The sequence below is a fragment of the Pristis pectinata genome, chromosome 34 (assembly GCF_009764475.1).
Source record: "Pristis pectinata isolate sPriPec2 chromosome 34, sPriPec2.1.pri, whole genome shotgun sequence".
Taxonomy (NCBI): Eukaryota; Metazoa; Chordata; class Chondrichthyes; order Rhinopristiformes; family Pristidae; genus Pristis; species Pristis pectinata.
Genome location: NC_067438.1, coordinates 37,168 through 109,256, shown reverse-complemented (window position 1 = coordinate 109,256; position 72,089 = coordinate 37,168). Strand labels below are relative to the sequence as shown.

Here is a 72,089-nt window from a genome sequence, read left to right as displayed (position 1 = left end):
AGGAGATTACTAGATGTTGCCCAGATTGGAGAGCATGTCTCGTGAGGATAGGTTGAGTTGAGCTGGAGATTTTCTCTTTGGAGCGAAGGAGGATGAGAGGTGACTTGATAGAGGTGTACAAGATGATAAGAGCATAGATCGAGTGGACAGTCAGAGACTTGTTCCCAGGCTGAAATGGCTAACACGAGGTGGGCATAATTTTAACGTGATTGGAGGAAGATATAAGGGGGTTGTCAGAGGTAGGTTCTTTCCCCCCCCCCCCACCCCACACAGAGTGGTGGTGTGTGGAACGCACTGCCAGCAGAGGTTGTGGGGGCAGATACATTAGGGACATTTAAGAGACTCTTAGACACATGAATCATAGAAAATAGGGGGCTATGTGGGAGGGAAGGGTTAGATAGACCTTAGAACAGGATAAATGTCAGCACAACATCGTGGGCCGTAGGGCCTGTACTGTGTTGTAATGTTCTTGTCACAATGTTGAGCAAAGAGCGAGATAGCGAGAACCCAAATGCAGCACACCGGTACAAGACTGGAGTCAGGATGCTTCCTAGGACCGAACGCCGGCAGCGAACAGAAGGAATCTTGCCTCGGGATTCTGAAGCAGAGTTCAACACGGAAACAGGGTATCCTAAGGAAAACAGCAAAACTGGGACTGCTCTAGAGTTGCCAGCTCTAAGCAGCCAGGACAAAGTATACCCACAGGTTGACCAATACTCTGGCAACTGCGCTAATGAAACCAGGGTTCTTATGCTAGTCTCCTGATGGGCTCAGGTGTGTGTCATTATGTGATTAGTAGTGCATAGATTCCATGCGCTGCACAACAAGGCACCATCAATGGGCCAAACACTCAGAACCATGACAGTATTTCCACCCCCCCCCCCCCAACAGGAGCTTCCAGGCAACCCACCAGGCTGTCTGGATGGTTCTCATGGAGTTCCTGAATGATGAGGGGTCCAAAATGAGGAGCGAGGAACCCAGGAATGTTCCTCTGGACTGTATCCCTCCCAATCAACCAGTACTGCAGGCCCCTACCCCAGTGGCACATACAGTAAACACCAGGATGGTTGTCAATTTTCTGGGGGTGGGGGGGGGGGGAGGGGCTTGGCTGGGGGGGACACAACAGACTGCTAGCACCGGCTTCACCTGAGACACGTGGAAAGTGTGATGTATCCTCAGAGCCGTAGGCAATTTGAGCTGACTGTCGTGGGATTGATAATCCACTCAATTCAAAACGTCCCAAGAAGTAGGAATGAGTTTTCTTGGGCTCGTCTTTGAGGAGGATGTCCTTAGCCAAGAGCCAAACCTTCTGCCCAGGCTGGTACAGTGCAGGAACTCACTGATGATCAGCAATTCTTCAGTTGCGGTCGGCGGTACGGAGCAGGGCCATGCGTGTCCTCCCAGACCTTGTGGCAACGGCGGAGATGGTCCTGAACTGAGGCACGGCAATGTCCCCTTCATGGATGGAGAACAGAGGAGGTTGGTAACAAGTGAGCATTTGAAGGGGAATCTTCCAGAGGCAGTTCAGACCAGAAAGTTGTGTGTGTACTCAACCCAAGCGAGGTGGGTTCTTCATGTCGACGGGTGGTTCACCGTTATGCAGCATAGTGCTGTTTCCAAATCTTGGTTCACCCGTTCCGTATGGCCGTTCATCTGTGGATGGAAACCAGACAATAGGCTTACGGATGTTCTGAGGGCCTGACAAAAGGACTCCATACTGCAGAGACGAACTTGGGGCCCAGTTGGAGACAATGTCTTCAGGGATTCTGTGGAGAGAGCAAGACATGTTGGATGACCAGGTCAGCTGTCTCCCAAGCTGTAGGGAGTTTTGGGAAGGGCCACAAAATGCATTGCTTTGGAAAAACTGTCTACTACAGTGAGGACAGCAGTGTTCCATGAGAAGGGGCAGACCCATGAAAAATCCAGGGTGATATGGGACCACGGACAGCTAGGTACGGTAAGGGACGAAGCAGTCCAGCATGTGGTCAGTGGGAGGCTTTTCCACAGGCACGGACAGAACAGGCAGAAATAAAAATGGGTATCAGCATCCATGGAGGGCCCCAGAAGTGTTTGTTCAGAAGGAAAAGCATCCTATCAATCCCTGGATGGCAGGCGAAATGAAAAAGAATGTCCGCACTGCAGAACCTGAGACTGCATGGACTCTGGTACAAAAAGGTGGTTGGGTTATCTGTTACCTGGGTCAGGTTGGGACTGTTGGGCTTCCTTCACTACAGCCTCAACTTCCCAGGTGAGGGCTGCCACCACACAGGACCGGGGAAGGATGGTCATCCTTGATAGTGTATTGCCAGGAGAGAGCATCAGGCTTCCGTTTGGACCCAGGACGATACGTAATGTAAACCAGAACCTGCCAAAGAACAATCCCACTGGGCTTGACAGAATTCGGCTGTTTAGCAGTTCATAAATATTCCAGGTTCTTGTCGTCTATCCAAACGATAAATGGATGCTCCACCCTCTAGCCAGTGCCTCCACTCCTCAACATAAGCTTGATTGCCAGTAAACTCCCGGTTCCCCATGTCATAATTACATTCGTGGGGGACAACCTGTGAGGGAAGAAAGGCACAGGGGTGCAGTTTCTGATCCGAACCGGAGCGTTGTGATAGGACCGCTCCTACCCTGGAGTCGGATGTGTCGACCTCCACAATAAATTGACTGGAGAGGTCTGGTTGGACCAGGATGGGGGGGGATGTGAAGCATTTCTTCAGGTCCAAGAATGCCGAGTCAGCTTTAGGGTTCCACAGAAAAGGGGTCGTAGGTGAAGTGAGTTGAGTAAGGGCACCGCCACAACTATAATCCTAATGAAACGGCGATAGAAATTTGCAAACCCCAGAAACCATTGGAGTTGCTTGCGTGTCATGGGTCGAGGCCACTCTGCCACTGCCTGGATTTTCTTGGGATCCACCTATACTTGTCTGCTCTCAATGATGTATCCTAAGAAGCTGACAGAAGGGACATGGAATTCACATTTCTCAGCCTTGACGAAGAGCTTGTTTTCCCAAAGCCTCTGGAGGACCTGATGGGCCTGCTGGGTGTGTTCCTGGACACTGCTGAAGATCAGGATGTCATCCAGATAGACAAAGTGATTTACAAAGTCTCATAGGACATCATTGATCAGAGCTTGAAAAACGGCAGGAGCATTGGTGAGGCCAAATGGCATTACTAGGTATCAAAGTGGCTGAGAGGGGGTTAAAGGCTGTCTTCCTTCATCTCCCTCCCTTATCCTGACCAGGTGGTAAGTGCTTCATAGATCAAGTTTAGAGAATATGGTGGCCCCGTGAAGTAGTTCAAAAGTGGAATTGATGAGAGGCAGTAGGTACTTGTTTTTGACAGTTATGTTATTTAGGCCCCAGTAGTCGATGCACGGACACAGTGAGTCGTCCTTCTTCCCCACAAAGAACCCTGCGCCCACCGGGAAGGATGAGGGACAAATAATGCCTACCGAGAGAGATTCATTGATATACTCCTCCATTGCTTCCCCCTCTGATTGGGACAAGTTATATAGCAGACTGGTAAGTAGCGGAGCTCCAGGGAGAATGTTGATCGTGCAATCGTATGGCCAGTGTGGGGGCAGGGAAAGAGCCCTTTGCTAAATACTTGCCCCAGATCGTGATATGCCACTGGGACCTTGGACAAGTCTGGGGTTTCAGCAGCCAATGAACTAGCAGTAGCCAGTACTGGAGAAAGGGCCGACTGGAGACAAGTAGAGTGGCAGAACAGACTCCAACTGACTATCCTGCCCGTGGACCAATTCAGGTGGGGATTGTGGTAGCTCAACCAGGGGTACCCAAGAACCATTGGAGTCTGCAGGGAGGCAATCAGGTGAAATTGGACCTGTTCCCAATGACTTCCAGAAATAAGCAACGACAGCGGAGGTGTACGGTGCGTGACTCAGGTCAACAGTCTGCCATCTAGTGCCCATACTTCTAGAGGGGTACTCAATGGCTCCCAGGGAATCCTGGCCTGGGAGGCTACATCTTTATCCAACAGATTTCCCTCAGTGCTGGAGTCCACCAAGGCAGAAAGGGACAGGGACTGTTGGAGGTGCCTTATGGTAGCTGGGATCAGCATCTGGTTCTGGGAACAAAAGAGAAAGTTGCTTGACTCACCAGGACCCCCCTCTCTACTGGTGAGCCCTCTCTTTTTGGCCAAAGGGGACAAGTGGCAAGAAACTGGCCAGGCTGGCCACAATAGAGGCAACTCCCAGCTCTTAACCTCCAACATAGTTCAGAATGAGAAAGGCGGTTCCGTCCCAGTTGCATTGGTTGCCTCCCTGGGGTGGTGCAATCAGCCAGGTCAGGAGCACCTCTAGGAGCAGAGAGGTTCAGGCCAGGAGAGGCTGGGAAGGTGACCTGTGGGGTGAATGGAGGTGTTGGACAAACAGTCCTCTCTCTGCCATTCAAAAAGTTAGTTTCCAGCCTGGTGGCTAGGGAGATCAACACATCCAGGCTGGTTGTCTCATCCCATGCCGCCAACTTGCCCTTTAGCCTGTCGCCGAGGCCTTGCTGAGAAACCCCCTGGGGAGCCTCCTCATTTCACCCCAAGTCAGCTGCTAACATCCAGAATGCCAGAGTATTCCACGACACTGCAGGAGTCCTGACAGAGGGCAAGTAGTCATTTGGCTCCCTCTTTACCAGATGGGATGGTCAAAGACCTTCCTTATTTCCTCAAGGAAGGTGTGAAATGAAGAGCAGGTCTCTAGCTGATTGTCCCAGATGGCAGTGGCCTATTCCAGCACACTTACTCACAACGACCCCACAATAAATGCAATATTGGATCTCTCAGTGGTGTACATGGAGGGCCACTGCTCAAATACTAATGAGCATTGTAGTAGGAAGGACCAGCATTTTCTCAGATCCCCAGTGTAGGGTTCTGGGTCAGGTACATGTAGTTCCTTGGGTGGTCAGGTCATCAAACCGTAGGGTGATGCTCTTACAGATTGTCTGGGCTGGTCAGACAGAATTCCCAGAGTGGAAGAGTTAAGAAGAGCAGGGTCTCAGCTGACCTGTTCACTGAGCTACCCAACAGTCATTGTTAGGGTACAGAAGTCTGCTATAACCTCCCAGAGCTGCTGGTCATGCCAGCCCAGAAGTAAACCCTGGCTGGTGAAGGCTTCTGGCAGGGAATTCACATCTGCTGGGTTCATGGTGGCCAGACTATTCTGTTATAATGGCAAGCAAAGAGCAAGGTAAGAGAACCCAAATGCAGCACACCAGTACAAGACTGGAGTCAGGATGCTTCCTCAGAACCAAACACAAACAGTGACCAGAAGGAATCTTACCTCAGGGTTCTGAGGCAGAGTTCCAACACAGAAACAGGATATCCTAGGGGAAATAGCAAAACCAGGACTGCTCTAGAGTTGCCAGCTCTAAGCAGCCAGGAGACAAAATATACCCACAGATTGACCAATACTCTGGCAACTAGTGCTAGCGAAACCAGGGTTCTTATGCTAGTCTCCTGATGGGGCTCAGGTGTGTGTCATTATGTGATTATTAGTGCATGGAATCCATGTGCTGCACAACAAGGCACCATCAAGGAGCCGAATCGAAGGCCAGCACTCAGAACCATGACAGTTCTATGTTCGACATACCTCATATTCTAGTTGAAAGTAAGGACAGTAAGGGTGGGGAGAGCCAGCCTTGGATAACTAAAAGAACGCATCAAACTAAAAGTTCATGCATACAAAGTCACCAAGAGTAGTGGGAAACTGGAAGATTGGGAAAACTTTAAAAAGCAAGAAAGGACCACTAAGCAAGCAATAAGGAAAGGGAAGATAGATTATGAAAGTAAACTAGAATAAAATATAAAAACATAGTAAAAATTTTTATAATTATATAAAATGGAAAAGTATGGCTAAAATGAGCGTAGGTCCCTTGGAAGATGAGAAGGGGGTATTAATATTGGATAACGTTGAAGTTGCTGAAGCCTTGAACAACCATTTTGTGTCAGTTTTCACAGTGGAGGACGTCTAGCATGCCAAATAGAGATGTTATGGATGCAGTGGGAGGTGAGACCTGGATATAATTGCTATGACTAAAGAGGTAGTGATGAGCAAACTAGTGGGCCTAATGGTAGACAAGTCCCATGGTCCTGATCGGATGCATCCCAGTGTACTGAAAGAAATGGCAAAAGTTATAGAGAATGCGTTTAAGATAATTTACTAAAATTCTCTAGACTTTGGGCAGGTCCTGGTAGATTGGGAGACATGTCACACCATTGTTTAACAAAGGATGTAGGCAAAAGGCATGTAACTATAGGCCAGTTGGCTTAATGTCTATAGTGGGGAAAATGCTTGAAACTATCTTTAAGGAAGAAATAATGAAACATCTGGATAGAAATAGTTCAATCAGGCAGACGCAGCATGGATTCAGGAAGGGCAGATCCTGTTTGACAAACTTACTGGAGTTCTTTAAGGATGAAATGAGTACAGTGGATAGAGGGGAACAGGTGGATGTTGTGTACTTGGATATCCAGAAGGCATTCGATAAGGTGCTGCATGAAAGACCTATCAATAAGGTAAGGATGCGTGAAGTTAGGGGTAATGTATTAGCATGGATAGAGGATTGGTTAACCAATGGAAGGCAGAGTTGATATAAATGGGTGTTTGGTTATTAATCAGTGGAGAGTAGAGTGTCGCAGGGGTTGGTGCTGGGCCTGCAACTGTTCACGATTTGGAAGAGGGGACCAAGTGTAGCGTATCTAAGTTTGATGATGACATAAATTAAGTGGAAAAGCAAATTTGCAGAGGATGCAGAGATGCTGCAGAGAGATATAGACAGGTTAAGTGAGTGGACAAGGGTCTGGCAGATGGGGTACAATGTTGGTAAATGTGAGGTCATCCACTTCAGAAGGAAAAATAGAAGATCAGAATATTTTATTCCAATGGTGAAAGATTGCAGCATGCTGTTGTGCAGAGTAACTTGGGAGTACTTGTGCATGAATCACAAAAGATTGGTTTGCAGGTGCAACCAGTTATCAAGAAGGCAAATGGAATGTTGGCCTTCATTGCTAGAGGGATTGAATTTAAGAGCGGGGAGGTTATGCTGCAATTGTACAGGGTACTGGTGAGGCCGCACCTGGAGTACTGTGTGCAGTTCTGGTATCCTAACTTGAGGAAAGGTGTACTGTCTTTGGAGGCAGTGCAGACGAGATTCACCAGGTTGATTCCGGAGTTGAGGGGGTTAGCCTATGAGGAGAGATTGAGTTGCCTGGGACAATATTCATTGGAATTCAGAAGAATGAGAGGGGATATTATGGAAACATAAAATTATGAAAGGGATAGATAAAATAGAGGCAGAAAGGTTGTTTCGACTGGTAGGTGAGAATAGAAGTAGGGGACATATCCTAAAGACTTGGAAGAACAGATTTAGGACGAAGATGAGGAGAAACTGCTTTTCCCAGAGAGTAGTGAATATGTGGAATTCTCTGCCCAGGGAAGTAGTAGAAGCTACCACATGAAGTATATTTAAGACACCGTTGGATAGATTTTTGCATAGTAGGGGAATTAAGGGTTATGGGGAAAAGGCAGGTAGGTGGATCTGAGTTTACAGCCAGATCTGCCATGATCTTATTGAATGGCGGAGCAGGCTCAACGGGCCAAATGGCCTCATCCTGCTCCTATTTCTTCTGTTTGAAATATCACTTGTCAAAACCAACCCTTGAATGTAATAGAAAAAACACATCATGAACCTGCAGGTTTTAGCTTAGTGGCAAACCACAGAGCAGGGCTGTGTACTGAGCCCTAACCACTTGTCCAGTTGTCACATAAGTAGGTCATTGAACCTGTTGGTATTGCTTTAAAATGTAGATTTCTGGATAAATTAAAAATACATGCAGGCAGGAAGCAGTAGATTGTCATAGATTGAATTACTAGTGTTTGTTCAATTGGATCTTGTGATATAAAATATAGATTATGAGTGGGAGGATTGCAGGACATCCAGCAACTAAACAATAACCATGACAAAGGTCACCATCTGCAGCCCAAACCCCCATTCCACTGTCAGCTGTGAGCAGGGGAAAGCCTGTGAAGGACAGAAAGGCAGTCAACACCTGCTGGATGGAGCACTTTGATCAAGTTCTGCAATAACTTTCAGCAAATAATCTACTGGAGAAACTGCGGATTGAGAAGCATATGTGGGGAGAAGGGAATAGTTGATGTTTCAGGTCAACACCCTGAAACATGACTGAGAGGGGAGATAGCTAGTATGAAGAGGAGAGGAGGAGGGGTGACTCAGGGGGCAGTAGGTAAATGTGGAGCGAGGAGGGGTGGAGGATAGATGGAGGCAGACACAAAAAAAGGCAAATAGAAATAGGTGGGGGACGGGTGGGTGAAAGCTGGAGACAGCTAGGGGTTGATATGTGGGAGTGCAGGACTCTTGAGAAGTAAGGAAGGTGATAATGGGAACCATTAGAGGAGAGAGGAAGGGTAGATGGAACCAAATATGGAGCATGGGATCAGGTGGGTAAAACGTGTGGGTAATTGGCAGATGGAGCAGGATGGGATGAAAATAGGTGGTAGGGGGCTGGAGGTGTTTATGGGAGAGAGGACAAAAATGGAAGGTGAATCTGATCAAGAGAGAGGAGAGGGAGATGCAGGGAAACTGCAGATGCTGGAATCTAGAGCAACAAACAATCTGCTGGAGGAACTCAGCGGGTTGAGCAGCATCCACGGGAGAAAGGAATTGTTGACACTTTGGGTTGAAACCCTGAATCAGAGAGGAGGGAAAAACCATAGGAGGTAAGGGTTACCTGAAACTGGAAAATTCAATGTTCAAGCCGTTGGGTCGTAGACTACCCAGGTGGAGTATGAAGTTTTATTAGGGATAGTCAGGATGGCTTTGTGCAGGGGAGCTCTTGTCTTACAAACTTGACTGAGTTTTTTGAGGAGGTGACAAAAATGATTGATGAGGGTAGGGCATTGACTTTAGTGAAGCTTTCAACAAGGTCCCTCGTAGTAGGCTGATCCAGAAGAATAAGACAGATGGGATCTATAGAGACTTGGTAGATAGGATACAAAACTAGCTTGGTCATAGAAGACAGTGGTGGAATGGTGTTGTTCTGACTATTCCACAAAGATCAGTGCTGGGACCTCTGTTATTTGTGATATTTATAAATAATTTAGATGAAAATGTAGGTGGTTTGATTAGTAAGTTTGCAGTCTCCCAGTTCCGAGAGTCATGTTATGAAAACAAGCCATATGATCGATTGAATCCTTTCCAACCAGCTAACACCCATTTACACTAATTTTATAATAATTCCAGTTTTTATTCTCCCTCTATTTCCCTCAACTCCTCCTAGATTTCACAACTCACCTACACACTAAGGGCAATTTACAGTCACTAATTAGCTGATCAACCTGCATATCTGAGATGTGGAAGGAAACTGGAGTTGGTTAGACCGCACTTGGAGTATTATCAGGTTGGTAGTGGACTGCAGGAAAAGGAATTTGTGGAATGTCCACGAGATGGCTTTTTGGAGCAGCCTGTTGGCAGCGCCCAGTAGTGAACAGGTGATTGTGGATTTGGTGTTGTGCAACAAGGCAGACTTGATCAGAGAGCTTAAGGTGAAGGAACCTTTAGGAGGTAGTGACTATGATACAATGGAATTCACTCTTCAGTTTGAGAGAGAGAAGCTGAAATCTGATGTAATGGTATTATAGTTGAGTAAAGGTAACTACTGAGGCATGAGAGAGGAGCTGGTCAGAGTTGATTGGAAGAGGACCCTAGCAGGGAAGACAGTGGAGCAGCAGTGGCAGGAGTTTCTGGGAGTAATTTGGGAGACAGAGCAGAATTTCATTCCAAGGAAGAAGCAACACGCTAAGGGGAGGACAAGGCAACCATGGCTGACAAGGGAATTGGACAGCATAAAAGCAAAACAGAAGGCTTACAATATGGCAAAGATTAGTGGGAAGCGAGAAGATTGGGAAGCCTTTAAAATCCAACAGACAACTAAAAAAGCCACAATGCCATCAGTTCCTTCATTCAGATTATTATTAATGTATAAAGTGAAAAGTTGTGGGTCCAACACTGACCCCTATGGAACTCCACTAGTCTTTGGCAGCCGTCCTGAAAAGAACCCCTTTATCCCCACTCTCTGCCTTCTATCCATGCTCGTACCTTGCCTCTAACACCATGGGCTCTTGTTTAGCTGCCTTGTGTGCAGCACCTTGTCAAAGGCCTTCCGAAAATCCAAGCAAATAACATTCACTGCCTCTCCTTTGTTCAACCTGCTTGTCACCTCCTCTGAGAATTTTAACAGATTTGTCAGCCAAGATCTCCCCTTAATGAAACTGTGCTGACTTCATCCTATTTTATCATGTACTTCCAAGTACCCCGAAATTTCATCCTTAACAATGGACTCTAAAATCTTACCAATTACCAATAGCCTATAATTTCCTGTCTTTTGCCTCCCTCCCTTCTAAAAAGTGGTGTCACATCTGTGATTTTCCACTCCTCTGGGACCATCCCTGACTCCAGTGATTCTTGAAAGATCACTACCAATACCTCCACAATCTCTTCAGCTACCTCTTTCAGAATTCAGGGGTTTAGTTCATCTGGTTCAGGTGATTTATCCACCTTCAGGCCTTTCAGCTTCCTTCCCCTGAGCACCTTCTCCTTAGTAATGGCCACTATGCTAACCTCTGCTGCCTGACTCTCCTGAATTTCTGGCATGTTACTGGTGTCTTCCACCAGTAACATGCTGAACTAGCTAAATAATTAACTTCTTATTTAGCTCCTCTGCCACTTGCCAGTTTCCCATTACTACTTCTCCAGCATCACTTTCAAGTGGTCCAATATCTATTCTTGCCTCTCTCTTACCCTTTAGGTATCTTAAAAAAATATTTTGGAATCTTCTTTTGTATTATTGGCTACTCTACCCTCGTATTTCAGCTTCTCCTCCTTTATAGCTTTTTGAGTTGTCTGTTGGCTTTTGAAGGCTTCCCAATCCTTTGCTGCTCCATCTTCCCCGCAAGCCCTCCAATCTATGAACCATCCTTGTGAACCTTTTTTGCACCCTCTCCAGTTTAATCACATCCTTCCTATAGTGTGGTGACCAGAACAGCACATAAGAAGACCGTAAGACAGAGGAGCAGAAGTAGGCCATTCAGCCCATCAAGTCTGCTCTGCCATTCAATCATGGCTGATTTTTTTTTCAACCCCATTGGCCAAGTTTGCAGACGATACCAGGTTAGGTGGAGGAACAGGTACAGAGGCAGTTGGTCTGCAGAATGACTTGAACAGGTTGGGAAAGTGGGCAAAGAAGTGGCAGATGGAATACAACGGAGGGAAGTGTGGGGTTATGCACTTTCGTAGGAAGAATAAAGGTATAGACTATTTTCTAAATGGGGAGAAAATTCAGAAATCAGCCGTACAAAGGGACTTGGGAGTCCTAGTACAGGATTCCCTCAAGGTTAACTTGCAGGTTGAGTTGGTAGAAAAAAGACAAATACAATGGTAACATTTACCTTCCAGTCCTCTTGAAATGTAGGCAAGGATGTATTGCTGACTTTATAAGGCGTTAGTCAGAACATTGTGAGCAATTTTGGGCCCCGTATCTAAGGAAGGATGTACTGGCCCTAGAGAGGGTCCAGAGGAAGTTCACAAGAATAATCCCAGGAATGAAATGCTTAACATAAGAGTAACGTTTGATGTCTCTGGGCCTGTACTTGGAGTTCAGAAAGACGAGGGGGCATCTCATTGAAACCTACCAGATACTGAAAAACCTGGATAGAGCGGATGTTGAGAGGAAGTTTCCATTAGTAGGAGAGTTGAGGATCTGAGGACACAGCCTCAGAATAAAAGGATGTCCCTTTAAAACTGAGATGAGGAAGAAATTTCTTCAGCAAGAGGATAGTGAATCTGAGGAAATTATTGCCACAGAGGGGAGTAGAGGCCAAGTCATTGGGTGTATTTAAGGAAGGGATTGATAGGTTCTTGATTGGTGAGGGGGTTAAGGGAAGAAGACAGGAGAATGGGGTTGAAAAAAAATTCAGCCATGATTGAATGGCAGAGCAGTCGATGGGCTGAATGGCCTACTTCTGCTCCTATGTTTTATGGTATTATTATGTGCTGTTCCGATCACGTCACTATAGGAAGGATGTGATTAAGCTAGAGAGGATGTAAAAAAGATTCACAAGGATGGTTCATGGATTGGAGGGCTCGAGTTATCGGAAAAGACTGGATAGGCTGGTTTCCCAGGAGCAAAGGAGGCTGAGGTTACATGATACAGATGTGAAAATATAGGTGGGTGGGTTTGTAAGTTTGCAAGCAAGACAGATTGGTAGAGTAGTGGACAGAGTAGAGGGTTGTCAAAGGATATAGCAGAATATAGATCAGTTGCAGATATGGGCAGAGAAACGGCAGATGGAGTTTCATCCGAGCAAGTGTGAGGTGTTATACTTTGGGAGATCAAATGTAAAGAGACAGTGAAGTTAACTTCAAAGGCTGAATATTTCCAGATATTGAGGCTGATACATTCTGGGAGGTCTGATGCAAGGGGAAAGTATCCAGTTAATGGCAGGACTCTTTACAGCATTGATGGACAGAAGGATCTTGGGGTCCATAGCTGCCTGAAAGTAGATAGTGTGGTAAGGAAGTCATATGGCATGCTTGCCTTCATTGGCCAGTGCAATGAGTACAAGAGTCAGAAGTCATGTTGCAGCTATATAAAACTTTGGCTACACTTGGAGTATTGTGTGCAATTAAGAACATTACAGCACAATACAGGCCCTTCAGCCCACGATGTTCTGCTGACCTTTTAACCTACTCCAAGATCAATCTAACCATTCCCTCCCAGCCTCCAGGACAACCACATCTGCACCTGGTGTGTCGAGCTGCAGCTCCTGAGGGACTGTGTTAGGGAACTGGAGATGCAGCTCGATGACCTTCGTCTGGTCAGGGAGAATGAGGAGGTGATAGAAAGGAGTTATAGGCAGGTGGTCACACCGGGGCCATGGGAGTCAGGCAAGTGGGTCACAGTCGGGAGGGGGAAGGGGAAGAGTCAGGTACTAGAGAGTACCCTTGTGGCTGTACCCCTTGACAATAAGTACTCCTACTTGGGTACTGTTGGGGGAGACAGCCTACCTGGGGGAAGCAACAGTGGCAGTGTCTCTGGCACAGAGTCCGGCCCTGTGGCTCAGAAGGGTAGGGAAGGAGAGAGGAGGGCAGTAGTGATGGGGGGGGGGGGGCAGACAGGTGATTCTGTGGACACAGAGGAAAGAAACTCGGAAGGTAGTTTGCCTCCCAGGTGCCAGGGTCTGGGATGTTTCAGATCGCATCCAAGATATCCTGCAGAAGGAAGGAGCACAGCCAGAGGTCGTGGTACATATTGGCATCAATGACATAGGTAGGGAAAGGAATGAGGTCCCGAAAAAAGACTATAGGGAGTGAAGAAGAAGTTGAGAAGCAGGACCTCAAAGGTAGTAATTTCAGGATTACTGCCTATGCCAAGTGACAGTGGGTATAGGAATAGAATGAGAAGGAGGTTAAATGCGTAGCTGAGGGATTGGAGTAAGGAGCAGGGATTCAGATTTCTGGATCATTGGGACCTCTTTTGGGGCAGGTATGACTTGTACAAAGAGGACGGGTTGCACTTGAATCCCAGGGGGACCAATATCCTGGCAGGGAGGTTTGCTAAGGCTACGGGGGAGAGTTTAAACTAGAATTGTTGGGGGGTGGGATCTGAACAGGAGAGACTGGCGAAGAGGTGTTTGGCTCTTAAATAGAGAAAGCTAGTAGTAGGTACGAGAGGGAAGATAGGCAGGTGATAGAGAAGGGACGTGCTCAGACCGATGGTTTGAGATGTGTCTATTTTAACGCATTGTGAACAAGGCAGATGAGCGTAGAGCTTGGATAAATACTTGGAGCTACGATGTGGTGGCCATTACAGAGACTTGGATGGCTCAGGGACTGGAATGGTTGCTTCAAGTGCTGGGTTTTAGCTGTTTCAGAAAGGACAGGGAGAGAGGCAAAAGAGGAGGGGGAGTGGCACTGTTGATCAGGGATAGTGTCACGGCTGCAGAAAAGGTGGATGTCATGGAGGGACTGTCTATGGAGTCTCTGTGGGTGGAGGTTAGGAACAGGAAGGGGTCGATAACTTTACTGGGTGTTTTTTATAGGCCGCCCAATAGTAACAGGGATATCGAGGAGCAGATAGGGAAGCAGATCCTAGAAAGGTGTGATAATAACAGAGTTGTTGTGATGGGAGATTTTAATTTCCCAAACATTCATTGTCATCTCAATACAGTGAGGGGTTTAGATGGGGTGGAGTTTGTTAAGTGTGTTCAGGAAGGATTCTTGACACAATATGTAGATAAACCTGCAAGAGGAGAGGCTGTGCTTGATTTGGTATTGGGAAATGAACCTGGTCAGGTGTCAGATCTCTCAGTGGGTGAGCATTTTAGAGATAATGATCATAATTCTATCTCCTTTACAATAGCATTGGAGAGAGATAGGAACAGACAGACTAGAAAGGCGTTTACTTGGAGTAAAGGGAATTATGAGGCTCTCAGGCAGGAAATTGGAAGCTTAATTTGGGAACAAATGTTCTCAGGGAAAAGTACGGAAGAAGTGTGGCAAATATTCAGGGGATATTTGTGTGGAGTTCTGCATAGGCGTGTTCCAATGAAACAGGGGAGTCAAGAGAGGATACAGGAACCGTGGTGTACCAAGGTTATAGTAAATCTAGTCAAAAGGAAAAGAAAAGTTTACAAAAGGTTCAGGGAGCTAGATAATGTTAGAGATCTGGAAGAGAATAAGGCTAAAATGAAAGAGCTTAAGAAGGAAATTAGGAGAGCCAGGAGGGGACATGAGAAGGCCTTGGCGGGCAGGATTAAGGAAAACCCCAAGGCATTCTACAAGTATGTGAAGAGCAAGAGGATAAGACGCGAAAAATAGGGCCTATCAAGTGCCTCATAAGACATGCTCTCCAATCCAGGTAGCATTCTGGTAAATCTCCGCTCCACCCTTCTAAAGCTTCCACATCCTTCCTATAATGAGACGACCAAAACTGAACACTGTATTCTAAGTGTGGTCTAACCAGAATTTTATAGAGCTGCAATATTACCTTGTGGCTCTTGAACTCAGTCCCCCGACTAATGAAAGCCAACACACCATATGCCTTCTTAACAACCCTACCAACTTGTGCGGCAACTTAGAGGGATGTGTGGACTTGGACCCCAAGATCCCATCTGTTCCTCCAGACTGCTAAGAAATCCTGCCATTAACCCTGTATTCTGCCTTCACATTCGACCTTCCAAGTTAATCACTTCCACGCTTTTCTGAGTTGAGCTCCATCTGCCAGTTCTCAGCCGAGCTTTGCATCCTATCAATGTCTCATTGTAACCCGCGACAACCTTCGACACTACCCACAACTCCACCAACCTTTGTGTCATCTGTAAGCTTACTAACCCACCCTTCCACTTCCTCATCCAAGTCATTTATAAAAATCACAGAGAGCAGGGGTCCCTGAACAGATCCCCATGGAACACCACTGGTCACCGACCTCCAGGCAGAATATGCTCCACCTATAACCACCTTCTGCCTTCTATGGGCAAGCCAGTTCTGAATGCACACAGCCAAGTTTCCCTGGATCCTATGCCTCCTGACTTTCTGAATGAGCCTATCATGGGGAACCTTATCAGATACCTTACTAAAGTCCATATACACCATATCCACTGCTCTACCCTCAATATGTTTTGTCACATCTTCAAAGAATTCAATCAGGCTCGTGAGGCATGACCTGCTCCTCACAAAGCCATGCTGGACTATCCTAATCAGACCATGCTTCTCCAAATGCTCATAAATCCTGTCCCTAAGAATCTTTTCCAGTAATTTGCCCACCACTGAAGTAAGACTCATTGGTCTGTAATTCCCAGGGTTATCCCTACACCCTTTCTTGAACAAAGAAACATTTGCCACCCTCCAATCATTTGGTACCACTCCTTTGGCCAGTGAGGACACAAAGATCATCGCCAAGGGCTCAGAAATCTCTTCCCTCATTTCCTGTAGTATCCTGGGATATAACCCATCCAGCCCCGGGGGCTTACCTATCCTAAAGTTTTTCTAAAGTTCCAGCACATTCCCCTGTTTTAACATCAAGATGTTCTAGCTTATCAGCCTGTTTTACTCTGTCCTCACAAACGTCAAGGTCTCTCTCACAGGTGAATATTGAAGCAAAGTATTAATTAAAGACCACCCCTACCTCCTCCAACTCCAGGCACATGTTTCCTCCTCTATCCCTAATCAGTCATACCTTCACTCTAGTCATCTTCCTGTTCTTCACATGTGAGTAGAACGCCTTGGGGTTTGCCTTAATCCTACTCACCAAGGCCTCATATCCCCTTCTAGCTCTCCTAAGTCTATCCTTCCTGGCTACCTTGTAACTCTGTTACTCTCTGCCCTGCCTGATCCTTGCTTCCTAAATCTTAAGTAATGTTCTTTCTTCCTCTTCACTAAATATTCCACATCTCGTCAACCATGACTCCTTCACCCTACCATGCTTTTCCTACCTCAGTTGGACAAACCTATCCAGAACTCCATGCAAGTGATCTCTAAACAACCTCCGCATTTCCATTGTGCATTTCCGAGTACATCTGCTCCCAATTTACACTCCCAAGTTCCTGCCTAATAGCATCATAATTCCACACCCCCCCCCCCCCGCAATTAAATACTTGCCCATGCCATCTGCTCCTATCTCGCTCTAAGGCAAGGTTAAAGGTCAGGGAGTTGTGGTCACTGTCTCCAAAATGCTCACACACCGACCAGGTTCATTGTTTGTACCAGATCCAGAATTGTCTCTCCTCTAGTTGGCCTGTCTACATATTGTGTCAGGAACCCTTTCTGGACACATCTAACAAATTCCACCCTATCCAAACCTTTTTCACTAAGGAGGTGCCAATCAATATTAGGGAAGTTGAAATCACCCATGACAACAACCCTGTTATTTTTACACCTTTCCAAAATCTGCCTCCCAATCTGTTCCTCAGTGTCTCTGTTGCTATTGGGAGGTCTATAGAATACTTCCAATAGAGTAATTGCTCCCTTTCTGTTTCTGACCTCCACCCACACTGACTCAGTAAACGATTCCTCCAGGACGTCTTCCCTTTCTGCAGCTGTGATACTATTCCTGATTAGCAATGTCATTCCCCCAGCCCTTTTACCTCCCTCCCTATCCTTTTTGAAATGTAAACCCTGGAACATCCAGCAGCCATTCCTGCCCTTATGACAGCCAAGTCTCTGCAATGGCTACAACATTGTAGTTCCATGTACTGACCCATGCTCTAAGTTCATCACCCTTTTTACTGATACTTCTTGTATCAAAATAGACACACTTCAACCCATCCAACTGACTGCAATTTTGCCCTTTCAACAGACTATCCTTCCTCACAGTCTCTCTACACACTGCATCAACCTGTACACCAACTGCTCCATCCTCTGACCTATCACTTGGGTTCCCAACCCCCCGCTCAATTAACTTAAACCCTCCGCAACAGCTCTAGCAAACCTGCCCGCAAGAATATTGGTCCCCCTCCAGTTCAGGTGTAAACTATCCCTTAAAGTGTCCCTGGTCATAACTTCCCCAGAAGAGAATCCAGTGATTCACAGATCTGAAACCCTGCCCCCTGCACCAATTTCTTTGCCACACATTCATCTGCCAAATCAACCTATTTTTACCCTGGTGGATGTTGTCTACATGAACCTTAGCAAGGCCTTTGACAAAGTCCCGCATGGGATGCTGGTCCAGAAGGTTAAGTCGCTTGGCATTCAGGATGAAGTAGTCAATTGGATTCAACATTGGCTTAGCGTGAAAAGCCAGACAGTGGTAGTGGATGGTTGTCTCTCTGACTGGAGGCCTGTGACTAGTGGTGTACCACAGGGATTGGTGTAACATCCGTTGTTGTTTATCATCTATTTTAATGATTTAGATGATAATGCGGTAAACTGGATCAGCAAATTTGCAATGACGTCAGGATTGGGGGCATAGTGATGCAGTGTGATCTTGACCAGTTGTGAAAATGGACTGAAAAATGGCAGATGGGATTTAATGCAGACAAGTGTGAGGTGGTGCACTTTGGGAAGACAAACAAGGGTAAGATTTACACAGTGAATGGTAAGGCACTGAGGTGTGTGGTAGAACAAAGGGACTTAGAACGTAACAGCACAGTACAGGCCCTTCAGCCCATGATGTTGTGCCAACATTTTATCCTGCTCTAAGATCTATCTAACCCTTATGAATACAGTATGAAACAGATCCATAATTCTTTGAAAGTGGTGTCAGAGGTCGATAGGATCGTAAAGAGAGCTTTTCGCACTTTGGCCTTCATAAATCAGGGCATTGAGTACAGGAGTTGGGATGTTATGTTGAAATGGTACAGGACGTTGATGAGGCTGAATTTAAAGTATTATGTGCAGTTCTGGTCACCTACCTACAGGAAAGATATAATTAAGCTTGAAAGAGTGCAGAGGAAATTTACAATGAAGTTGCCGGGAATTGAGGACCTCAGTTATGGGTAAGGTTGAATAGGTTAGGACTTTATTTCCTGGAGTGCAGGAGAATGAGGGGAGATCTTATAGAGGGAGACAAAATTATGAGAGGTATAGATAGGGTGAATGCATGCAGGCTTTTTCCCCTCTGGTCAGGTGAGACTAGAACACATAGGTTTAGGGTGAAAGGTGAAATATATAAGGGGAATCTGAGGGGCACCTTCTTCACTCAGATGGTGGTGCGAGTGTGGAACGAGCTGCCAGCAGAAGCGGTAGATACAGGTTCAATTTTAACATTTAAGAGAAGTTTGGATAGGTCCATGGATGAGTGGGATTTGGAGCGATATGGTCTGGGTGCAGGTAGGTGGGATTAGGCAGAAGATCAGGTCAGCATGGACTAGATGTGCTGAAGGGCCTGTTTCTGTGCTGTAGTACTCTCATTATAAGTATACCTTAATACAAATATACCTTAATTACTATTGCTTGGTGGCTCTAACATTCATGGTCATGAAGCGCTTCGAGAGGCTGGTTCATGGCACACATCAACTCCAGCTTCCCAGACAACCTAGACCCATTGCAATTCACCTACTGTGGAAACAGATCCATGGCTGACACCATCTCTCTGGCCCTACACTCATCTCTGGAACATCTGGATAACAGACACCTATGTCAGAATCCTATTTATTGACTATAGCTCCATCTCCACAATTCCAAACAAAGTCATCTCCAATCTCCTATCCCACTCTGCAACTGGATCATTGACTTCCTGTTCAACAGACCACAGTCAAGTAAGGATAGGAAATAACACCTCCTCCACAATTATCCTCAACACAGGTGCCCAACAACAATCTTGCACTCAACATCAGCAAGACCAAGGAATTGATTGTGGAGATCAGGAATGGGAAGTTGGGAGCACACACACCAGTCCTCATTGAGGGGTCAGTGGTGGAAAGGGTGAGCAGCTTCAAGTTCCTGGGCTTCACCATATCGGAGGATCTAGCCTGGGCCCAACACATTGATGCAATCATAAAGAAGGCACACCAGCAGCTCTACTTTATTTGGAGTTTGAGGAGATTCACTATGTCACCAAAGACACTACAGATTTCTATAGATGTACAGTGGAGAGCATTCTGACTGGTTGTATCACAGCCTGGTATGGAGGCTCCAATGCACAGGATTGCAAGAGACTGCAGAGTGTTTTAGACTCAGCCAATTCCCTCACGGGCACAACCCACCCCACCATCGAGGACATCTTCAAGAGGCGGTACCTCAAGAAGGCGGCATCCATTACTAAGGACCCTCACTATCCGGGACATGCCCTCTTCTCATTCCTACCATCGGGGAGGAAGTACAGCAGCCTGAAGACCCACACTCAATGATCAAGGAAAAGTTTCTTCCCCTCCATCATCAGATTTCTAAATGGTCCATGAACACTACTTCGTTATCCTTCTTTTTGCACTATTTATTTATTTTTGTAATTTATAGTAATTTTGCCTTTGCACTGTACTGCTGCCCCAAAACAACAAATTTCATGTCATTTAAGCCAGTGATAATAATTCTGATTCTGATTCTGCAAGGCTGAGTCATCAGCCTCTTTCTTTATAACTGTGACTCTCTATTCTGCATTCTGTTTTCCTTTTTGCTACCTCAATGTACTTACGTATGGAATGATCTGTCTGGATGGCATGTATAGAATCATAAAGTCATGCAGCATGGAAATAGGCCCTTCGGCCTAACTAGTCCATGCTGACCAAGATTCCCACTGAAGTTTGTCCCATTTGCCCACTTTTGGCCCATATCCCTCTAAATCTTTCCTATCCATGTACCTGTCCAAGTGCCTTAAACATTGTTAATTTAGCTGGCTTAACCACTTCCTCTGGCTGCTCATTCCATATACGGACCACCCTCTGAGTGAAAAATTTGCCCCTCAGATTCCTATTAAATCTCTTCCCCTCACTCTCTCAACCAATGGCCTCTGGTTCTTGATTCCCCAACCCTGGGGAAAAAGCTGAATGCACCCTATCTATGTCCCTCATGATTTTATACACCTCTATAATTTCACCCTTCGTTCTCCTACACCCCAATGAATAAAGTCCCAGCCTACTCAACCTCTCTCCATAACTCAGTTGCTTGAGTCCCAACAACGTCCTTGTAAATCTCCTCTGCAATCTTTCTAGCTTAATGGTATCTTTCCTACAGCAGGGTGACTAAAACTGAACACAGTGCTCCAAATGTGGCCTCACCAGCATCTTGTACAACTGTAACATAACATCGCAACTTCAGCACTCAATACCCTGACTGATGAAGGCCAGCAATTGGTTTATTATTGTACACATGACAATATTAAACTGATTCCAATTCCAATTCCATCCAGTTGTAACTGCAAGATGACCAGTAATGTGATCTCTTCCTGTGACCTCACTGCCACCTCAGGGCCCATACTTAGATCCCCACTCTATCTCATATCCATGCTGCCCTTCCTAAGAACTCCGAAAACACAGCATTTCTTTTCACATGTACATCAATAACACCCACTTTAAACCATTGCCACCATTCTTAATATGTGCAGTGTTCCTAAGTTGTCAAAATCAAACACAGATGAGATACAAATTCCTTCCAATGATATGTTGAAATGACCAAGGCCACCTGCTTTGATCCTGATTACATACTCTTTTGCCAAGACTCTTATGTCCAGCAAATGTCTTCGTCTCTCCCTCCTACTCCCCACTTCCCCTCTACTACCAACTGTCTGAACCTGAACCAGATCATGTGCAGCTTCTTGTCAAATTTCACACAGCTATTTGTAGAGAGCTCTCATTTAAATGCAATGGTCTTCAGAGGGCAGGGTGGGGTAGGTAAGGGGGCTTCTGCAGGAGAATCCCAAAATTAGCTTTTGTTTCAACAATACAGTATGCCTTTGGCACAAGTCATGTAGGTTTACAGGTTATCAGTGGCGGGGGGGGGGGGGGGGGGGGGGGGGGGGGGGGGGGGGTGGGGGAGAGGTGAGATGGCAGCACAACTTGGCCAAATGTAACGCACTTCATCATAAATACCTGCAGTGTTGCAGACAACCCATATGTGCTGGAAGTGTCTTCAGGAAGTGTTTCTGAGCTAGAGCTGTGGCAGGAGTCACTGTGGTGAACTTTGTGAATAGCATGTTTGGGAAGGCAGTCACACAGCAGGTTAAGTGTGAGCAATTATAAAGGGTATGGGTGACCACCAGACAGACCAGCCACCCGAGACAATCTCTTTCTCTAACAGGGTTCAACATAATCTTACATTGAGCTTGAAAGTCGAGTCTTAAATCTGGACAAAGAAACAATGAAAGACTGAGGTATGAGTTGGTTGTGGTTGATAGAACATATTGAAAGCACAACAGTGGAATGCAATATTTAGCACTTAAAAGAATGCAAAAATTACAGAAGACATAGATTCCTTTACACACAAAGTCCCAGCAAGAAACATGATTCATCCATAGTTGACAGAAGAAATTATGGGCAGTAATAAATCAAAAAAGAGGCTTGAAAATTGCCAGACTAGTTCTTTCACAGTAGATTTTGGAGTGCAATGGTCTCAGTGTGGGCTTTGGTTAGTGAGGTGTAATTGAGTGTTATTTCAATTTTAGTTTATCCTAAGTTAAAAGTCAAAGCTAGTAACATTTACAGTTAAATTCTTCAAGCCTGGTGTTTTTAGCTGAAGCTTGCAGGTTCAGGTGAGGAGGTAAACAGTGAGGAGGTACCTTGAGTGAAGACTCCCTTTTGTAATTGTAACTGTAACCATTTTAATTGAGTCAATTAATTTCAGATAACTGGACCAGAGCTTTCTGTGCAGAGATAAAGGGAGGCAGACAGACTGCAGCATGGTTCTTTCATAGTGGTTCTTGGAGTGCAGGAGTTTCAGAGTGCACACACTTTGGGAGTGAGGGGCAAGTGCACATTATTTCATTTTTCATCGATATCCTGGATCGCATCTATATCAAGAAGGATGTAGTGCTAGAGATATTGGCGCACAACATGGTGGATAAATCCCCAGGGCCTGACAGGATTTATCCCAGGATGCTAAAGGAAGCAAGGGAAGAGATTGCTGGGAATTTTTGCATCTTTATTAGCTTTTAGTGAGGTGCCACAAGACTGGAGGATTGCTAATGTCCCCTTGTTCAAAAAGGGCAGTAGGAATAAGCCTAGAAACTAAAGGCTTGTGAGCTCTTACATCATTGGAAGCGAAGTTGTTAGAGAAGTTTCTGATGGACAAGATTTATATTCACTTGGAAAGACAGGGACTGATTAGAAAGAGTCAGTGTGGTTTTGTGCAGGGGAGATCATGTATTACAAATCTGCTTGAGTTTCTTGAGGAGGTAATGAAGAAAATCTATGAAGACATTGAAGTAGATGGTTTACATGGACTTCAGTAAGGCTTTTGACAAGGTCCTGCAGGGTAGGTTGGTCCAGACAATCAGGGCACAAGGGATGTGAGACATGTTGGCAAACTGGATCCAAAATTGGCTTGGTGGTAGGAGGCAGAGGGTAGTGGTGGATTGGCATTTTACTGACTGGAAATCTGTAACCTGTGGTGTACTGCAGGAGTCTGTACTGGGACTTCTGTTGTTTATAATATATACAAATGATTTGGATAAGAATGTAGGTGGTGTGATTAGTAAGTTTGCAAATGACACAAAAGTAGGTGGAGTCAAAGATAGTGAAGAAGATTGTCTAAGGATACAGTGGGACATAGATCAGCTGGAAAGTTGGGCAGAGTGGTGGCAGGTGGAACCTCATCCATACAACTGTGAGATAATATACTACGGGAAGTCAAATTCTTGTTGGATGTTAAGAGGGAATGGCAGTGACCTTAGGAACATTAATGTACAGTGAGACCTTGGGGTTCAAGTCCATAGCTCCCTGAAAGTGCCAACACTGGTGGATAGGGTAGTAGAAAAGGCATTTGGTTTGCTTGCCTTCCTCGGCTGAGGCACTGAGTATAACAGTTGGGATGTCATGTTGCAGTTGTACAAAACATTAGTTAGACCGCACTTAAAAGTATTGTGTACAGTTTTGGTTACCACTGTACACGAAGGATGTGGTAGCAATAGAGAGAGTGCAGTGAAGATTGGATCGGCTGGATTCATTCTCACTGGAATGTGGGAGATTAGATGACTTTATAGAAGTTTATAAAATTATGAGGGGCACAGATAGGCTATTCAGAATCTTCTTCCCACAGCAGGGGAGTCTTGAACTAGAGGGCACAGGTTTAAGGTGGGAGGGGAGAGATTTAAAGGAGATCTGAGGGGTACGTTTTTTACAGAGAGATTGGTGAATATCTGGAACAAGCTAACAGAGGAGATGGCAGAGGCAGATACTATTAAAACACTTAAAAGCTGTTTGGCCAGGAAAGGAGTAGAAGGATACGAGCCTGGTGCGGAAAAGTGCATTAGTGAAGACAGGCATCATGGTCACCATGGATGAGGTGGGCCAAATGGTCCTTTTTCTGTGCTGTACAATTCTATGATTGTCCATAGATCCCTCAAGGTTGACGCGCAGGTTGATAGGGTTATTAAGAAGGCATACTTAGTCGAGCCTTCATTAGTCGGGGTATTGAGTTCAAGAGCAGCGATGTAATGTTACATCTCTATAGAACCCTGGTCAGACCACACTTGTTCAGTTTTGGTTGCCTCATTATAAGAAAGGACATGGAAGCTTTAGAGAGGGTGCAGAGGAGATATACTAGGATGCTGCCTGGTAAATGAGGATAGGTTGAGTGAGTCAGGGCTTTTCTCTTTAGAGAGAAGGAGGATGAGAGGGGACTTGATAGAAGTGTACAAGATGATGAGAGGCATAGAGCAAGTTATTCTACCTACTTTTCCGATACCACATAAAATTGAAATTACAGAAAAAATTTTAGGTTTTAATCCTTATCAGAAGGGCATGATAGCAATAATTTATGATCTGATTATGAGATGTGGTCGATGTTCAGGGATCTTATGCAGGATGTTAGGGATAAATATGTCCCGGTGAGGCAGAGAAGGAATGGCAGGGTGAAGGAACCGTGGGTGATGAGAGAGGTGGAACGACTTGTTAGGGAGAAGAAGGTAGCATACATAAGGTATAAGCAGCAAGGTTCAGACAGGGCCCGTGAGGAATATAGGGTAGCGAGGAAGGAACTTAAGAAAGGGCTGAGGAGAGCTAGAAGGAGACATGAAAAGGCGTTGGCTAGTAAGGTTAAGGAAAATCCCAAGGCCTTTTTCACGTACGTGAAGGGTAGGAGGATGGCGAGGGTAAAGGTAGGTTCGATTAAAGACAAAGGTGGGAGAATGTGCCTGGAGGCGGCAGAAGTGGGAGACGTTCTCAATGAATACTTCTCTTCGGTATTCACCAGGGAGAGGGGTCTTGATGACGTGGAAGGGAGTGCAGGTGAGGGTAATGTTCTCGAGGTTGTAGATATCAAGAGAGAGGATGTGTTGAAGTTGTTAAATAATATCAAGACAGATGAATCTCCGGGTCCTGATGGGATTTTCCCCAGGCTGCTTCGAGAGGCGAGGGAGGAGATTGTTGAACCGCTGGTAAGGACCTTTCAGTCCTCGTTGTCCACGGGGTTGTTGCTGGAGGATTGGTGGCGAATGTTGTCCCCTTGACCAAAAAAGGTAGTAGGGATAGTCCAGGGAATTACAGGCCGGTGAGTCTCACGTCTGTGGTGGGTAAGCCGTTAGGAAGGATTCTAAGAGATAGGATCTATGAACACCTGGAGAATCATGGACTGATTAGGGACAGCCAGCATGGCTTTGTGAAGGGAAGATCTTGCCTCACAAGCCTGATAGAGTTCTTTGAGGAGGTGACGAGGAAGATTGATGAGGTTAGTGCGGTGGATGTGGTCTATATGGATTTTAGTAAGGCGTTTGATAAGGTCCCTCATGGTAGGCTACTTCAGAAGGTCAGAGGCCAAGGGATCCAGGGAAGCTTGGCTGTGTGGATTAGGAATTGGCTTGCCTGTAGAAAGCAGAGGGTCGTGGTGGGGGGGAGTGCCCTCGGATTGGAGGGCAGTGACTAGTGGGGTCCCACAGGGATCGGTTCTGGGACCTCTACTTTTTGTGATATTTATAGATGACAGATGAGGGGGTGGAGGGCTGGGTTAGTAAGTTTGCAGATGATACTAAGATCGGCGGTGTTGTGGATAGTGTGGAGGGCTGTCGGAGCTTACAGAGGGATATTGATAGGATGCAGAGCTGGGCTGACAAGTGGCAGATGGAGTTCAATCCGGAGAAGTGTGAGTAGAGTACAGGGTAAATGGCAAGGTACTTGGCAGTGTAGAGGAGCAGAGGGATCTGGGGGTTCATATTCACAGTTCACTGAAAGTTGCCTCACAGGTGGATAGAGCAGTTAAGAAGGCCTATGGGATGTTAGCTTTCATAAATCGTGGGATTGAGTTTAAGAGCTGCGAAGTGATGATGCAGCTTTACAAAACTCTAGTTAGACCACACTTAGAGTACTGTGTTCAATTCTGGTCGCCGCATTATAGGAAGGATGTGGAGGCATTGGAGAGGGTGCAGAGGAGATTTACCAGAATGCTGCCTGGATTAGAGTGCATGGAATATGAGGAGAGGCTTAAGGTGCTAGGGCTTTATTCACTGGAAAGGAGGAGGATGAGAGGAGACATGATAGAGGTATATAAAATATTGAGAGGAATAGATAGAGTAGACAGCCAGCGCCTCCTTCCCAGGGCACCAATGCTCAAGACAAAAGGGCATGGCTTTAAGGTTATGGGTGGTAAGTTCAGGGGAGATGTCAGGGGGAGGTTTTTCACCCAGAGAGTGGTTGGTGCATGGAATGCACTGCCTGGGGTGGTGGTGGAGGCAGATACATTGGACAGATTCAAGAGTTTGTTGGATAGGCATATGGAGGAATGTGAGATAGAGGGATATGCAGGAGGAAAGGGTTAGATAGTGTGAGGGTGGTTGGATGGACGGCACAAAATGGTGGGCCGAAGGGCCTGTTTTGTGCTAATATGGTTCTATGGTTCTATGGTTTAAAGTACGTCAAGAGACACTTGATAAAATTAAGAATGAATGGGAAAGAGAACTTCAGATACTTTTACCTACAGAGACATGGAAGAAAATTCTCCAATTAGTTAATATATTTTCAATGTGTGCTAGACATACTTTGATACAGTTTAAGGTGATTCACAGGAACCATATGTCTAAGGATAAGTTAGTCTGTTTTTATTACCATTTAAATCCTATATGTGACAGATGTAATTCGGAGGTGGCTTCCCTGACACATATGTTTTGGTCCTGCCCTCTTTTGGAAAAATATTGGAAAGCCATTTTTAATATTATCTCAATTGTATTGAATATTGATTTACAACCTCATCCTATTACTGCAATTTTTGGGTTACCAGTGATGGATTCCGGCCATCCATCTGCTTCAGCTTGTCGTATGATTGCATTTGTAACATTAATGGTCAAGAGATCCATTCTATTTAAATGGAAGGATCCTATACCTCCTACCACATTTCAATGGTTTTCTCAAACTATAACATGTTTAAACTTAGAAAAAATTAGGAGTGGCACTGTTGATCCTTCGGTTAAATTTGAGGAAGTTTGGAGTCCATTTATTCAGTATTTCCATATGATATAAGCAGACCTTTCTCAAATCCCTTTCAATAACTTTCTATTTGAATATAGAGGAGCCAAGCTAACGACATAATAATGTTTTTTTAACCGAAGAAATAACAGTCCAGCTTTTTATTTTGAAGTTTTTGTTTTGCTTTTGTTTATTTTTTTTTAACTTTTAGGTTCTCTTTTCATATAATCAAATTTCTTTTCAAATTCTTTTGTATCATGTTCACTTAATAAGAGATTGGGAGGTTCAGATTATATATTTTACTCCCTGTGTTTGTATATGTCAATTGTTACTATTAATCCCGATCTCTTCGCACCGTGTGTATAATCACTATTGTTATGTGTATTAATTTGAAATTTAATAAAAAGATTAAAAAAGAAAGAAAGAGAGTGCTGAGCGAGTGGAACGCACTGCCGGCAGAGGTTGTGGAGGCAGATACATTGGGGACATTTAAGAGATTCTTAGCCACATGAATGATAGAGAAATGGAGGGCTCTGTGGGAGGGAAGGGTTAGACAGATCTTAGAGCAGGATAAAGTGTCGGCACAACATCTTGGGCTGAAGGGCCTGTACTGTGCTGTAATGTTCTATGTTATTCTGAGGTTGGCAGGCTATAACTATTGGGGTATGACAGGGATCAATACTTGGGCTCGAGTTATTCACGATCCATATCAGCAATTTGACTGAGGGGACCAAATATCATATTTCCAAGCTTGCTGACAATACTGAACTAGGTAGGATTGGGGGTAGGGAAGGAGGATGTAAGGAAGCTTCAAGGAGAACTGAGTGGGATATGGCAGATGGAGTATCATGTGGTAAAATATGAGGTCACCTGCTCTGGTGCATAGAACAGAAAACTAAATGCTTTTGCATGATGGGAAATTGGATAGGGGTGATGTTCAAGGGACCTGTCTTGCTTATACACAAGGGCCAACATGCAGGTTTAACATGTGATTAGAAAGACAATTAGTATGTCAGACTTTATAATGAGAGTGGTTGATTGCAGGGGTAAGGGAATTTTATCACATTTATATAGGGTGTTGCAGAGATGGCACCTGCTGACGTGCACAGTTTTGGTATCCTTACCAAGAGGAAGTGCAGTGAAGATTCACTAGCTTGGTTTCAGTAATGGCAGGGTTGTTGTTTGAGAAGAGATTGAGTAGGCAGTGACTGTATTCTCTAGGGTTCAGAACAATGAGAGGAGACCTCATGGAAACTTACAAAACTCAAAGGACATGATAGGCTGGGGGATGTTTCCCCTGATTGAGGAATCTAGTGCCAAGAGTCATAGTCTCAGAATAAGGGATAGGCCCTTCAGGACGAAGATGAAGAAAGATGTCTTCTCTCAGGAGAATCTTTGGAATTCTGTACCCCATTAGGTTTGAGAGCCAGAACTTGACTGTCCATGTTCTAACTGACATGTTCTGTTCACCCACCAGCTCTGTGCTTGCTGACTCACACTTGATCTCAGAAAAGCATTGTATTGATTTTCAAAGCATCATCATCCTTTTCATATCCCTTCCTAATCACAGCACCACAATCCTTTGATTCATCCTCATTCTTCCAATCCTGGCAACTTGAACATCTCCAGATTTAATCCACCATTCCCCATACCTTTAGCAGCATGGGACAGCAGATCTGGAATCTCTCCCACCCTTTAAAACTGCTTAAAACCAACCTCTTTGACCAAGGCATTGGCTTTTTTATCCCACTATCACCCTGTGTGAACATAGAACATAGAACACTACAGCACAGTACAGGCCCTTCGGCCCACAATGTTGTGCCGACATTTTATCCTACTCTAAGATCAATCTAACCCATCCCTCCCATATAGCCCCCTATTTTTCTATCATTCATATGTCTATCTAAGAGTTTCTTAAATGTTCCTAATGTATCTGCTCCCACAACCTCTGCCGGCAGTGCGTTCCGTGCACCCACCACCCTCTGTGTAAAAAAACTTACCCCTGACATCCCCATAGAACCATAGAACAATACAGCACAATACAGGCCCTTCGGCCCCCCATGTTGTGCCAACCTTTAAACCTCGCTTAAGACTATCTAACCCTTTCCTCCCACATATCCCCCTATTTAAATTCCTCCATATGCTTATCTAACAATCTCTTGAACTTGAACAGTGTACCTGCCTCCACCACTATCCCAGGCAGCGCATTCCATCCCCCTTATACCTTCCTCCAATCACTCTAAAATTAGGTCCCCTCGTGTTAGCCATTGTCACCCTAGGAAAAAGTCTCTGAATGTCCACTCGATCTATGCCTCTTATCATCTTGTACACCCCTATCAAATCACCTCTCATCCTCCTTCCCTCCAAAGAGAAAAGCCCTAGCTTGTTCAACCTATTCTCATAAGACACGTTCTCCAATCCAGGCAACATCCTGGTAAATCTCCTCTATACCCTCTCTGAAGCTTCCACATCCTTCCTATAATGAGGCGACCAGAACTGAACACAATACTCCAAGTGTGGTCTAACCAGAGTTCTATAGAGCTGCAACATCACCTCATGGCTCTTGAACTCAATACCCTGACTAATGAAGGCCAACACTCCATGTGCCTCCTTAAGAACCCTATCGATCTGCATAGCAACCTTGAGGGATCTATAGACGTGGACCCCAAGATACTTCTGTTCCTCCACACTGCTATGAGTCCTGCCATTAACCTTGCATTTTGCCTTCAAATTCGATCTCCTGAAGTGTATCACTTCAAACTTATCCGGGTTGAACTCCATCTGCCACTTCTCAGCCCAGCTCTGCATTCTATCAATATCGTGTTGTAATCTACAGCAATCTTCTACACTATCCACAACACCATCCTTTGTATCATCAGCAAACTTACTAACCCACCCTTCCACATCCTCATCCAAGTCATTTATAAAAATCACAAAGAGCAGGGGTGTCAGAACAGATCCCTGCAGAACACCCCTGGTCACCAACCACCAGGCAGAATACGCTCCATCTACCACCACCCTCTGTTGTCTATGGGCAAGCCAATTCTGAATCTACACAGCCAAGTTTCCCTGGATCCCATGCCTCCTGACTTTCTGAATAAGCCTTACATGAGGAACCTTATCAAACGCCTTACTAAAATCCATGTACACCACATCCACTCTACCTTCTTTAATGTGCTTTGTTACATCCTCAAAGAATTCAATCAGGCTCGTGAGGCACGACCTGCCCCTCACAAAGGCATGCTGACTGTCCCTAATCAGCCTGTGCTTCTCTAAATGCCCATAAATCCTGTCTCTAAGAATCTTCTCCAGTAATTTGCCCACCACTGAAGTAAGACTGCTCTGTAATTCCCAGGGTTATCCTTACTCCCTTTCTTAAACAAAGGAACAACTTTTGCCACCCTCCAATCATCTGGCACTACTCCTGTGGCCAGTGAGGATGCAAAGATCGTCACCAAAGGCGCAGCACTCTCTTCCCTAACTTCCCGTAAGAACCTTGGATATATCCCGTCTGGCCCCAGTGACTTATCTATCCTAATGTCTTTCAATAGTTCCAGCACATCCTCCTTCCTCACATCAACATGCCCTAGCGTATCAGCCTGTCGTACGCCATCCTCACAAACGTCAAAGTCTCTCTCTCTGGTGAATAACGAAGCAAAGTATTCATTAACAACCTCCCCTTCCTCTTCCGACTCCAGGCACATGTTTCCTCTTTTATCCCTGATCAGTCCTACCCTCACTCTAGTCATCCTCTTATTCTTCACATACATGTAGAACACCTTGGGGCTTTCCTCGATCCTACTTGCCAAGGACTTCTCATGCCCCCTTCTAGCTCTCCTAAGTCCATTCTTAAGCTCCCTCCAGGCTACCTTTTAACTCTTCATTGCGCTGTCTGATCCATGCTTTCTAAACCTTAGGTAAGCTTCTTTCTTCCTCTTGACAAAATATTCTACATCTCATGTCAACCACGGTTTCTTCACTCTACCATCCTTACCCTGCCTCAATGGGACAAATATCCAGAGCCCCATGCAAGTATTCCTTAAAAAACTTCCACATTTCTGCTATGCACTTCCCCAAGAACATCTGTTCCCAATTTACGCTCCCAAGTTCCTGCCTGATAGCATCATAATTCCCCCCCCCCTCAATTAAATACTTTCCCATATCATCTGCTCCCATCCCTATCCAAGGCTATGGTAAAGGTCAAGGAGTTATGTCACTTATCTCCAAAATGTTCTCCGACCGAGAGAACTGAAACCTAATCAGGCTCATTGCCCAGTACCAGGTCCAGTATGGCCTCTCCTCCAGTTGGCCTGTCCACATACTGTGTCAGGAATCCTTCCTGTACACACTGAACAAACTCCGTCCCATCCATCCCCTTTACACAAAGGAGATGCCAATCAATATTAGGGAAGTTGAAATCACCCATGACAACAACTCTGTTATTTTTGCACCTCTCCAAAATCTGCCTCCTGATCTGCTCCTCATCATCTCTGCTGCTAATAAGGGGTCTGTAGAATACTCCCAACAGAGTGATCTCTCTCTTTCTCTTTCTCTTTCTGACTTCCATTTTTGGTTTAATGTCATTGTTTTTCTGAAGAACTTTGCAATGTTTTTATTGCATTTAAGGCACTATATAAAAAGGTGTTGTTGTCCTACTCGCAGTCTGAATTTTCTGTCCTTCACCTCCAACACTGTTCCAATGAAACTCAATTTAAGCCCACGGTACAGCAGTTGATCTCCTGACTCTGTATTAGAGCCTTTCAGATCCAACACTGAGATTAACAATTTTAGATACCAATTCTGCTGGACCTACTTGCAGACCCACTTTCAAGAAATATGCAGACAAGCTAATGCAAAGTTAACCTTAAAATAAGGGGGATGGAGAAGTTAGATTGTTCATGTCAGAACTATGCACAACTTGTTTGGGCATTAGTACTGTGAGGCAAATACACAAAATAACACCATGAGAGCAGAACCTTGTTGGTGATTGATTTATTGCTGCTGTTTTATTTGTAGAATAAGTTCTAAAAAAGGGAATGTTATTTGTAACAGCATGAACAATGGTTCTGGTGCTACCAGACCCGCTGTTTTCAGAATTCTGTTTTTGTCAGATTTACAGATCTAAAGTTCCTGGTTTTTTGGGCAAAGCCATGTGTTTGACTGGAAACTTCTCTGGTTCCTGTTGAAAACAAACTAGTGAGCAACATGCTTACAGAGTCTGGAGCTGAAACAAACAAACCTTGAGTTTCTTAATAATGACTGATATGTGTTAGTCACTGTCCAGCAAATAAAGCAGAGCAGTAGTACATCTCCACACAGAAAGGCTGTAATAGTATGATCTGGGAAAATGTGGTTGCAGAAAGCTGTGCATTATTAGACACCTCGTTTATTCTGTGGGAAGTTGCGCAAAATCTTGGTCTCGTGCACGCTGGAAAGAGCCAACTGTTTGCTTATATGGCTGTTTTCATAAATTGTTTCTGAAACAAAAGCAAAAGATAAATGTTAGATGACCAAGAAAACTAAAAAACATGACTCAAAATCTTGTAGTATCACTAGTACTACTGGTCATCACACAGCACCTAGGCTCTTACAAGACTATTCTTATTGCCCACCTGTAGGAAGGATGTCATTAAGCTGGAAAGGATGCTGAAAAGATTGACAAGGATGTTACTGGGACCGGGTGGTGTTAGTTATATGGAGAGAACAGATAGGATGGGGCTTTCTTCCCTGGAGCATAGGAGGCTGAAGGGTGATCTTATAGAGGTTTATAAAATCATGAGGAGCATAGATAGGGTGAATGGTCACAGTGTTTTTCCCAGGTTAGGGGAGTCTAAAACTAGAGGGTGTAAGTTTAAGGTAAGGGGGAAAGATTTAAAGGGGACCTGAGGGACAAGTTTTTCCTACAGAGGGTGGTGGATACATAGAACGAGCTGCCGGAGAAAATGATAGAGGCAAGTATAATCGCAATGTTTAAAGGACATTTGGACAGGTATATGGATAAGAAAGGTTTAGATGGATATGGGCCAAATGCAGACAAGTGGGACTAGCTCAGCTGGTCAACTTGGTTGGCTTGGATGAGTTGGTCTGAAGGGCCTTTTCTGTGCTGTATGACCATGACTGACTCTATGAGCATTTAGTCCCCATTTTCTACTGTGTTCTTACCATTTGCCTTTGACAATTTCATTGCTTGTTTTTTCCTCTTGTAGCATAAGACAACGAGAATTATGTACCCAACATATCCTGGATAACCACCATATCCAAGGTGCCCAAAAGCAACTGTGTTTTCTTTTGATGGTACTGTAATGGAATATAAGTAGTTAGTAAATACTGTCACAAAAATATTTAGATTTTCTACAGTTGGGAATAATCTGTGAGCCATTGTGTAGTCAGATGCCAAGGTGAACCAATTTTCCCACTGGCCCTTCATTTCGTTCAAGTGTGTCCTAACACTAGGGCATGCAGTACCATTTTCAGATTATAGGATAAGACAATATTTATGGATCACTTGGGCATGGAATCCTGGGGCACATGGAGCAAAGGAAGTCAACGTAACTCATTTATTTTATATCATTTGTCCAAAATTCACTCTCATATTTGAGGGTCTCAATGAGACAGGCCCTGACTTCTGGAGCAAGCCTTCGCAGAAAACTGGAGGCTGCTTTGGCTGCAGTTCAGGGGCTAGACCTTACTTAGACCACTGATGGGTCATCTATCTCCCATTCTGATATGATCTTCCTCTACCCCCATCACCCCATTCCAGGTCCTAGACCCACTGCTTGTTGTTCATGTCCCCAGCATTTTGGTCACATACTGACTCCTGCCCCCACCCGGAATGTTGTTCCACTCCCCTCTGCACACAGTCGTATGAAACAACCCTCTGTCATTTCACCACCATTTACCCCCTCCGCCCCCATGGTTGATCTACATCTCTCCCATTCTCTCACCAACTACTGACTGAGGTCTCAATCTGATAGTGATGCTAAAGAGAAGCTAGTTCACCTGGCAGGAGAGTTCAAAATGAGGGGGCACACCCATAAAATTATAGCCAAGCCATGATGTCAGAAAGTGCGAGTGTGAGGCAAAATCGAATGCGGAACGATGTGAGGTCACACATTTTGGTAGAAAAAATAGAAAGGCAGAGTACTTTGTAAATGAAAGGTGTTGGTGTTCAGAGGGACATGGCTGTGCTTGTACACAAATCATTGAAAGTTAACTTGCAGGTACGACAAGCAAAAGATCTATTCAATTTCATTTCAAGAGGATTCGAGTACAAGAGTATGAGCTCTGGTGAGACCACAACAGGAAGGAAGTGGAAGCTTTGGAGAAGGTACAGAAGAGGTTCACCAGAATGTTGCCCTGGATTAGAGGGTGTGAGATACAAGGAGAGGTTAGATAAACTTGAATTGTTTTCTCTGGAGAGTCAAGAGGCTGAGGGGAGACCTGACAGAGGTTTGTGAATTTATGAGCGGCATAGATAGGGTAGATAGTCAGAATCTTTTACCCAGGGTAGAAATGTCAAATACTCAAGGACACAGCTTTGAACTGAGAGGGGGGAAGCTTAAAGGGGGTTCACAAGGTAATCAATTCATTTATCTATCTATCTATCTATTCATTTAATTTTACACAGAGTGTGGTAGGTGCCTATAAAGCACTGCCAGGGGTGATGGTAGAAGCAGATATGTTAGTGGCATTAAAGAGGCATTTAGACCAGCACACGACCAGGCAGGGAATGGAAGGATCATGTTCAGACAGATAGGTTTAATTTGGCATCATGTTGGCACAGACATGGTGGGCCGAAGGGCCTATTCCTGTGCTGTTCTGTGTTCCATAGAACCATAGAACAATACAGCACAATACAGGCCCTTTGGCCCCCCATGTTGTGCCGACCTTTAAACCTCGCTTAAGACTATCTAACCCCTTCCTCCCACATATCCCCCTTTTTTAAATTCCTCCATATGCTTATCTAACAATCTCTTGAACTTGAACAGTGTACAGTGTACCTGCCTCCACCACCATCCCAGGCAGTGCATTCCATGCACCAACCACTCTCTGAGTCAAAAACCTCCCTCTGATATCTCCCTTGAACCTCCCACCCATTACTTTAAATCCATGCCCTCTTGTATTGAGCATCAGTGCCCTGAGAAAGAGGCGATGGCTGTCTACTCTTATCTATTCCTCTTAATATTTTGTATACCTCTATCATGTCTTCCCCTCATCCTCCTTCTCTCCAAAGAGTAGAGCCCTAGCTCCCTTCGTCTCTCCTCATAATCCATACTCTCCAAACCAGGCAGCATCCTGGTAAATCTCCTCTGCACCCTTTCCAACTCTTCCACATCCTTCCTATAATGAGGCGACCAGAACTGGACACAGTACTCCAAGTGTGGTCTAACCAGAGTTTTGTAGAGCTGCATCATTACCTCATGTCTCTTAAACTTAATCCCCCGACTTATGAAAGATAACATCCCATAAGCTTTCTTAACTACCCTATCCACCTGCGAGTCAACTTTCAGTGATCTGTGGATATGAACCCCTAGATCCCTCTGCTCCTCCACACTACTCAGAATCCTGCCATTAACCTTGTACTCTGCCTTGGAGTTTGTCCTTCCAAAGTGTACCACCTCACATTTCTCCAGATTGAACTCCATCTGCCACTTCTCAGCCCAGCTTTGCATCCTGTCAATATCCCTCTGCAATCTCCTACAGTCCTCCACACTGTCCACAACACCTCCGACCTTTTTGTCATCTGCAAACTTGCTAACCCACCCTTCTACCCCCTCATCCAAGTCATTAATAAATATCACGAAAAGTAGAGGTGCCAGAAGCGACCCTTGTGGGATACCACTAGTCACAGCCCTCCAATCTGAATGCACCCCCTCCACCACAACCCTCTGCTTTCTACAGGCAAGCCAATTCTGAATCCACTTGCCCAAGCGTCCCTGGATCCCTTGCCCTCTGACCTTCTGAAGAAGCCTACCATGTGGAACCTTGTCAAACGCCTTACTAAAATCCATATAGACCACATCTACTGCACTACCCTCATCAATCTTCCTTGTCACCCTATCAGGCTTGTGAGACATGATCTTCCCTTCACAAAACCATGCTGGCTGTCCCTAATCAGTCCATGATTCTCTAAATGCTCATAGATCCTATCTCTAAGAATCCTTTCCAACAGCTTGCCCACCACAGACGTAAGGCTCACTGGTCTGTAATTCCCTGGACTATCCCTACTACTGTTTTTGAATATGGGAACAACATTTGCCACCCTCCAATCCTCCGGTACTATTCCCATGGACGATGAGGACTCAAAGATGCTAGCCAATGGTTCATCAATCTCCTCCCTCACCTCGTGGAGCAGCCTGGGGAATATCCCATCAGGCCCCGGGGACTTATCTGTCCTAATATTTTCTAACAGCTCCAACACATCCTCTCTTGATATCTACATGCTCTAGAACATTCACCTTACCAACCCTGTCCTCTGCGTCATCAAGGCCCCTCCCCTTGGTGAATACTGAAGAGAAGTATTCATTGAGAACCTCACCCACTTCTACAGCTTCCAGGCACATCTTCCCACCCTTGTCTCTGATCGGTCCTACCTTTACTCTCGTCATCCTTCTGCTCTTCACGTACGTGAAAAAAGCCTTGGGATTTTCCTTAACCCTACTTGCCAAGGCCTTTTCACGTCCCCTTCTTGCCCTCCTCAGCCCCTTCTTAAGTTCCTTCCTTGCTACCCTATATTCCTCCTGATTCCATTTGCAATATCATGTACAAATCTGATCTTCCTATCTAAGAGATCTATATGTGATAGGGGGAGTACAGAAAAGGTTCACGAGATTGATTCCTGAGGCGGTGCGTTTGTAGTGTGAGGAATGTTTAAGTGCTCAAGACATACTTTCTTGAGAGATGATCTCATTAAAATGTACAAAATTCTTTTGGGGCTTGACACAGTGGATGCAAAGTTAATATTTTCTCTGTTTGGGTTGTCTCAAAGTAAGACATTAGCTAGAACCAAGATGAGGAGATAGTGAAACTTTGGAATTGCCATCCTGAGAGGGAAATGGAGACTTGATTGTTGAGTATATTCCAGATAGAAACTGATAGATTTTTAGGTATTAATGGAATGAAAGAAATGAGTTCAGTGTAGGAAAGTGGTGCTAACATAAAAGATCAAGCATGATCTAACTGAAAGGTGGACCAGGCATTAAGGAAGTGAATGATCTATTTCTGCTTCTATGTCTTATGTTTCTGGTCACCTCTTTACTCTAAAGGAGATGGAAATCTAAACACTCTTCACCAAAAACCAGTTGAGGCTGGAGATCAAATGAGAAATTGAAGAATACCTGTTGGTTAAGTATATTATGAGATATAGAAGCAAGACAGGTACACAGAGCAGTAGTACAGATCCAAGCAAAACAACTTTAGCTGAAGTTGGTGTGTATTGCAATTGGCAGTGATGTGGTCAGATCTCTGATGATAAACCTGACTCGTGAACAATAATATGATGAAGCTGTGGTCATATACGTACAACAGAGCTGGATCACAAAGTCTACGTGTTTGGAGCTGATACGGTTTTCTGCCTTGCACCTGTACGTGCCAACGTCAGATTCCTGCACATTTTGGAGCGTCAAGGACCTGTTGTCCTCTGACAGATGATAGTTCATTCCATTTGACAGAGGCAGATCACATCGGTACCAGCTGTACTGGATGAGATTCCCCGTCTGAGCAGAGCATTGCAGAGTCACATTATCGCCAGTCTGTGGAGCTTTGGGAATCACTTCAACTTGCGGAATGGACACAGCGACTGTATAGGCAAACAGAAAATGGATGAACCAGAGAGGATGAAGAGACAGGATATGAGGAAACCTCTCTACACTGGGCTGGAATATGCAAGTTGTAGATGGTAATTTTTTTTAAAAAACAGAATTTACCTGGTGATCAAGTGTGATACTGAGTTTACAACCTGTCTGATTGCACATGTCTTTGGTCAGTAGGCTGGACGGGGTCGGGTATAAGTTTGGAGTACCATCCCTTCTGATAAGCTTCTTCTCTGAATACTTAGATTAAAATGACCCCCAAATCTTAATTCAGTATGTTTATTGTCTCATAAAACTACTGTTATAGTTAAAACAGTTTGATGTCTGGACTCCCATAGTCCCACTTCATTCCCCACCAGACACACAGAACTTGGAAATATATCATCATTCTTTCATTGGCACTAAATCCAGAAATCTCTGCCCAACAAGCACTGTGAGAGCACCTTCATCAGAAGCTCTTAGGCAGTTCAAGAAGATAGGATACCAACAATTTCTCAATGAAATTAGTGATGAGCAATAAATACTGGCTTTGCCAATGATGCCCGAAATCCAAGTATTGATAGAAAGAAAAAGGAGATGGGTGACTCTGTTAATTATTACAGAAGTGAGAAATGATCTTGGCTCAGAATATCAAAGTGTGGAATCAAAAATAAAAGAAAAAAGAAAATACCGCTGAGAGAAGTTGACAGGCCCACCACCAGTAGCTATAAAGACCAAGTACAGTCACAAAATGGTGGGGTTTGTAAGAAAGGTACGGCAATTATCACGGGTTACTGTAGTCTTCATACAGATTGGACAGATCAAAGGTAGGATTGAGGATAAGTTTACAGAGTCAATTTGTGATAGTTTCTTAGAACAATATTGGGAGAGGTGACACAAGAGGCTGCAGATGCTGGAATCTGAAAAAACAAACAAACTGCTGGAGGAACTCAGCAGGTCAGGCAGCATCTGTGGAGGGAAACGGACAGTCAACATTTCAGGTCCAGATCCTTCATTTGGACTCAGGAATGGTACAGTGTTACATCGGTAGAGCTGCTGCCTCAGAGCTCCAGCGAGCTGAGCTCAATCCTGATCTTGGGTGCTGTCTGTGCGGAGTTTGCACATTCTCCTGTGACCATGTGGGTAGTCCAGCTTTTTCCCCCCACACAGAGATGTGTGGGTCAGTAAGATAATTAGCCACCTTAAATGTGGTGATATCTGGGAGGGTCAGTGGAAATATGGGAAGGAAAAAACGGAGGTACAAGTCGGCATTTTAACTTCCAGTGGCCATTTGATAACGTGCCACAGAAAAGATTACTGAAAGAGCCTGTGGTTTTGCGAGTCATATTTCAGCATACATGGGCCCTGTTAACTGACGGAAAGCAGAGTGTTGGAATAAATGGGTCATTTTCAGTTTGGCGGTCTGTAACACATCCTTCCTCTTATGTGGTGACCAGTACAGCATGCAATACTCCGTGCAGCCAAACCAGTCAAGCATGCCATATGCCTTCTTCACCATCCTATCTACCTGTGTGGCTGCTTTCAGGGAATTATAGACATGAACCCCAAGGTCCCTCTGTTCATTGACATTCCTTAGCACCCTACCATTTACTGTATATGTTCTACCCCTATTTGATTTTCTAAAATGCATCAGCTTGCACTTGTCAGGACTAAATTCCATCTGCCAGTGCTCCATCCAACGTTCCAACAGATTTACATTCTGCTGTAGCCTTAGACAACCTTCCTCGTTATCGACAACAACACCAACTTTTGTATCACCTACATTCTACATTCACATCCAACTCATTAATGTATATCACAAACAACAAGGATTTCAGTGCCAATCCCTGTGGTGCACCCCTAATCATAGACTTCCCATCAGAACATTAGGCCACACTTGGGAGTATTGTGTGCAATTCTGATCGCCCCATTACAGGAAAGGTTTACCATGGTGCTGCCTGGATTAGAGGGTACGTTCTATAAGGAGAGGTTGGCCAAACATGGGTTGTTTTCTCTGGAGCATCAAAGGTTGAAGGGAGACCTGATGAAACTTGGAAAAAGTGATGAGACAGTTCTGAAGCCAAATTAAGAACTCAGTCAAATTTTGGCAATGCTGCCGAATATGGCTGTTCTGTGTCCTTACTGATTTCCTCCAGATAAAACACTTTCCCATTTCGGACCTAAAACTGAAAACTCTTCTCCAATGCAACTGCAGTTACCTAACCTCCACCACAACAGCCCTGCTGGACAGCTTCAATAATATGGAATTCTTTGACTTTACACATTCAACGCTGGGCCTCCTGAGGAAACTGGCAATGAATCCAGGAGAGTCATTGGATGCAAAGATTAAGTCCAACCACATTGCTGTCAACTTGGGACTAAACTCAGAAGGCCAGTAAACAAATAGCAGAAGCAGGAGGTGATCAGCTGGGAGTTTGCCCTGTCAATATATTTCCTGCCAAAGAAGCTGACCACCACATTCACCCCAATAGACACTGGTGAAGGCAGAGTGTCCCTGGACTCCTTCCACCATATTGGATGAGTGGGGCAATTCTCTGGTGTAATGGAGAAGGGTGATATTTGCAAATTGGGTGATGGGCAATGGTCATTGCCAGCCTGAAACCAGGAACACTGGTACACCTATTGGCCTGTTCTGTCATTTTGCAATGGCTCACTCAGTCTCTTCACGGATGCTTTGGGGACCAGTTGATGATTGGTGGCTCAGTAGGGGTAAAGGATGATGGACAGATGGAGCCAGGTGGGGAAGGGGGAGGGGTATTGGGAGATAGAGTCAAGTGGATCAGGGTAGAAGCAGACAGTGGGGGACCAGGAGGGGGAGGGGGACAAAAATGGGAGGACCAGAGGATTGGAAGGAGAGAGAGTGGGGAACACAGGAGGTAAGGGTTACCCGAAACTGGAAAATTCAATATCTTCTGGTTCCTGTCTCACCACTCCCCTTGTACTCTTTATATCGACTGTCTTCCCTCTCTACTCTGTCCTGATGCAGGGTCTCGACTTGAAATGTCGACAATGCCTTTTCCCCCACAGATGCTGCTTGACTCACTGAGTTCCTCGAGCAGATTGTTTGTTGTTCCAGATTCCAGCACCTGCAGTCGCTTGTGTCTCTCTTGCGCCATTACATTTGGCTTCTTAATTTCAGTAGTGATGATAGTAGAACACTGTTCATAACAGGGAAGTTCAAGACCCAAGGCTGGATGTGAGAGAACAAGGTGCAGGGCGACAGGGAACGTAAGAAGGAGTGGGATTGAGCCTGATGGTATAGTTCTGTTAGGAACGAATATGACCTGATGAGCCAAATATCCTCCTTCCACATTAAGTAAAAATTGGAAAATTCAGATAAGTAGTGAATCCAAGATGCTCTGCCTCTGAATCATAGAATCACACAGCACAGAAATGGGCCCTTACGGCCCACCTCATCCATACCAACTGTGATGCCTGTCTACACTAATCCCATTTGCCTGCATTATGCCCATATCCATCTACACCCATCCAATGTTATTGAAAACGATTAGGATAGATAAGTCACTGCGGCTGGACAGGATACATCCAAGGTTATTACAGGAAGCAAGGGAAGAGATTGCTGTGCCTTTGGAGACGATCTTTGTGTCCTCACTGGCCACAGGAGTAGTGCCAGATGATTGGAGGGTGGCAAATGTTGTTCCTTTGTTTAAGAAAGGGAGTAGGGATAACCCTGGGAATTACAGACCAGTAAGTCTTACTTCAGTTGTGGGCAAATTACTGGAGAAGATTCTTAGAGACAGGATTTATGGGCACTAGAGAAGCATAGGCTGATTAGGGACAGTCATCATGGCTTTGTGAGGGGCAGGTCATGCCTCACAAGCCTGATTGAATTCTTTGAGGACGTGAAAAAGCACATTGATGAGGTAGAGCAGTGGATGTGGTGTCCATGGCTTTTAGTAAGGCGTTTGATAAGGTTCCTCATGGAAGGCTTATTCAGGAAATCAGGAGGCATGGGTTCCAGGGAAACCTGGCTATGTGGATTCAGAATTGGTTTGCACATAGAAGACCCTCTGTGGTTGTAGATGGAGCGAATTCTGCCTGGAGGTCGGTGACCAGTGGTATTCCACAGGGATCAGTTCTGGCACCCCTGCTCTTTGTGATTTTTATAAATGACTTGGATGAGGATGTGGAAGGGCGGATTAGTAAATCTGCTGATGATACAAATGTTGGTGGTGTTGTGGATAGTGTAGAAGGTTGCTGTAGATTAAAACAGGATATTGATAGAATACAGAGCTGGGCTGAGAAGTGGCAGATGGAGTTCAATCCGGATAAGTGTGAAATGATACACTTCGGGAGATTGAATTCAAAGGCAGAATACAAGGTGAATGGCAGAACACAAGGTGAATGGCAGAACTCTTAGCAGTGTGGAGGAACAGAGGGATCTTGGGGTCCACGTCCATAGATGCCTCAAGTTTGCCATGCAGGTCGATAGGGTTGTTAAGGTGGCACATGGAGTGTTGGCCTTCATTTGTCAGGGTATTAAGTTCAAGAGCCACGAGGTGATGTTGCAGCTCTATAGAACTCTGGTCAGACCACATTTGGAGTATTGCATTCAGTTCTGGTTGCCTTATTATAGGAAGGATGTGGAAGCTTCAGAGAGGGTGTAGAGGAGATTTACCAGGATGTTGCCTGGATTGGAGAGCATGTCTTATGAGGATAGGTTGAGCAAGCTAGGGTTTTTCTCTTTGGAGAGAAAGGGGATGAGAGGTGACTTGATAGAGGTGTACAAGATAATAAGAGTCATAGGTCGAGTGGACATTGAGACTTTTTCCCAGGGCGACAATGGCTAACAAGGGGATATAATTTTAGGGTGATTGGAGGAAGGTATAAGGGGGATATCAAGGGTAAGTTTTTTTTTTACACAGAGAGTGGTGAGTGTCTGGAACGCACTGCCTGCAGACATTGTGGGGGCAGATACATTAGGGACATTTAAGAGACTCCTAGATAGACACATAAATGATAGAGAAAAATAAATGAGAGAAGGGTTAGATCGATCTTAGAGAGGATAAAATGTCGGCACAACATCGTGGGCCGAAGGGCCTGTACTGTGCTGTAGTTTTCTATGTTCTATCAAAGTTCCTGTCTGAATTCCTGTCCAAGTGCCTTATAAATGTTGTAATCATTTCTGTCTGAACCACTTGCTCTGGCAGCTCATTCCAGATAACCACCATCCTCTGTGTGGAAAAACTTGCCCCTCAGATCTCCTTTAAATTTCTCCCCTCTCACCTTAAACCTATGCCCTCTAATTCTCAACTCCCCTGCCCTGGGAAAAGGATTCTAACTATCCTATCGATGCCCCTCATAATTTTATAAACATCTGTAAGGTCCCCCCTCAGCCTCGGGACACTCCACTGAAAATAATCCCAGCCCATCCAATTACCCTTTATTTCCCTGAAACCTTTTCTCCCTCTTGCCCATCATTTCCCATCTCAGTGTCCTGCCATCACTTGCATTAAAGACAATTTTCACAGCAGTCAATTAAGGCATACATTTCCAATGACCCAGGTTACATCCTGACCTCAGGTGCTGTCTGTATGGAGTTTGCACTTTCTCCCTGTGACCACATAAATGCTCCCAGGTGCTCTGGTTTCCACCCACATCCAAAAGACAAGCAGGGAGGTTAATTGACTGCTGTGAAAGTTGTCCTTAATGTGTGTGATGGCAGGACACAAAGATGGGAATTAATAGGCATGAAAGAGAAAAGGTTTCAGGGAAATAAGAGGGCATATGAGACTGATGGTGCCATTTGAAAACCACCAAAGAGCCGATGGACTGATGCCTTCCTCTTATGTCAGAAGAAAAAATGAAAGGTAAAAGCCTTTCTTCATAAGACAATCCATCTTTACCTGGAAGCACTGTAGGGAATCTTGGTGAAATTAACCTCGTAAAGCCATTGAGCTTTGCTTAAGCAGAATTGGACCAGACAAGTTTGATTATTAACAAAGGAATTAGCACAGACCAGAGCTTAAAGTGATCTCTAGATTGGTTTGATTGTTACTGGTGGAATCAACAGAGACCAGATCCTACACTGATATTCTGCACGCATTATGGAGCAGGCTAAGACTATTCAAGGAAGTGAAATCAGTTTACCATTTACAGTTAGAAAAACTGAACGTTTAGCCGATCTCCCATCTGTAGTTGTAACTTCAAGTTCATAAGTCCCTTCATCCGTAATTTGTATGTCTTTAAGAAATAATTCTGCATTGGTCATGGAGAAGTTCACTCGGTTTTTGAAAGCCTCTGAGATGTATAGGTGCAGGGAGTCGGGCGAAAATGTGAGGATTGAACTTGATATCTTGTCCTGAATGAATCGCCACTCCAAATTAAAGACTTGACCTGATTCACTGATGTTGTGATTTAGAGGAAATCGTACAGTCTGGTTAAGCCTTCCATCCAGTACCTTCTGCCTTAGATCTGCTAAGGCTGTGCTCCTACCTAGAAAAAGTGGTCACACAACATGATTCAAACCACAGAACATCAAATTCCCTATGCTCTTCCTTTCCACCCCCCCCCCCCACATTCTCTGTCAATAGCCATTTGCCCACTTTGCAAGATCATGGTGCTTCTTGGAGGTGAGTAGGGAGAAGGAGAAATGCTGGTGAGGAGAGGAGATAGCATGAGAGAGATGGGGGAAGGGAAGGTGGGGAATGGTAGGTAGGAAAGGACAGGGAGAGAGATAGATGGGGTGGGGGCTACAGAGAAATGGATTGGGGGAAGAAGGGGAATGAGGGAGCTGGAGAGAAAGGGAAGTACCATGGATTGAGAATGGGGTCAGCCAGTGAATAGTGCAGCAGACCTGAGGGGCTGAATTGGTTTGCTCAGTGGCTTGGAATCTCCCAAAGCACAGCAGTCTCAAAGGCTGGCTTGGAACAGTTGTGAATGTTGCAATAATCTGCTGTATGACTATGGCCCTCCCACTCTGCTTCCTCTCCTCCTGTGAAACAGAGCCACCCACGGTACCACAAGCATGGCTGCTGCTGCCGCCGCCAAGTGTCATCACCCCAAATGTACCTAAAGTGGTGCATCTATCAGAGAGGTTGGGCTGAGGGTGATGGCCCAAGGGATTTCCTGCACAACCTGCATCTTCTATTGAACTTAGGGTTTGTCATTTCCTTCCTGCTTGTGCTCTATTTACCTGCAATGTGACCACAGGTCTAAACATGCTGTCCACGTACATCACAGCATTGTGGTTACTCCACAGTGAATTCACCTGCAGATCCAGCTCCATCATGCAGTTAACCAGTAGCTGCAGTTAATCACACTTCCTTACATAGGTTGCAGAGACACAGCAGGTATCCTTGGTTTCTCACCAAGCACGTCCAAGCTCTCCTGCATAACTTACTCTTCAATTTCTTAAAATTAAATTAAAGCCTCCTAATTATTTCGGAGCCTTAGTTTATCCTTAGCACACCCTCTCACCATTGAAGGACCCTTTAAACTCCCTGGGCTTATATTTCTGCCCCTTTTAAACTCTCCTGTTGAAGATGAGATGCTGCTGTTCCTTAAGCATGATTTGAGCTTTTAAGAACAGTGTAGTATATCACAGGTATAGGCCCTTCGGCCCACCATGTCTGTGCTGACCATGATCCTAATTTTAACTAATCTCATTTGCCTATACATGGTTTATATCTCACCATTCACTGCCTGTTCATTTGCCTATCTAAATGCCTCTTAAACATTACTATCATATCTGCTTCCACCACTTCCCCTGGCTGTGAATTCCAGGTAACTACCACTCTCTGCGTAAAAAAAACTTGCCTCGTAAATCTCCTTCAAACTTTCCCCTTCTCACCTTAAAGCTACGCCCACTAGTGTTTGACACTTCTACTCTGGGAAAAAGACTATCTACCCTATCTATGTCTTTCATAATTTTATATACTTCTATCAGGTTGCCCCTCAGCTCAAGCGCTCCAGGGAAAACAATTCAAGTTTGTCCAACCTTTCCTTATAGCTTAAACCTTCTAATCCAGGCAACATTTTGAGAAACCTCTTGGAACATAGAACATTACAGCACAGCACTGGCTCTTTGGCCCACGATGTTGTACTGACCTTTTAACCTACTCTAAGATCAGTCTAACCCTTCCCTCCCACATACCCCTCCATTTTTCTATCATCCATGTGCCTAAGAGTCTCTTGAATGTCCCTCATGTATCTGCTTCTACCAGCACCCCGGCAGTGCATTCCACGCACCCACAACTTTAAAAAACTTACCTTTGATTTTCCCCCTGTACTTTCCTTCAACCTTTCCTCCATTCACCTCTTTATATGGTGCCCACTTCTTCTGCACTCTCTCCAAACCCTTCACATCCTTCTTGTAAAGGGGTGACCAGAACTGCATGCAATAGTCCAAATGTTGTCTAACCAAAGTTTTATACAGTTGCAAAGGTCTTCCTGACTTTTATACTCAGCACCTCAATCAGTGAGGCAAATATGCTGTATGCATTCTTTACCACCCTACCTACTTGTGTTACCACTTGCAGGGAGCTATGGACTTGCACCCCAAAGGCCCTTCTGTACATCAATGCTCCTATGGGTCCTGCTATTTACTGAATACTTTCCTCTTGCATCTGACCTCTGAAAGTGCAACACCTCACAAATGTCTGGGTTAAATTCCATCTGTCATTTCTCTTCCCACACTTGCAACTTGTATATATCCTGCTGAATCCTTTGACAACCTTCCTCACTATCCACAGCTCCCCCAATTTTTGTGTCATTTGCAAACTTACTAATCAACCCACCAACATTTTCATCCAAAACAGAGGTCCCAGCACTGATCCTTATGGAACACCACAGGTCACAGATCTCCAGTCAGAATAACAGCCCTCCACTACTACCCTCTGTCTTCTAGGACCAAGCCAATTTTGAATCCAATACACCGTCTCTATTGATCCCTTGTGCCTTAATCTTCTGGATCAGCCTACCATGAGGAACCTTGTCAAAAGTTTAATTAAAGTCCATGTCGACAATGTCCACTGCCCTACCCTCATCAATCATCTGGTGTACAAGATAAGAGCATTTGATATTAGGGGAAGTGTGTGAGCATAGATTGGAGATCGCTCGTCACATCGAAAACCAAGTGTTGGAATAAATGGGTCTTTTTTGGGCTAGAAGAACATTACTAGTGGAATGCTCCAAGGATCAGTTCTTGTCCCTCATTTGTTTCCTATTTATGTTAATGACCTGAAGGAGAGGGCAGAGTGTGTGGTATACAAGTTAGCCAATGACACAAAGGTAGGTGGGAGGACATTTTGCAAAGAGAAAATTTCGACTTTGTGACAAGACCTAAATTAGTTGAGTGAGTAGGTGAAAACTTGGCAAATGGAATTTAACGTGGGCTGGTTTGACATCATACTTCAGTAAGAGGAATCTAAAGATAGGCTGTTATCTTAAGAGAGAGATTACAGGTGAATGTCGAAGGAGTTGATGAGAAGGAAGGAAAAAAACAAAATGTAGGTTTGTACAAATGGCTGGTTGGTGCAAACTCGATGGACTGGAGGGCTTGCTTCTGTGTCATCTCTCTAACTCAATTAGTCACAAAATAGTACAAGAGTAGTTAGTGAGCTTGAAAGCTGATAAATCCCAAGGACGCAATGATCCACGTCCCAGAGCTTTGAAAAAGATGACAAAAGAGATAGTGGATGCATTAGTCATCATCTTCCAAAATTCTGTGAGTGCTGTGCGCTGGAAAGTTGCAAACGTGACCCCACTACTTAATATTAGAAGGAGAGAGAACACAGGAACTACTGACCTGTGAACCTTATGCCAGTGGTATATCGAAAACTATCTAAACAGAACACCTTGAAAAGATGAGTAGAATTAGGCAGTGTCAGCATGGATTTATTAAAGGAAAATCATGTTTGACTATTTTGCTGGTTCCTTTGAGTATGTGGCTAGTAGAATAGATAAGGGGGAAACTAGTAGATGTGTTGTATTTGGATTTTCTGAAGGTTATGGTAAGGCATAGGAAAATGGCCAGCAAGGCTAGAGCACATGGTTCTGTGGCAGTGAGCATGAATCCCGGATGGTATGTTGCCTCCCAGGTGCCAGGGTCCGGGATGTCACTGATCGGGTCCACAGGATTTTTGAGCGGGAGGGAGAGCAGCCAGAAGTTGTGGTCCATGTTGGCACCAACAACATAGGTAGGAAGGAGGATGAGGTCCTGAAGAGTGAGTTCAGGGAGCTGGGCAGAAGACTGAGGAACAGGACCTCTAGGGTAGCAATCTCGGGATTGCTGCCGGTGCCACGCGATAGTGAAGGCAGGAATAGGAGGAGCTGGCAGATAAATGCGTGGCTGAGAAGTTGGTGCAGGAGGGAGGGTTTTAGATTTCTGGATCATTGGGATCTCTTCTGGGGAAGGTGGGACCTGTACAGAGAGGACGGGTTACACCCGAACCAGAAGGGGGCCAATATCCTTGCGGCTAGGTTTGCTAGGGTGGGTCGGGAGGGTTTAAACTAGTTTGTGAGGGGGAAGGGAACCGGAGGAGTAGGTCAGAGGAAGAAGGGGATGGGGAAAAGTCGGATCAAACAGGTAGAGAGGCTTTGGGGAAGGAGAACAGGCTATAAAAGTAGTAAGATAGATGGACTGAAGTGTGGTTACTTAAATGCAAGAAGTGTCAGGAATAAGGGAGATGAACTGAGGGCTTGGATAAGTATGGGGGACTATGATATTGTGGCTATTACAGAGAAATGGCTGACGTCAGGGCAGGAGTGGATATTGAATATTCCTGGTTTTCGGTGCTTTAAGAGGGATAGGGAAGGGGGGAGAAGAGGAGGAGGGGTGGCGATACTGGTCAGGGACACTGTTACGGCTGTGGAAAGGATGGATGTTGTAGAAGGATCATCTCCAGAGACTGTATGGGTGGAAGTAAGGAACAAGAAAGGATCAGTTACTCTACTAGGAGTATTCTATAGGCCCCCCGGTAGCAGTAGAGATATAGAGGAGCAGATTGGCAGGCAGTGTTTGGAGAGAAGCAAAAATAACAGGGTTGTTATAATGGGAGACTTCAACTTTCCAAATATAGACTGGAACCTGCTCAGTGCCAAAGGTTTAGATGGGACGGAATTTGTTAGATGTGTCAAGGAGGGATTCCTGACGCAGTATGTCGACAGGCCGACTAGAGGGAATGCTATGCTAGATCTAGTTTTAGGAAATGAACCGGGACTGGTGAAGGATCTATTGGTGGGTGAGCACTTGGGGGACAGTGACCATTGCTCCATAACCTTTAAAATTGTCATGGACAGGGACAGGTGCCAAGAGGACAAGAAGGTATTTAATTGGGGAAGGTCGAACTATGAGGCTATAAGGAGAGAACTTGGAAGTGTAAGGTGGGATGTCCTTTTTGAAGGGAAATGTACCATGGAGATGTGGTCGATGTTCAGGGATCTTCTGCAGGATGTTAGGGATAAATATATCCCGGTGAGACAGAGAAGGAATGGCAGGGTGAAGGAGCTGTGGGTGACGAGAGAGGTTGAACGACTAGTTAGGGAGAAGAAGGTAGCACACATAAGGTATAAGCAGCAAAGTTCAGACAGGGCCCGTGAGGAATATAGAGTAGCAAGGAAGGAACTTAAGAAAGGGCTGAGGAGAGCTAGAAGGGGACATGGAAATGCGTTGGCTAGTAAGGTTAAGGAAAATCCCAAGGCCTTTTTCACCTACGTGAAGGGTAGGAGGATGGCAAGGGTAAAGGTAGGTCCGATTAAAGACAAGGGTGGGAAGATGTGCCTGGAGGCGGCAGAAGTGGGAGAAGTTCTCAAAGAAAACTTCTCTTCCGTATTCACCAAGGAGAGGGGTCTTGATGACGCGGAAGGGAGTGCTGGTAAGGGTAATGTTCTCGAGGTTGTAGATATCAAGAGAGAGGATGTATTGAAGTTGTTAAATAATATCAAGATGGATAAATCTCCAGGGCCTGATGGGATTTTCCCCAGGCTGCTTCGAGAGGCGAGGGAGGAGATTGCTGAACCACTGGTAAGGATCTTTGAGTCCTCATTATCCACAGGGATGGTGCCGGAGGATTGGAGGGTGGCGAATATTGTCCCCTTGTTCAAAAAAGGTAGTAGGGATAGTCCAGGGAATTACAGACTGGTGAGCCTTACGTCTGTGGTGGGTAAGCTGTTAGAAAGGATTCTAAGGGATAGGATCTATGAACACCTAGAGAATCATGGACTGATTAGGGACAGCCAGCACGGCTTTGTGGAGGGAAGATCTTGCCTCACAAGCCTGATAGAGTTCTTTGAGGAGGTGACGAGGAAGATTGATGAGGGTAGTGCGGTGGATGTGGTCTATATGGATTTTAGTAAGGCGTTTGATAAGGTACCTCATGATAGGCTTCTTCAGAAGGTCAGAGGCCAAGGGATCCAGGAAAGCTTGGCTGTGTGGATTAGGAATTGGCTTGCCTGTAGAAAGCAGAGGGTTGTGGTGGAGGGAGTGCCCTCGGATTGGAGGGCAGTGACCAGTGGTGTCCCGCAGGGATCGGTTCTGGGACCTCTACTTTTTGTGATATTTATAGATGACTTAGATGAAAGGGTGGAAGGCTGGGTTAGTAAGTTTGCGGACGACACTAAGATCGGCGGTGTTGTGGATAGTGTGGAGGGCTGTCAGAATTTACAGAGGGATATTGATAGGATGCAGAGCTGGGCTGACAAGTGGCAGATGGAGTTCAATCCGGAGAAGTGTGAGGTGGTACACTTTGGAAGGACAAACTCCAGGGCAGAGTACAGGGTAAATGGCAAGGTATTTGGCAGTGTAGAGGAGCAGAGGGATCTGGGAATTCATATTCACAGTTCACTGAAAGTTGCCTCACAGGTGGATAGAGCAGTTAAGAAGGCCTATGGGATGTTAGCTTTCATAAATCATGGGATTGAGTTTAAGAGCCGCAAAGTGATGATGCAGCTTTACAAAACTCTAGTTAGACCACACTTAGAGTGTGGCCGCATTATAGGAAGGATGTGGAGGCATTGGAGAGGGTGCAGAGGAGATTTACCAGGATGCTGCCTGGATTAGAGCGTATGGAATATGAGGAGAGGCTTAAGGTGCTAGGGCTTTATTCACTGGAAAGGAGGAGGATGAGGGGAGACATGATGGAGGTATATAAAATATTGAGAGGAATAGCTAGAGTAGACAGCCAGCGCCTCCTTCCCAGGGCACCAGTGCTCAAGATGAGAGGACATGGCTTTAAGGTTATGGGTGGGAGGTTCAGGGGAGATGTCAGGGGAGATGTCAGGGGGAGATTTTTCACCCAGAGAGTGAATGGTTGGTGCATGGAATGCGCTGTCTGGGGTGGTGGTGGAGGCAGATACATTGGACAGGTTCAAGAGTTTGTTGGATCGGCACATGGAGGAATGTGAGATAGAGGGATATGCGGGAGGAAAGGTTTAGATAGTGTGAGGGTGGTTTGATGGATGGCACAACATGGTGGGCTGAAGGGCCTGTTTTGTGCTGTATGGTTCTATGGAATTGTGGGTGATTTACTTAGGTGAGTTGAGAATTGGTTATTGGACAGAAAGCAAAGAGCTGGAATAAATGGATCTTTTTCAGATTGGCAAGTTGTGACTCGTAGGGTACCATAGCAACCTGTGCCCAACCCCTGCTATTCACAGTGGGCATCAATTTCTCAGAAGGGACCCAATTCAAATCCAGTTCTTCTAGTGAGACGAAACTAGATGGCATTATGAGTATAGAGGAGGATGAAAGAGGCTTCAAAGGATATAGACAAGCTGAGAGAGTGGTTGTTACAGAAAACAGAGATTGGGAAATATTGATGTTCAAAGGGACCTAAGAGCCTTTGTGCACAAATCACTGAAAGCCAACATACAGGTGGTATGTTGGCCTTTATTACAAGAGTTTGAAACAGGAATAAGGAAGTCTAATTGCAATTGTGGTGAGCTTGTACCCAGGGTATTGTGTACATTTTTGGTCTCCTTAGCCAAGAAAGGATGTACTTGCCACAGAGAAGGTGAAACAAATATTCATTAGATTGGTTCCAGGGTGGGTGGGTTTGCTGCATTAAGAGTGTTTGAATAGACTGGACTGTATTTTCTAGCGTTTAGAAGAATGAGAGATCTCGTCGAAACGTACAAAGTTTATACAAGCCTCATCAGGATGGATGCAGGGAGAATTATGTTCCCTGTATGAGGATTCGCGGACCAGTTAGCACAGTTTGAAAAGAAAGGGTGGGTCATTCAGGACTGAGATGAGGAGAGGGTGCTGAAATTTGGAGGCTCAGTTGCGAAGTTCATTCAAATCAGAGCTTGACGGATTTCTGGGTTCTGAGGAAATCAGTCGATGTGTGGATTGTGTAGAGAAGTGGCACTGAGTAGACCTTGATGGATGGTGGAGGAGTCTTGATGGGCCAAATAATTGACTCCTGCTCCTATTTGTTATGTTATATTCTTACATTCTTATAGATGGGATGAGCTCCAAGGCCTGGGATCCTGAACTGAGGATCCACTCTGGTAGCTTGTGTACGACTCTGTGAACCTTTACCAGCCTATAAACCCCCAACCCACCCCTGACAATTGACATCTTTCAGAGCTGGTTTCAGATTCACATTGTGTAACGTTCACAGCAGAGAAAACCTCAAACAATTGATAAAAGGGCCAAAACCACAAGCTGCCCGAATCAAGCGAGGAAAAAAATATCAAAACAGGAACTGAGCTAAGTGAAGCCTCCCACAAACCACTTGTGCTGTTGGCACCTTCAACAGACTTATTGCAAAAAATATTTTCTTTAACCTCTGTCTTTGTTCAGCACACTAACCAAGGCCCTGAACATTATCTCACAACAGCCACTAAACCAGGACTCCATCTGAGGCACTCTTCAATTTCCTGTCAACTGCAGCCTCCTCTATCAATGGTCTCCCCGCCACTGAGACCAAAAGTGGGAAAAGGTATTGTGGTTCAGGGAACTGCGTAGTGAGGTCGGGGCAGTGGGTCAGGGGACACAGGATCTGTGGGATGGAGGGGCTGTGGGATGGGGACTATGGGACAGGAAGCAAAGGGAAGGCATCCAGTGGGGCCAGGAGAAGTGTCTGTGGAATGGAGGATCTGCAAAATGGGGCAGTGGGACGGGGTCAATGGTGGTGCAATAGGGGTAGTTCAATAGGGGTGCGTCTGTGCAATCAGGGCATAAGTGGGACAGGGGTTTTTGTAAGGGGAGGAGTGTGAAGGATAGAGAGAGAGAGACCTGAGGGAAGATGGAATGACTTTGATGGGGAGGGTCTGTGGGATAAGGTGTGTGGTTAATGGGGTGCCATTGGTTAAGCCCCATCACTGTTGACAGTGAGGTTTCTGATGGACACTCACTGTCTGTGTACTTGTGGCTCATCTCTGAAGTTGTATCCTTTCGACACTATGATAAAATATGACCCCACTATATTGATCTGAAAATGACAAGTCTAGCTTTTGGTTTGATTCTAAGCTGTTGGCTCAGTAACTCTGATTGTGCTGCTGGTAGAACATTAGGCCTGGGACCCTGCTTGATTATAGCTGCCTTTCACCCTGGTCACAGAAACAGAGGTTAGTTCCAAGGGCTAAAGGGCTAATCTTGGCAGATATATTGGGAGCACCGTCTCGGATGGTGAAATGGTATTTGCTCAAAGCTGTGCTTCTGGAACTTGGTAGAACAAGCCATCAGATCCATCTGAAGGAATCCAGCAGCACATCTGCCTGGAGACTCCTGGCTTGTTCTTACATGCTCCACCCAGTCAATCCAGGATTCCCTTGGCACAGGGAGTCCACAGGAATGATGAGAAAAAAAAACAAGGCTTATGAGTTGCTTGACTCCTTCCTCCAACCAAAATCCTTTGATGCCAAGGCTCACCATTCAGGGAACTTCTAACAACCATCCTCCCAACACCCATTGTTGTTACTTTGAGCTGGATTCAGCGCAATCATAAATGGTTCCATGGGCCATTCCATCAAATCATATCAACTGGCCAACCAAAATCAGACAAATAACTTCAGTTTGTAAAATAGCAGCAAGCCACAAGATCACCACCTTATATCTTCATCTCAATAAATCCAGAATCCAGCATGATGTCATGGAGTCATAGAGCAATACAACACTGATACAGGCCCTTCAGCCTAACCAGCATATCAACCACATTGTCCACCTACCTAGTCCCAATTTCCTGTGTTCAGCCCATATCTCACCAGGCCCCATCCCTCCATGTACCTATCCAAGTTCTTCTTAAATGATACTATTGAACCTGCCTCAACCATTTCTGCTGGCAGCTCATTCCATATACTCACCATCCTCTGCATGAAAAAGTTGCCCTTCAGGTCCCTTCTAAATCTTTCCCCTCTCATCCTAAATCTATTCCCCCTAGTTTTGAACTACACTACCCTGGGGAAAAGACTTATCCACCTTATCTATGCCTCTCAAAAGACTTATCCACCTTATCTATGCCTCTCATAATTTTAAACGCTTCTTTAAGTTCGCCCCTCATTCTCCCACCTTCCAACGAATAAAGACCTAGACTGCCCAACCTCTCCCTGTAACTCAGGCCCTCTAGACCCAGCAACATCCTTGTAACTCTTTCGAGTTTGACCATTTCTTTCCTATAACATGGTAACCAAAACTGCACACAGTACTCCAAATGTGGCTTCACCAACGACTTATATAACTGCAACATAATATATACATAACTCCAATACTCAAATGCCCTGACTGATGAAGGCTGGCATGCTAAACGCCTTTTTCACCTCCTTGTCTACCTGTGATGCCGTTTTCAACAAAGTGTGCACTTGTACTCCAAGGTCCCTATGTTCCATTACACTCCCTACTACCCTACCATTCATTGTACGAGTCCTACGCTGGTTTGACTTTCTAAAATGCATCACCTCACACTTCTGTATTGAAATCCATTTGCCACTCCTTGACCCACTTTGCCAACTGATCAAGATCCTCCTGTAATCTACGATAACATTCTTCACTATCAACAACACATTCCAATTTTATGTCATCTGCAAACTTGCTGATCAAGCCTTGTGCATTCATATCCAAATCATTTCTATAAATAACATATAACAAGGGTCCCAACACTGACCCCTGGGGCACACCACTAGTTACCAGCCTCCATTCTAAGAAACAACCTTCAACCACCACCCTCTGCTTCCTACCTCCGAGCCATTTTTGGATCACCTAACTAACTCTCCCTGGATTTCTTGGGACCTAAACTTCCAGACCAGCCTACCATGCGGGACCTTGTCGAAGGTCTTGCTAAAGTCCAAATAGACAACATCCACTGCTCTGCCCACATCTACCCTTATGGTTACCTCTTCAAAGAACTCTAAAAGCTTTGTCAAGCATGACTTTCCCTGCATAAAGCCATGCTAACTCCTAACTTTGACTATCCAATTGCTGGTAGATCCTGTCTCTCAGAATTCCCTCCAGTGAATTACCTCCAGTAATTTCCCCTCCAGTAATTTCCCCACCACTAATGTCAGGCTGACTGGCCTGTAGTTCCCTGGCTTGTCCTTGTGATTTTTATAAATGACAGATGAGGATGTGGAAGGGTGGGTTAGTAAGTTTGTTGATGATACAAAGGTTGGTGGTGTTGTGAATAGTGTAGAAGGCTGCTGTCGATTACAACAGGATATTGATAGAATGCAGAGCTGGGCAGAGAAATGGCGGATGGAGTTCAAGCCAGATAAGCTTGAAGTGTTACTTGTTGGCCTTCATTAGTCAGGGTATTGAGTTCAAGAGTCGCGAGGTGATGTTGTAGCTCTGTAGAACTCTGGTCAGACCACAAATGGAGTATTGTGTTCAGTTCTGGTTGCCTCATTATGGGAAGGATGTGGAAGCTTTGGAGAGGGTGCAGAGGAGATTTACAAGGATGATGCCTGGATTGGAGAGCATGTCTTATGAGGATAGGTTGAGTGAGCTAGTGCTTTTCTCTTTGGAGTGAAGGAGGATGAAAAGTGACATGATAGAGGTGTACAAGACGATAAGAGGCATAGATTGAGTGGACAGTCAAAGACTTTTTCCCCAGGGCGACAATGACTGACATGAGGGTACATAATTTTAAGGTGATTGGAGGAAGGTATAAAGGGGATGTCAGGGGTAAGTATTTTTTTTAAACACAGAGTGGTGGGTACATGGAATGCACTGCCTGCAGAGGTTGTGGGGGCAGATATATTAGGGACATTTAAGAGACTCTTAGATAGACACATAAATGATAGAAAAAATAGGGGGCTCTGTGGGAGGGAAGGGTTAGATAGATCTTAGAGCAGGATAAAATGTCGGCACAACATTGTGGGCTGAAGGGCCTGTACTGTGCTGTCGTGTTCTATGTACTATGTACTCTTCTTAAACAAGGGAAGAACATTAGCCACCTTACAGCCTTTGAGAACTTCATCAGTGGCTAATGATGAAGCAAATATCTCCACTGGGGCCTCTACAGTTTCTTTAGCCTTCCACAAGGTCTGAGGATGTACTCAGTCAGGCTCTACAGATTTATCCACCTTAATGAGCTGTAAGGCTGCAAATGTCTTCTCCTTGGTAATAGGAATGTTCTCCAAAACATCTCCACTTGTTTCCCTTATCTCTTGAGCAACCATGATTTTCTTCTCAGTAAACAATGAGGAGAGATACTCGTTAAAACTCGCACCCATCTTCTGTGGCTCGAGACATAGGCGAGCCTGCTGATCTCTAAAGGGATCTACTCTCTTCCTGGCCACCCTTTTACTGTTAATATACCTCTTGGGATTTTCCTTAACCTTACCTGCCAGATCCATGTTATACCCTCTATTTGCTCTCCTGATTTCCCTCTTGTATTCTTAATCTTTTTATAGTCATCAAGGGATTCACTCATCCCTGACCTCCTAAACCCAAAGTATGCTTCCTTCTTTTTCTAGACCAGAGCCTCAATATCTTATCAGGCAAGATTCTCTAAAGATGCCAGGTTTACTCCTCACTCTAACAGGAATATGCTGCCCTAGACTCTTGATATCACTCTCAAAACCTCCCAGTTGCCATTCATTCCCTTTCAACATGCTCACCCAATCGATCTGCTAGATCCTGCCTAATTCCCTCAAAATGATCCCAGCTCCAAGTTAGGAGCCTAACCTGTGGACCTGTCCTATCTTTTTCCATCACTATCTTAAAATTAATAGAACTATGGTCACTAGAGCCAAAGTGCTCCCTGACTGCCACTTCAGTTACTTACCCAGCCTCGTTCCCAAGAGGGTAGTCCAGTATTTCACCCTCCTGAGCAAGGCCCTCTATATATTGACACAGGAAGCTTTCCTGGAAACATTTCAAAAATCCAGATCTTCTAAGCCCTAACACTGTGTGGTCCACTCAGTGCCGGGGGAATTAAAGTCTCCCTCTAACATAACCCTATTATTCTTACAACTATGAGCAATTTCTCTACACACCTGCTCATCAAGTTCCCGTTGATTATTGGGCGGTCTATAATACAGCCCCAGAAGAGTGACCGTCCCCCTTTTGTTCCTATGTTCTACCAATATGTGGAGCTCTTCTTCTGCTATCCTCAGATCTGTGCCATTTCTTTGGCCAGGAGTCTTCACTTCAGATGGTGGACCTTTCTCCCAACTTCAGAATGCAGAATTCTTGACTCACTTGCATCCCTTCCTTTGGTCTCGTGCCTTCTTTAAATTTATTCACATGTGACTGCTGGCACGACATTGACATTCTCAATTTGTGCAACTACATACTCTGAAATTTCAGCATCCCGTTCACCAAGGATCAATACCAACATTGTCCTCAATCTTGCTGACAAGGACAGTGCTGTTGTGGTTTAGTGAATGGACCTCCACTCTGCACGGGCTGAATACCAGCTCTTACACATTCTCATAACTCCCAGCTGAGACATGACTCCACCAGTGAACATCAGCTCATTGTTTCCCGCTTCTACCCAAGATCCAGAAGCAGGACTAACTGGGCAGACCGTTTATTTTACCTTTCTCCTTGTCCCATAGACCTTACTTTGTCCTGCCTTGACTTTATTCTTTCTTCCTTTGTCCAGTCTCTTCCCACTTACATCTGTGAAACCTCTGATCCAATCCCTCTGCACCTCCATTCCACTCCAGTATGGTCTGAGGGCACTTCACTTCTTCCTTGAACAGAGGTCCATCTCGTTCCCCTCCACCACTCATTTATGTGGTTAAATGCATCCCCACATTGACCAACTTCACAAAATCCACTCATTTCCTCCAAATCAAAATCTCAGCTATGGAAACTGCCTGCCTCTTTGTGGGATATGTGGAAAAGTCCCATGTCAGTCTGCTTAGGCTTCCTCTTTCGGCTCTCGGCCCAGTACATTGATAACTGTTTACTCGCTTCCTGTTTTTGTACAGACAGAAATATTTTACCACTTTTGTATATTTGCTTCCAATTTTCAACCTGCTCTCACTTTAATGTATAATAATGTGAGAAATAGGAGTAGGCAGAGGCCATTCAGCCCTTGAGCCCTGGTGAGATCACTCTTGCAGTATTGTGCACAGTTGTGGTCACCCTGTTAGGGGAAAGACTTCATTAAGCTGGAAAGAGTGCAAAGAAGATTTACCAGAATGTTGCCAGGACTCGAGGGCCTGTTTAGGGAGAGGTTGGGCAGGCTAGGCCTTTATTCCTTGAAATATAGGAGACTGAGGGGTGACCTTATAGAGGTGTATAAAATCATGGGGATAGAGAGGGTGTATTCACCCTCTCTATCCCCCTCATGATTTTATACACCTCTATAAGTCTTTTTCCCCAGGGAAAGGGAATCAAAAACTAGAGGGCATAGGTTTAAGGAGAGCGTCAAAAGAGTTAAGAGGGACCTGAGAGGCAACTTCTTCACCCTTAGGGTGGTGTGTTTGTGGAACGAGCTGCCAGAGGAAGTGGTTGGGGCAAGTACAATAACAACATTTAAAAGACACTTGGACAGGTATATTCATAGGAAAGCTTTAGAAGGATATGGGCTAAATCAGACGTGGGACTAGCTTAGATGGGTATCTTGGTTGGCACAGATGAGTTGGGCTGAAGGGCCTGTTTCCATGCTGTATGAGTCTATGACTCTATGACTGAATCTATTGACCTTTGTACTGAACAATCCATGACTGAGCCTCAACTACCCCCCGGGATAGAGGCACAGACAGAAGATCTCAGAATCTTCCCTTTCTCAACTTCTCCACTGCCTTGAGGGGATAGATGAGCAACTAATGTGCATCAGAATTCCACACACTCCCAGGACCTGTTATTCAACTTGAACTTTCTTCTGATTCAGCACCATGTCCAGAAACTCTTCAAGGACCTCCATTAATGTTCTGCAGTCTTGAGACACTGTTTACGTTCATTGAACGATCAGAGAGATATCAGTTCTCTTTATGGAGAAATAGATCAGCAGAGTGGAGGACAGAACAAAAGAGAAAAGAAGTAGAGGGGATCACAGTGGAAATGTGTAGAGTCACAAGCAGGACTTAAGATACAACAGTAAGGCATTTGACAAGGTACCTGATGGTAGGCTCATCCAGAAGATTAAGATTCATAGGATTCATGGTGACTTGATTGTTTGGATTTAGAATTGGCTTGCCCATAGAAGACAGTAGTGGTGAAAGGGTGTTATTTGATCTGGAGGTCCATGACCAGTAGTGTTCCACTGGGATCGGTCCTGGGACCTTTGTTTTTTGTCATGTATATACAAATTACTTGAATGAAAATGTAGATGGGTAGGTTGGTCAGTTTGCAGACAGCACAAAGATTGGTGGAGTTGTGAACAGTGTAGAGGTTTTTTCAAAGGATCCAGCAGAATACAGATCAGTTGCAATATGGGCAGACAAATAGCAGATGGAGTTTAATCTGAGCAAGTGTGAGGTGTTGCACTTTGGGAGGTCAAATGTAAGGAGAAAGTATACAGTTAACGGCAGGACCCACAGCATTTATGTACGTAGGGGTCTTGGCGTTCAAGTCCATAGCTCCCTGAAAGTGGCCATGCAAGTAGATAGGATGATAAAGAAGGTGTATGGCATGCTTGCCTTTATTGGTTGGGGCATTGAGTATAAGAGTAAGGTCATGTTGCAGCCAAATAAAACTTTGGTTAGGCCACACTTGAAGTATTGTGTGCAATTCTGGTCGCCCCATGACAGAAAGGATGTGAGTGCAGAAAAGGTTTACCAGGATGCTGCCTGGATTACAGGGCATGAGATATGAGAGACTGGACAAACTTCAGTTGTTTACATTGGAGTGTCGGAGGCTGAGAGGAGACCTGGCAGAAGTTTATAAAATTATGAGATGCATAGGTAGGGCAGTCAGTCAGAATCTTTTTCAGAGGGTAGAAATGTCAAATACTGTATGACATGCATATAAGGTGAGAGGGGAAGTTTAGAGTGGTGCGGGGCAAGTTGTTTTTTTTTTACAGAGTGGTGGGTGCCTGGAACGGACTGCCAGGGGTAGTGGTGGAAACATACAATAGTGGTGTTTAGGAGGCTTTTAGATAGACACATAGACATGCAGGGAATGGAGGGATATGGATCATGTGCAGGCAGAAGAGTTTTGGTTTAATTTGGCATCGTGCTCGGTGCGCACATCATGGGCTGAAGGCCCTGTCCCTGTGCTGAACTGTTCTATCTTCTATGTTCTGAACACCTATCGATCCCAGGAGAGAAGTGAGCACGTCTCCTTCAACATCATCTCACATCCATTGAGTATGTTCATGCCTCGTTTGTCAGCAACTGGTTACTTGTTAGGATCCGTTGTATCAGAATGACCAGGGTTTAAGGGTTAAAAGAATTAACCAGTTTGCCAGTTTAAGGACACACAACGTAACTAGTAAGAAATTTGAAATTGGCCAAGCTGGTAGCGTGTCGGTCCAGAAAGAAAGTTCCTCTTGCCCATGTACAAGACTTGAGGAAGCTTCACTACCCAAGGTTGTTCAGCACTTTACATTAAAAAGTAACTCTCCTTCCCGAAAACTAAAAACTTACAAATACCACTTACTTGTTTGTAAGATCTGCAGCAAAGTTGTGATCAGCAGCAACCTCATGTTGTCTCTTCCAACAACCTAGTCTCGAAATAACAGTGGGTTAGAATTATCAAGGCAAACCTGCCGTGCACAAAGGAAACCCACAGCTGTGGGCAGTGTGTAGGAGAAAACGTGCCGCACTTTGTTGCAGGGCGTAGCCAAGCTCGAGACATGTACTGTCCCTCCGTATCACTCATCCTCCCTTTCTTCCTGTTTCTCTCTTGCTCTCCTGATAATATTCCTCTCTCCCTCAGATCTTGCCCTCCTCCCCAACTCACAATTATACTCATTACTCAGTTCCCCACTCCACCCATCACTCTTGATCCCTTGCCCAATCACACACACTCAAATCGAAAAAACAGAAAACATTGGAAACACTCAGCAGATCAGGCAGTATTTGTGGAGGGACAAACAGAGTTAACTTCTCAGATCAAAGACGCTTTGTCAGTGGAATTCACTTTTCTATTTCTCCCTCCACAGATGCTGCCTTACCTGCTGGGTATTTCCAACATTTTTTGTTTTTGTTTCAGATTTTCCAGCAATTGCAGTTTCTCTAAAATTTTCTCCCCTCTCCCTCTGCCCTCACTCTCTGCCCAGTTGCTTCTTTCTGCCTCTCGCTCTTCCACTTCTCTTCACTTTCTCTTTTAATCCCTTGCTCTTCCTTCTCTCCACTCCCTCCCTCCTGCTGTGTTAATTTTCCACTGTTCAAGTTCATTTCTGTGCTCAGGAGCAGCAGTCAGTTTGAAATAGTTCAATTATATATTTTCAAAGAGGATGTGAGAAGTAACGGAAGTGTCTTTGGTTTGGCCCAGGCTATGCATTGGATTGTGCTACTAACGTGTGAATGTTTTCACATAGCAGAAGTTGAAAATGAAAATGGGAGGTAGATTTCTTTGTGCAGGCAGTCATCCCAGGAGTTGGAATGGCCAGAGACTGTGAACAGAGTTGACAGAAAGACCCTGGGCTTTCACCTCCAGCACAAATTGGATGAAAACAAACAGATCCAGTGGGAGGAACTTATCTTTTACTTTACATTTTAATCATTGAAACAGACAACATAGTAGAAGGTGATTTAACTCACCTCTGCCTACACAATATATCCAACTCTCCTCATTTTTCCCTGCAATGTTTGTCATTTATTTTTCCAATTTACTTCTGAAAGGCACTCTGAAACTGCTTCCACTGCCCTCTGAGGCAGGGCAGTCCAGATCATGACAACTTGCTGCTTGAAAAAATTCTCTTTATTCTTTCAACAATCATTTTATCAGGGCATGGATAGGGTGGATAGTGGGTAACTTTACCCCATGGCAGACATCCAAAGGTTTAGAGTAAGGGGTAAGACACTTAGAGAAGATCTGAGGAGGATGCTGTAATACACTGCCTGAGGGGGTAGTGGAGCAGATACTCTCCAGCATTTAAGTAGTATCTAGACAGCTTGATTTGCCAGCATAGAAGGCTATGGACCAAGTGCTGGTAAATGAGATTGACATCAGAACTGGAATCAGGTTTATTATCACTGACATCTGACATGACATTTGTTTTGTGGCAGCAAAGTCATAAAAATTACTTTAATTACAAAATAAATAAATAGTGCAAAAAAGACGGACTCTTGACCTCACAATATAGAGCATCACAACACAGTATAGGCCCTTTGACCCACGATGTTGTGCCGACATTTTATCCTGCTCTAAGATCTATCTAACCCTTCCCTTCCACATAGCCCGCCATTTCTCTATCGGTCATGTGCCTATCTAAGAGTATCTTAAATGTCCCAAATGTTTCTGCCTCCACCACCCCTGCTGGTAGTGCGTTACACGCGCCCACTGCTCTGTGTGGAAAAACTTGCCTCTGACATCGCCCCATACCTTCCTCCAATCACCTTAAAATTATGCCCCCTCATGTTATCCATTTTCGCCCTGGGAAAAAGTCTCTAACTGTCCACTCAATCTATGCCTCTATTCATCTTGTACACCTCTACCAAGTCACCTCTCATCCTCTTCCTCTCCAAAGAGAAAAGCCCTAGCTCACTCAACCTATCCTCATAAGACATGCTCTCCAATCCAGGCAGTATCCTGGATAATCTCCTCTGCACTCTCTAAAACTTCAACATCCTTCCCATAATGAGGCAACCAGAATTAAACACAGTACTCCAAGTGTGGTCTAACCAGAGTTTTATAGAGCTGCAACATTACCTGGCAGCTTTTGAACTCAATACCCTGACTAATTAATGCCAACACACCATACGCCTTCTTAACAGCCTGATCAAGCTGCACGATAACTTTGAGGGATCTATGGATGTGGACTCCAAGACCCTTCTGTCCCTCTACACTGCAAAGAGTCCTGCCATGAACCTTGCATTCTGCCTTCAGATCTGATCTTCCAAAGTGTATCACTTCACACTTTTCCAGGTTGAACTCCATCTGCCACGTCAGCCCAGCTCTGCATCCTATCAATATCCTGTTGTAATCTACTGCAACCTTTTACACTATCTACAACACCACCAACCTTTGTATCATCAGCAAACTTACTAACCCACCCTTCCACATCCTCATCCAAGTCATTTATAAAAATCACAAAGAGCAGGGGTCCCAGAACAGATCCCTGCAGAACACCACTGGTCACCAACCCCCAGTCAGAATATGCTCCGTCTACAACCACCCTCTATCTTCTATGGGTGAGCCAATCCTGAATCCACACAGCCAAGTTTCTCTAGATTCAGTGCCTCCTGACTTTATAAATGAGCCTTCCATGAGGAACCCTATCAAACACCTTACTAAAATCCATGTACACCACATCCACTGCTCTACCTCATCAATGTGCTTTGTCACATCCTCAAAGAATCAATCAGGCTCGTGAGGCATGACCTGCCCCTCACTAAGCCATGCTGACTGTCCCTAATCAGCCTATGCTTCTCCCATAAATCCTGTCTCTAAGAATCTTCTCCAGTAATTTGCAAACCACTGAAGTAAGATTCACTGGCCTGTAATTCCCAGGGTTGGCCTTACTCCCTTTCTTGAACAAAGGAACAATATTTGCACCCTCCAATCATCTGGCACTACTCCTGTGGCCAGTGAGGATGCAAAGATCATCGCCAAAGGCGCAACAATCTCTTCCCTTGCTTCCTGTAATAACCTTGGATATATCCCATCTGGCCTGAGTGACTTATCTATCCTAACGTTTTTCAAAAGTTCCAGCACAGCATCTTTCCTCACATCGACATGCCCTAGCGTATCAGCCTATTGTACGCCATCCTCACAAGTGTCAAGGTCTCTCTCACTGGTCAATACTGAAGCAAAGTATTCACTAAGGACCTCCCCTACCTCTTCTGACTCCAGGAACATGTTTCCACTTCTATCCCTGATTGGTCCTACCCTCACTCTGGTCACCCTTCTATTCTTCACAAATGTGTAGAACGCCTTGGGGTTTTCCTTAATCCTACATGCCCCCTTCAAGCTCTCTTAAGGCCATTCTTAAGCTCCCTCCTGGCTACCTTGTATCTCTCCAGAGCCCTGTCTGATCCTTGCTTTCTAAACCTTAGGTAAGTTTCTTGCTTCCTCTTGACAAGATTTTCTACATCTCTTGTCAACTGTGGTTCCTCCACTCTACCATCCTTACCTTGCCTCAATGGATCAAACCTCCCCAGAACCACATGCAAGTCCTCCCTAAACAACCTCCACATTTCCACTGTGCACTTCCCCAAGGATACCTGCTCCCAATTTACACTCCCAAGTTCCTGCCTAGTAGCAACATAATCCCCCTCCCCCAATTAAATACTTTCCCATATCGTCTGCTCCTATACCTCTCCAAGGCTATGGTAAAGGTCAAAGAGTTATGATCACTGTCTCCAAAATGCTCTCCCGTTGAGAGGTCTGAAACCTGATTAGGCTCATTGCCTAGTACCAAGTCCAGTATGGCCTCTCCTCTAATCGGCCTGTCCACATACTGTGTCAGGAATCCTTCCTGGACACACCGAACAAACTCTGCCCCATCTGTCCCCTTTACGCTAAGGAGGTGCCAATCAATATTTGGCAAGTTGAAATCATCCATGACAACAACCCTGTTACTTTTGCACTTCTCCAAAATCTGCCTCCTGATCTGCTCCTCAGTGTCTCTGCTGCTGTTTGGGGGATCTATAGAAAACTCTCAACAGAGTGATTGCTCCCTTCCTGTTTCTGACTTCCACCCACACTGACTCAGTAGATGATCCCTTCAGGATATCCTGCGTTTCTACAGCTGTGACACTGTCCCTGATCAGCAAAGCCACTCTCCCATCTCTTTTACCTCCTTCCCTATCCCTTCTGAAACATCTAAAACCTGGAATATCCAGCAGCCATTCCTGCCCTTGTGACAGCCAAATCTCTGTAATGATCACAATGTCGTAGTTCCATGTACTTACCCACGCTCTATGTTCATCACCCTTGTTCCTGATACTTTTCACATTAAAGCAGACACACTTCACCCCACTCAACTGACTGCAGTTTTGCCCTTTCAAATGCCTATCCTTCCTCAGTCTTTCTACACTCTGCATCTACTTGTACACTTTTCTTTTTCAATCTTTTTATTAGTTTTCAAATGAATACAGATTGATATATAGCATCAATATTTATACATGTAATACAAAGAGATCAGGAGAACAATCATGGCATAGATAATCATAAAGAACAAAAAAAATTTTAAAAAATCTGTAGATTCAACAATCTCTTAGTAAATGAATATAATATAAAAGAAAGGAAAGAAAAAGATTTATTATATAAATTAAAAAGAGAAGGAAACCCCAAATCAATAAGAAAAATTGTAAACAATATAAACTAAACTAAACAAAAAAAATTTCAAAAAAACAAACAACAAAAAAAACAGCTAAAATTTCTCAGTGGAAACAGAGCAATATTATGTCGTCAACTCTGTTCCTCTAAGTTGGAAAGTTATTGAAAGGGGATCTACATCATGTGAAAATATCGAATAAATGGATTCCAAATATCTTCAAATTTAAGCGAAGGATCAACAGTACCACTCCTAATTTTTTCCAAGTTCAAACATGTTATAGTTTGAGAAAACCATTGAAAAATAGTAGGGGGTATTGGATCCTTCCATTTAAGCAAAATGGATGGTTTGGCCATTAATGTAACAAAAACAATCATACGGTTAATGGAAGCAGATAAATGGCCAGACTCTATCCTTGGTAGTCCAAAAATTGCTTGATAGGGTGAGGTTGTAAATCAACCTTCAATACGTTTGAAATAATGTTAAAAATGTCTTTCCAGTATTTTTCCAAAAGAGGACAGGACCAAAACATGTGTCAAAGAAGCCACATTCGATTTACATTATTAACATATAGGATTTATATGGTTATAAAAATGAGCTAACTTATCTTTGGACATATAGGTCCTGTGGACTACCTTAAACTGTATCAACGAGTGTCTGGCACACATTGAAGATGTATTAACTAAATGAAGAATTTTCTTCCAAGTCTCTATAGGTAGAGATGTCTGGAGTTCACCTTTCCATTCATTCTTGATTTTGTCCAATGATTCTAGACGTATTTTCATAATTAAATCATAAATTATTGCTATCAAGCCCTTCTGATAAGGATTAAGACCTAAAACTTTTTCCGTAGTTTCAATTTTGTAAGGTGTCGGAAAAGAGGGTATAGTAGTTTTTAAAAAATTTCTGATCTGTAAATATCGAAAAAAGTGTGATCTAAGCAAATTATATTTATTAGACAATTGTTCAAAAGATGAAAAACAGTTATCAATGAATAGATCACGAAAACATACTATTCCCTTTTCCATATGGAAAAAGCTGAGTCAGCTCTGGATGGATGGAAGAAAAAATTAGATTGAATTGGACTTGACAAGTTAAATTTATTCAATCCAAAAAATTTATGAAATTGAAACCATATTCATATTGTATGTTTAACAATTGGGTTAGTCGTAACATGTACTTGTACACTAAATGCAACAACCTCTGACCTATCACTCTGGTTCCCATCCCCCTGCCAAACTAGCTTAAACCCTCCCCAACATTTCTACCAAACCTGCCCACAAGAATATTGGTGCTCCTGTAGTTCAGGTGTAACCTGTCCCTTTTGTACAGATCATACAAATGCAAATGATTTACTTAAATGCAAGAAGTATCAGGAATAAGGAAGATGAACTGAGAGCTTGGATAAGTACATGGGACTATGATATTGTGGCTCCTGCAGAGACTTGGCTGTTAACAGGGCAGGAATGGTGATTGAATATTCCTGGATTTCAGTGTTTTAGAAGGATGGTGGTGGGGGGTGCAGAAAGAAGAGGAGGAGGAGATGACGATACTGGTCAGGGATACCATTACCGCTGCAGAAAGGGTGGATAATGTAGAAGGATCCTCTCTAGAGTCAGTATGGGTGGAAGTTAGGAACAAGAAAGGAGCAGTTACTCCACTGGGAGTATTCTATAGGCCCCCTGGTAGCAGTAGGGGTACCGAGGAGCAGATTGGGAGGCAGATTTTGGAAAGGTGCAAGAATAACAGGGTTGTTATCATGGGAGACTTCAACTTCCCAAATATTGATTGGCACCTACTTAGTGCTAAAGGTTTAGATGGGGCAGAGTTTGTTAAGCGTGTCCAGGAGGGATTCCTGTCACAGTATGTTGATAGGCCGACTAGAGGGAATGCCATATTAGATCTAGTATTAGGTAATGAACCGGGTCAGGTGACAGATCTCTCGGTGGGTGAGCATTTGGTGGACAGTGACCACTGCTCCCTAACCTTCAGCATTGTCATGGACGAGGATAGGAGCAGAGAGGACGGGAAGATATTTAATTGGGGAAGGGCAAATTATGAGGCTATAAGGCTAGAACTTGCGAATGTAAATTGGGATGACATCTTTGAAGGGAAATGTACTATGGAGATATGGTCATTGTTCAGGGATCTCTTGCATAAATTTGTCCCAGTGAGGCAGAGAAGGAATGGCAGAGTAAAGGAACCATGGGTGACAAGAGAGGTGGAACAATTAGTTAGGAGGAAGAAGGCAGCTTACATGTGTAGGCAGCAAGGATCGGACAGGGCTCATGAGGAATATAGGGTAGCAAGAAAGGAACTTAAGAAGGGGCTGAGGAGAGCAGGATGGGGACATGAAAAGGCCTTGGCGAGTAGGGTTAAGGAAAATCCCAAGGCTTTTTTCACATACGTGAAGAGCAGAAGGATGACGAGAGTAAAGGTAGGACCGATTAGAGACAAGGGTGGGAAGATGTGCCTGGAAGCTGTGGAAGCAGGTGAGGTTCTCAATGAATACTTCTCTTCAGTATTCACCAAGGAGAGGGGCCTTGATGATGCAGAGGACGGGGTTGGTAAGGTGAATGTTCTAGAGCATGTAGATATCACAAGAGAGGATGTGTTGGAGCTGTTAGAAAATATTAGGACAGATAAGTCCCCAGGGCCTGACGGGATATTCCCCAGGCTACTCAGTGAGGCGAGGGGGGAGATTGCTGAACTGTTGGCTAGAATCTTTGAGTCCTCATTGTCCACGGGAATAGTACCGGGGGATTGGAGGGTGACAAATTCAAAAAAGGTAGTAGGGATAGTCCAGGGAATTACAGACCAATGAGCCTTACCTCTATGGTGGGCAATCTGTTGGAAAGGATTCTTAGAGATAGGATCTATGAACATTTAGAGAATCATGGACTGATTAGGGACAGCCAGCATGGCTTTGTGAAGGGAAGATTATGTCTCACAAGCTTGATAGGGTTCTTTGAGGAGGTGACCAGGCAGATTGATGAAGGTAGTGTAGTAGATGTGGTCTACATGGATTTTAGTGAGGCGTTTGACAAGGTTCCGCATGGTAGGCTTCTTCAGAAGGTCAGAGAGCATGGGATCCAGGGAGGCTTGCCCGAGTGGATTCAGAATTGGCTTTCCTGTAGAAAGCAGAGGGTTGGTGAAGGGAGTGCATTAAGATTGGAGGGCTGTGTCCAGTAGTGTCCCACAAGGATCGGTAGTGGGACCTCTACTTTTCGTGATATTTATTAATAACTTGGATGAGGGGGTAGAAGGGTGGGTTAGCAAGTCTGCAGACAGTGGTGTTGTGAATAGTGTGGAGGACTGTGGGAGATTGCCGAGGGATATTGATAGGTTGCAGAGCTGGGCTGAGAAGTGGCAGATGGATTTCAATCTGGAGAAGTGTGAGGTGGTACACTTTGGAAGGACAAACTCCAAGGCGGAGTACAAGGTTAATAGCAGGATTCTGGGTAGTGTGGAGGAGCAGAGGGATCTGGGGGTTCATATCCACAGATCATGGAAAGTTGCCTCACAGGTGGATTGGGTAGTTAAGAAAGCTTATGGGATGTTAGCTTTCATAAGTCGGGGAATTGAGTTTCACAAGTTCACAAGACAAGGGAGCAGAATTAGGCCATTCAGCCCATCGAGTCTGCTCCAAGGAAAAGGGAAAAAAGAAAAAGAAATGAGACATGGGGGGGGGAGGAAAAAAAAACTATTCTAATCCCAATTTCCGGCCTTATCCCCATATCCCTTGATACCCCGACTATTTAGATATCTATCTATCTCTTCCTTAAACGCCTCCAATGATCCGGCCTCCACTGCTGTACCTGGCAAGGAATTCTACAAATTCACCACCCTCTGGCTATAGAAATTTCTCCTCATCTCTGTTTTAAAACTGTACCCTCTAAGATTGTGCCCTCTGGTCCTGGACTCACCCACCAAGGGAAACAGCCTAGCCACATCTACTCTGTCCAGTCCTTTCAACATTTTAAATGTCTCTATGAGGTCCCCTCTCATTCTTCTGTACTCCAGTGAGTACAGTCCAAGAGCCGACAAATGCTCATCATACGTAAGCCCTTTCATTCTGGGAATCATCCTCATAAATCTCCTCTGAACCCTCTTCAACATCAGCACATCCTTCCTAAGATATGGGGCCCAAAACTGTGCACAGTATTCCAAATGAGGCCTCACTAGTGCTCCGTAGAGCCTCATCAACACTTCCTTACTTTTATACACTATACCTCTTGAAATGAATGCCAACATAGCATTCGCTTTCTTTACCACCGATCCGACCTGGTGGTTAACCTTTAAGGTATCCTACACGAGTACCCCCGAGTCCTTTGTACTTCTGTACATTGAATTTTCTCTCCTTCTAGATAATAATCTGCCCGTTTATTTCTGTTTCCAAAGTGTACAATTGCACATTTCTCAACATTGAATCTCATCTGCCATTTCCTTGCCCATTCTCCTAAACTATCTAGGTCTCTCTGCAGCCTTCCTGTCTCCTCAATACTCCCTACTCCTCCACCTATCTTGGTGTCATCCGCAAACTTATCCACAAAACCATTTACTCCATCATCCAAATCGTTAATGTACAAGGTAAAAAGGAGCGGCCCCAACACCGACCCCTGCGGAACACCACTAGTAACCGGTAGCCAACCAGAACAAGATCCTTTTATTCCCACTCTTTGCTTCCTGCCAACCAGCCAATGCTCCACCCATTCTGTTATCCTACCTATAATTCCATGACCTCTCATCTTATTAATCAGTCTCTTATGTGGCACCTTGTCAAAGGCCTTTTGAAAGTCTAAATACACAACATCTACCGCCTCTCCCTTACCGCCTACCTGTGATTTCTTCAAAAAACTCCAATAGATTGGTCAGGCAGGATCTTCCCTTCACAAAAACCATGTTGGCTTGGACCTATCTTGCCTTGCACCTCTACGTATTCCGTAACCCCATCCTTGAGGATAGATTCCAATAACTTTCCCACCACTGACGTCAGACTAATAGGTCTGTAATTTTCTTTATGCTGCCTCCCACCTTTGTTATACAATGGAACTACATTTGCGACCCTCCAGTCCTCCGGAACCATGCCTGAATCTATCGATTTCTGGAAAATAATCGCCAATGCCTCCGCTATCTCTAAAGCCACCTCCTTCAGAACCTGGGGATGCACCTCATCCAGTCCGGGAGACATCAGTCTTTAGTCCATTTAGTTTTCCTAGCACCTTCTCCCTAGTAATCTTAACTGAACTCAATTCCATTTCGTGAGACTCCTGACTAACCGGCACATTGCTGATGTCCTCCATGGTGAAGACCGATGCAAAATATTCATTCAATTCCTCTGCCATCTCTCTATCGTCCATTATAATAGCTCCTGCACCGTTATCAATTGGTCCTATATCAACCCGTGTCTCTCTTTTACACCTTATCTATTTAAAAAAAACTCTTAGTATCCTTTCGAATGTTATCCGCCAGCTTCCTTTCATAATTCCTCTTTTCTTTCCTAATGACCTTCTTAGTTTCTCTCTGCAGGTTTTTAAAAGCTTCCCAGTCCTCTGTTTTGCCACTAATTTTTGCTTCTTTGTACGCCACCCCTTTTGCTTTTATTTTAGCCTTCACCTCTCTCGTTATCCACATTTGTGCCTTTTTTCCATTAAAAACCTTCTTTTTTCTTGGAATATATCTATCCTGCAATTTCCTTATTTCCTGTAGAAATTCCTTCCATTTCTCCTCTGCCGTCCCTCCAGCCAGCTTACTCTTCCAATCAATTAGGGCCAACTCCTCTCTCATACCATTGTAATTTCCTTTGTTCCACTGAAATATCGATACACCAGTTACCAATTTCTCCTTCTCAAACTTGAAACTGAACTCAATCATATTGTGATCACTGGTTCCCAGTGGTTCCTTTACCTTTAGTTCCCTAATCACCTCTGGTTCATTACACAGCACCCAATCCAAAACAGCCGATCCCCTGGTGGGCTCTTCAACAAGTTGCTCTAGAAAAACGTCCCTTAGACATTCCACAAACTCCCTCTCCTGAGTACTACCGCCATTCTGGATTTCCCAGTCCACCTTCATGTTAAAATCCCCCATAATTATCTTCACATTGTCACTCTGGCATGCTATTTCTATCTCAAACTGCAACTTATCGTCCACTTGCTGACTGCTATTAGGGGGCCTATATATGACTGCTACCATTGTCCTTTTACCCTTGCTATTCCTTAGCTCCACCCACAAGGATTCCACCTTCTCTGACCCAATATCCTTCCTTTCTATCGATTTTATATCACTATTAACCATCATGGCCACACCTCCCCCTCTGCCTACCCGCTTATCCTTCCTATACACTGTGTACCCCTGGACATTCAGTTCCCAATCACATCCGTCATAAAGCCATGACTCGGTGATTGCCACAATGTCATATTTATTAACCTGCAGTTGTGCCACTAGGTCATCTACCTTAATCCT

General features: G+C 44.7%; 1 protein-coding gene across 1 annotated transcript; it reads right to left on the bottom strand.

Annotated features, from left to right (window-relative positions):
• Positions 1–32,046: 32,046 nt before the first annotated feature.
• On the bottom strand, positions 32,047–60,945 carry LOC127586090 (hepatocyte cell adhesion molecule-like). The gene is made up of 5 exons (XM_052043901.1): positions 60,839–60,945; positions 43,993–44,337; positions 37,593–37,868; positions 33,233–33,367; positions 32,047–32,547 (listed from the first exon to the last, which is right to left on the bottom strand). The coding sequence occupies exons 1-5, from the start codon at positions 60,882–60,884 to the stop codon at positions 32,444–32,446; spliced, it is 906 nt and encodes a 301-aa protein (XP_051899861.1). The 5' UTR covers positions 60,885–60,945; the 3' UTR covers positions 32,047–32,443.
• Positions 60,946–72,089: the final 11,144 nt, after the last annotated feature.

Coding starts and splice junctions, on each gene's coding strand:
- LOC127586090 (XM_052043901.1), bottom strand. CDS start 60,884: ATGAGGTTGCTGCTGATCACAACTTTGCTGCAGATCTTACAAACAA. Junction 37,869..43,992: donor AGTTTTTCTAACTGTAAATG/GTAAACTGATTT, acceptor TTGCCTATACAG/TCGCTGTGTCCATTCCGCAA. Junction 32,548..33,232: donor GAAATTGTCAAAGGCAAATG/GTAAGAACACAG, acceptor CTTTTGTTTCAG/AAACAATTTATGAAAACAGC.